At 47.7% G+C, this 70,726-nt stretch overlaps 3 protein-coding genes and 1 long non-coding RNA gene across 4 annotated transcripts; 1 reads left to right on the top strand and 3 right to left on the bottom strand.

Moving 5' to 3' along the window:
- Positions 1-22,306: 22,306 nt before the first annotated feature.
- On the bottom strand, positions 22,307-38,992 carry LOC116569344 (zinc finger protein 77-like). The gene is made up of 4 exons (XM_032305539.1): positions 38,968-38,992; positions 31,457-31,583; positions 25,124-25,304; positions 22,307-24,709 (listed from the first exon to the last, which is right to left on the bottom strand). The coding sequence occupies exons 1-4, from the start codon at positions 38,968-38,970 to the stop codon at positions 22,561-22,563; spliced, it is 2,460 nt and encodes an 819-aa protein (XP_032161430.1). The 5' UTR covers positions 38,971-38,992; the 3' UTR covers positions 22,307-22,560.
- Positions 38,993-39,268: 276 nt separating this feature from the next.
- LOC116569353 lies at positions 39,269-42,879 on the top strand. Its single transcript, XM_032305546.1, has 4 exons — positions 39,269-39,495; positions 39,803-39,933; positions 41,526-41,682; positions 42,511-42,879. The coding sequence occupies exons 1-4, from the start codon at positions 39,337-39,339 to the stop codon at positions 42,811-42,813; spliced, it is 750 nt and encodes a 249-aa protein (XP_032161437.1). The 5' UTR covers positions 39,269-39,336; the 3' UTR covers positions 42,814-42,879.
- A 786-nt stretch (positions 42,880-43,665) lies between these two features.
- On the bottom strand, positions 43,666-48,186 carry LOC116569361. Its single transcript, XR_004276998.1, has 3 exons — positions 47,706-48,186; positions 45,213-45,284; positions 43,666-43,718 (listed from the first exon to the last, which is right to left on the bottom strand). It is a non-coding gene; the product is annotated as an uncharacterized LOC116569361 (long non-coding RNA).
- A 28-nt stretch (positions 48,187-48,214) lies between these two features.
- On the bottom strand, positions 48,215-59,153 carry LOC116567855 (zinc finger protein 556-like). The gene is made up of 5 exons (XM_032303201.1): positions 59,051-59,153; positions 55,742-55,868; positions 54,720-54,903; positions 53,093-53,990; positions 48,215-48,298 (listed from the first exon to the last, which is right to left on the bottom strand). The coding sequence occupies exons 1-5, from the start codon at positions 59,051-59,053 to the stop codon at positions 48,215-48,217; spliced, it is 1,296 nt and encodes a 431-aa protein (XP_032159092.1). The 5' UTR covers positions 59,054-59,153.
- Positions 59,154-70,726: the final 11,573 nt, after the last annotated feature.

The raw sequence follows: 70,726 nt of genomic DNA, 5'->3' as shown, positions 1-70,726 counted from the left end.
AACTTCCCCCCCCCACCACCTGTTCCTCTTCTCCTAGCCACAAGTTAACTCTCCCTGAAGTAACAGGTCAAGGACTATGTTTAGGCATAATACCAACCTCCCATCAGACACTATGCAACATGACAACCACCATTACTCCTGGTAACTACTACTTAGAAGCCCCCAACGGAACCTACTGGGCATGTGATACCAGCCTGACTCCCTGTATCTCTGCCCAACTCCTAAATGCCACCGCAGATTACTGTGTATTAGTCCAACTATGGCCTAGAATCACCTACCACAGTTCGGAGACTATCCTCAACTACTATGAGAAACAAAATAGATATCGAAGAGAGCCCCTTACCTTAACATTAGCTATATTACTAGGAGTTGGGGGAATAGCGGCAGGTATCGGAACGGGAACTTCTGCCCTACTCCAAAGCAACCAGCTTATGCATTTGCAGGCCGCCATGACTGCTGATTTAGAAGCTATAGAAAAATCAATCACTGCCTTAGAAAGATCCATAACCTCCCTCTCTGAGGTGGTTCTGCAAAATAGGAGGGGACTAGACTTATTGTTCTTAAGAGAAGGAGGATTATGCGCAGCCCTCAAGGAGGAATGCTGTTTTTACGCTGAGCATACTGGGATTGTTAGAGAAACCATGGATAAACTCAGAGAGAGACTAGCCCAAAGAAAAAAGGATTTTGAATCCCACCAGGGCTGGTTTGAAGGTTGGTTCAATAGATCTCCTTGGTTCACCACATTACTGGCCACCATTTTAGGGCCCCTTATTATACTTTTACTAATTCTCTCAATCGGCCCTTGTATCTTAAATAAACTCGTACAGTTCATGAAAGATCGCTTGTCAGTAATCCAGACAATGGTGCTGACACAGCAATATCAACTAATTAAACAGACCGGCTCCCAAGCGGACTTACTTCATGAACAAAGCGAATGGATATAGGATTCTATCCATGATAAAGAAAAAGGGGGGAATGAAAGACCCCCTTCCTCCTTGGTAAGGTTTGTTTTAGCAACCTATTGTCCCCATAGCCTGATGGCAACACATTGTCTGTGGTCACCCGGTCTGTCAAAAGGAGAGACAAATGAGAAATGAAATGTACCGGGACTTTCCAGAGTGCTGCCCCAAGGAACCGCCAGAACGCCCTGACCCCAACGCCCAATCATGCCTGAATCAAATTGATCAATTAGACTCCTGTAACCATGCATATCTGTTTCTATAGGACCGCTTCCCGCCAGAACAAACCGTTACAGTGCCTGACAATGCTTGATTTAGGTTAACCAATCAGATCCCGGTAACCAAGCATCTGCTTCTGTAAACTCGCTTCCTGCCACCCCAACCTTGCCCTATATAATCTGCTCCCCAACTTAGCCCGGCACGCTCAGCCCACAAAGGCTGATGCGTCCGCAGGCGCCTGTGTAACCAATAAACCTCTTGCAGTTTGCATCCAGTGGAGGCGTGCTGTTTGATTCTTGGGTGCGGCTCCAGGGTCTTTCAGGGCCTGGGTGGCTCAGTGGTTAAGCATCTGCCTTTGGCTCAGGTCATGATCCCGGGGTCCTGGGATGGAGCCCTGCTCAGCAGGGAGACTGCTGCTCCCTCTCCCACTCCCCCTGCTGTATTCCCTCTCTTGCTGGCTCTCTCTCTGTCAAATAAAAAAATAAGTAAAGCTGTACGTTTCATCTACATTCCAGATTATAACAAAATTATAACAAAAATATAACTTACAGATACGAATAATCAAATTGCTGCTCTTACAGACCCTACAGTGTCTCTTACTAACTGGTTACATTGCTGGTCAGGAGGCGGACGCCGCCCACTCTAAAGGGTCTTCTTACCGCCTCTCCTGTTTTTATTACAAGGTTAATCCTATATATATGTTGTCTCTTTCCCTTTGTTCTCTCCAAGGGTCAGATACCTGCAGGCAGCCCCCAACTCCTTTGCCAGCCAGCAGACCTTCTACTGGAAAGGAGTTGGCATCCGTGTTTACTCTGCACTCTACAGCAGTGGCTTTCCCTAGTAGTAGGGACAGACAGTGACCAATTTTGACTCAGAGGTAGATGATGTCGTTTTTGAATGCAGGTGAGGTTCGGTGGGGTGAGGTCCAGAGCTGACAGCCAAGGAAAGAATTCTTGAGATGCCTTTGGTGCAAAATGGTGGTTGATGCAAGCTCGGGGACAGGACCCGTGGGCAGACGGAGCTGCTGCCTGGGGCTGCGAGGGGTGACTGATTCTACACTTGGGAGCTGGGGGCAAGGAAAAAGGGAGGTTTTCAAAAGAATCTCTGTAAGCTGGGGTGCCTGGGGGGCTCAGTGGGTTAAAGCCTCTGCCTTCGGCTCAGGTCATGATCCCAGGGTCCTGGGATTGAGCCCTGAGTCAGGCTTTCTGCTCAGCGGGGAGCCTGCTTCCTCCCTCTCTCTCTGCCTGCCTCTCTGCCTACTTGTGATCTTTCTCTGTGTCAAATAAATAAAAAAAATTTAAAAAAAAAGAATTTCTGTAAGCTAATGAGGACCTATGAGATATTGGGGGCCTTGCCATGATCAAGTTAAGATGGTTTTTCCCTCTAGTAAAGCATTAACAGTAAGATGGTTGGGAATGTCCTTCTAGAAGTTAGGTTATTGGTAAAAATGCTTTTTCCTTGTAAATCACTGAGACATTTGTAAACTGAGGGAGACACCTGTGGTGCAGGACGGTGATCTCTGTTAGTTAACCATTTGGTTTTCCTTCCGTTAGTTTCAGGGCAGCCGGCGTGCCTGAGGCAAGTCACAGAGATCTTCCCTGCAAAGGGAAGATGGTTTGTGGGGTGTTGGCTTGTGGGGTGTTGGCTTGTGCCTTGTTCTCAGCTCACCTTCTGTTCCCTCGTCTAAAGGACATCTCTATACCCCGTTGGCCTGAAGAAGTTATAAATGATGAGCCCTTAATCCTTCAACACCCTTAAAGATTTAAGGACTGAAAATTGGTCAGGGGGGAAATGATGAGGGATAGAAGCAAAAAAGGGTTTGCCTTCACCCAGGAGGCTGACCGAGAGCCTGCATCATTCTGATAAGGATCAAAGACGCAGTGGTTGCCCCATTCTCGTGTGATCTGGTAACTAACTGCCTGCACATCTCACCTACAGTTAATACTGAACTGACAATCTCGCAAAGTAGGTTTGAGTAGAAATTCAAAGAGGACATACACGATCTAACATTCCCTGAACACCCCACCCCCCGCATCCTTGAGCACTAAGCATGTAACTGATGTGATTTGGGGTCTGGGAGTGAAAGGGGAAGAAAGCGTTCTTGAGATGTTTCTGGTGCAGAAAGGTGTTTTTATTAAAGCACAGAGATAGGACCCGTGGGCAGGAAGAGCTGCCCTGAGATTTTCAGGAGTGACTGATTATGCACTTTATCTTTTTATTTTAAAAGATTTTATTTACTTATTTGAGAGAAAGAGCACGACAGAGAGAGGATGAGCAAGGGAAGCGACAGAGGGGGAAGCAGGATCCACCCTGAGCAGGAGCCCGATGTGGGACTCGATCCCAGGACCCTGAGATCAGGACCTGAGCCAAAGACAGACGCTTAACCCACTGAGCCCCGCAGGCGCCCTGATTATGTACTTTTTAGTTAGTGGGGTTTAGGGATAGCGTAGGTCTCTACGAAATTTGGAAGAAAGTCTTCCAGGATGTTGGGAGGCTAGCTGACATTAAGGTAAGGTTATTTACTATGATCTAGTAAAACACGAGTTACGAGGCCCTTCAGATGTTCATCAGTGGGCTGTATGTTTGGAGGATGACTGCTAACATATATGTTTTGAGGGGCCTAGGGGGATCATACAGATTACAGATAAAGTAAGTTTCTAAAGGGCTTTTCATATGTTAGGACTCACAGGATCCTGGAAGTCTGACTAATGTCAAGCTAAGATTGCTTTTTGCCTCTAGCAAAGCATCAACACTGGGGCGCCTGGGGGGCTCAGTGGGTTAAGCCTCTGCCTTCGGCTCAGGTCGTGATCTCGGGGTCCTGGGTTCAAGCCCCGCATCGGGCTCTCTGCTCAGCAGGGAGTCTGCTTCTCCCTCTGCCCCTCCACTCACGCTCTCACTTTCTCAAATAAATACTTTTTTTAAAAGCATTAATGTGAAGGCAGTTGTGAGTTCCTTGAGGAATGTCATACTCCACCCGCCTCGGGAATTTCTGGATGGCTGCAGGGTGCACGTGATGAAGTGCTAGAACACAGGTGAGATTCGGTGGGGTGAGGTCCGGAGCCAATGATCAAGAAAGAATTCTTGAGACATCATTGGTACAAAATGGTGGTTTATCAAAGCATGGGGACAGGATCCATGGGAAGGAAGAGCTGCAGCCCCGGGGATGCGAGGCGTGCTCTATTAGATACCTGTAAGTTGGGGAGGGGATTAGGGATGATTTAAGTCTCTAAGGAGTTTTGGAAGCAAGGTTTCTAGGACCTTGAAGGGCTAGCGGTTGTCTGGGGAAAAGGTTATTCATTACCAGTAATAAAACCTTTTCGTGAGACCCTTTAGATGTCTATCTGTGGGCCATATGCTTGGGAATGATTGTCAACACTATCTTGGAGGTTTAGAGATAAAGTTTCCTAAAGGAATTGTTAATGTAGACTTACTGGATCCTGGCTGGGGATAGGGGGTTGGTCAGGCTAGGATTGTCCTTTGCCCTTAGCAAAGCCTTAAGGTGGCGGTCACTCTGCCCGTTTTAAGGGCTTCTCAGTAGGTAAGGAAATTTAATAATTATTCTTCTGCCTCTGTGTCCCACATCATTCTCCCCTGAACAATTTTTTTTAAAGATTTTATTTATTTATTTGACAGAGAGAGATCACAAGTAGGCACAGAGGCAGACAGAGAGAGAGGAAGGAAAGCAGGCTACCTGACGCACAGAGGATGCGGAGCTGGATCCCAGGATTCTGGGATCATGATCTGAGCCAAAAGCAGAGGCCTTAACCCACTGAGCCACCCAAGCGCCTCTCCCCCTGAATAATTTTGACCCTTAAATCTTTAAGGTAGTTGAAGGTGGAAGGTCTCATCTTCTGTAACTTCTTCCTGCTGAATAGGGGCATAGAGTTGTCCCTACCTACTCGGGTCAACATCGATCAGTTGAGGAATGTGTACGGGAGTTACAAAAGATGTGTGGTAAGGATCATCTGTCGTCGTGAAGTCATTGCAGCAATGGAGTATCGGCAGGAAGCAGAGAAACACTGAACAAGGCAACACATTAAGATTAATAAGGCTATAAGAATGAGAAGTCCAAAGTGGGATTTTTAATTGTTGGCCATAGTCCTCCTTTAAACCAGGAACTTAACCAATCACTGAGACAGAGAGAATGATCCTGTAGAGCCTCAATCTGGGTATTCATATCTTTTATTAGTCTTCTGACATTTTTGTGATATTCTGGGATGTACACACAACATTCTACTTTGATAATTGCACATGTGCCACCCTGTGCTGCTGTCCGGACATCTAAGGCCATCTTATTTTGTAGGATTGCCTTGTCCATCTGTGTGACTTTGATATTAAGTAAGGAGATGCTATTTAGTGAATCAGAGTGCCTTTGCAGTATATTTATTAAAGGCTTCTTTCTACATGCCAAATGACATCCTCTAGTTCCACAGATAGAGCAAAAATGGATGTTAAGTGATCATACCATTTAAAAACAGATCGTGTCCATCTTTGCTTTAAATTGGGGAGATTAGCTGGAGTAGTGATGGTATTAGTAATGCGTCCATGAATCCAGACAAATCCTAAGGTACAGTGACCTATCCACTCTGGAGGTAGCCAGGGCCACAGGTTAGATCCACATATCCAGTGGGTTCCGTTTGGAGCTGGCCATCTAATGCCAGGTCACCTTACCCAATCAGTAGCAAACTAGTCAGTAGCCTGGAGTACTATTATTTGAGAACACATTTCTAATGATAGCCGTCCTAGATGTCGTGTGTTATTTGCCCAAGTATCATATGTATGATCTCTTTGTTCCCAGCATAAGACTGCCTTTTGACTGAGCTGTCCAACAGTGGGTGTGAGCCACAAATATGTATCCCAGATTTGATATATGCCATCCTCAGTATAGCGATAAGGAGGGTTTTGTAGCTTAGGCCCTAGTTGCTGGGTATTAATTTGTGGGCTTTTAAGGTCAATTAGGATTTTCATAGTTTGAGAGTATGAAAAAGTTTGGTTATGTCCTGGTGAACTCCATGTTCCACTGATCATGGGCCAGGAAGAAACATCTTGATTAGTGATAGATTTATCCTGGTACATAATGTCTCCATATATTATATCTGAAATACAATCCTGCAGAGAAAGCCAATCAGTGCCCTATAAAGGGGAAACCCACCAGGGTAACCTGGACGTACTTGACATAGGCAAAATTCCACATATCCAACAATCTGCTTGATTTTGTAGTTCAGCATAATGCTGTGCCCACTGTAGAAAGGAATTGTCAGTAAGATAGGTGAAAGGAAGATAAAGAAGATATATACAACCTTCATTTTTGTTTGAAGAGAAGTTTGAGATCTTCTGCGGGCTCAGAGGAGTTAAGAAGGCACGTTAATTTGCTCACTGGGTTCCTTTTCCTGCTTCCTTAGCTGTATGGTCTGCTAAACTGTTTCCTTTAGATTCTAAGGTCATTATCTTTTCAATGTCCTTTGATGTGAATCACCGCTACCTCCTTGGGCAGGTGTACAGGCTCAAGAAGGGTTATGATCTCAGGCCCATATTTGATTGGGGAGTTATGGTTTGACAGCAGTCCCCTTTCCTTCCAAATAGCTCCATGGGCATGTAGTACCAGGAAGGCATATTTGGAGTCAGTATTAATGTGTATTTTTAAGGCTTTGGCAATTGCTAGTGAGCACTATGGCACACATAGCTTTTCTCATTCTTTTTATGAAAACTATTTTCATCAGTAAACCAGTTGTCATTTGTACTTTTCATAGGAGCATCTTAAATCTGGCCAACTAGAGTAAACAAGACCAATAACCTCTTAACAGTTTTGCCCTATAGAGAAAGAAGCACCATGGTCAAGTTGAGGCATACGGGTAACTAGGTTTAAAGTTTGACAAGTTTTAAGTATTATTTCTCGCATATCTGTAAGTGTAGCCCAGTATTTAGTAAGTCTGCCTCCCTCATCCATTGGTGGCCTTTGGTTTCTAAGACAAATCTGGACCTGATGTGAAGTCATTACAGTCAGAGACTGTCCCATAGTGAGATTTGAGACTCAATGAAAAGGACTATTCTATGCTTAGCTAAAGTATTTGTGTGCAATTACACCTCAACAGAGGTGGCTTCTAGGATAAATATGACTAAGGGATGAAACTATTAAGAAGCCCTTCGAGTGGTCCGGCCTTAACAGTATCCTGAATACAGAGGATCACTGGCAAGTGGGAGAAAACTTGTCAAGAGATAAGGGGAGTCCCACATGCATCATCCAATCCAATCATGAAGAAAGTGGGGTCATCCATTATCTCCACAAGTCCATAGTTAATCCTATGGAGTGCAGTATGCTGGCTTTTAGGCAATTTCATTATTCCATCTACACACAAGGTGATAGTTAAGTTATACAATTGTTGGGGAAATCAATCCCATTTTTCCAGTTGTTTAATCATATGCCATGGGGTCTTGTTATTATCCCCACAGAATAAAAAGCAAGAAGTGTAAGGGCCTATTTAGCCAGAGCAATTTCATCTTGGTTAAACAGTGATTTTGTTGTTTATGCAGTATAACTTAAACTGACCCTGTCCCCCTCCCTCCAGGGGAACTTACTTAAAAGCAAGTCCGGGAAACCAGTAGAATGTGGTCAACCAGTCCCTGATAACAGAGCCCAAATACAAGGGCGGGTCAGGTCAGGTGGAGATAACAGCCCAAATGCAGGGATGACTCGGGTCAGGTGGAAACATCCAATCAATGGGGCACCCATACTCTCTCCCTAGCTACCAAGGAGTGTGGGTCCCGCCTTTTGGGCGCCTTTTGGGCGCCTTTTGGGCCAATTCTGACCAAGGTGATAGGCTAGTTCATATAGCTCCTATGGGGTGAATTGTAACTCAATTGGCCAACCATGTGTGACCTAGCATGACTGTGCAGCTTTCTCTGTGTGTTGCAATCTCTTTGGCCATCTGTGTGTGGCCAGGCTCAACCACATGACCTTTGCTCTATAAAAGTTAGTCTGTGAGGCTGGGAGGGGTCACCCTCTCTGTAAGAGGTGGCCCCGAACGGTCTATTTGATTCTCAATGCTTGGTGCAAAATAAAGCTTTGCTTGACCTTTGCTTTGTATCAGTCTTGCTTCTTTGATAACGGACCTATCATATGGGGGCTCCTCTGGGATCAAACAACGAGATCTGGGCCAGCATCAGAATTTCTGGGAAAAGGCTCCAGAGGTAAGATCTCAAGATTTTATACTGTGAGATCCGGTCTGTCTGTCTGGTTGAGGAGCTCCAGGGTATAGCCCACTGGGGAGAAGCTGGACACAGCATTGTTCCCCAGGGCTGGAGTGGATGCGGGGATGCCCCGTCCTTCTTCTGGTAGGTCGCCAGGGGGTTCAAGTCCCCCTAGGCAGCCAGGGGACTGAGAAAATTCCCACCAGCAAGTGTTGGTAGGGGACTGAGAAAATCCCCACCGGCCAGTGGGTCTGCGGTTGGCTTTGTCTTGTCTTTTTGTTGTCTGTTGTGTTGGTTGTTCTGTTTGAAGAAATGGGGCAAGGAGAGAGTAAGGGAATCTGACTTTCATCTCTCTGTTCCTACTAATAGATGTGGGACTTCTCCCTTACTCATTTCTTGTGTGAATGCCTATAACTGGAGCCAACTGTGGTTAGTCTAACTTGAGACAGAGTCTTTAAGGAATATTCCCAAGCAGCTGCCAAAACTCCCTTTGTTTCAGGGAAATTCCTTGCCTTCTTTGGCCCAACGTGGACTGCCAGCCCCTCCCTCTTGCTGGTGGGAAAGCATGGCATCTGCTCCTCTGTTGTAGCTGATGAGCTCTAAAACTGGGATCATTTTCTTTGCCTTCTGGTGGCACTTCGTTCTTCTGTCTCCCCGTTCTGTTTATGCACTGACTTGGGTGCAGCCTGCATAACTGGCCTCTAAACCATCCTTGGTGCTTCCTACACCATGGCTCCTTCTCTCTTCACTGTCAGGAAACAAGAGCACCCCCTGGACCTAACACCCTCCCACTCCGGACCTTCCCACCCATATCAAAGGTAAACATTCAAAGTGGAGTGGGCTCAGGTGGAATGTAAATCAGTATTTGAACTACATTATGTTTGTTGGTTTAATTAGGATGAACATGTCTTTTGAGTTAGCAGCAATAAATGTGAAACTTCAATCAAAGTTTACTGAGAGTCAAATAAGCTCGTATTCGTATTATTTGCTGAAATCTGTTAGCAAAGAGATGACTAAAACTGATGGTTAATTGTCTGTCTCAAAGTTTTAATGGGTGATAAAGTAGTTTTCAAAGTTTTTTGGTAACCTGAAACTTTAAAGTTTTGCTTGGATAACACATGGAATTAAATTTCTTGGACATCTAGGTCTTAACCAAATGGGATAAAATGCTAGAGCGCTGGTTCCAGAACTAGGTTTGTGCTTTTGAAATCTGTTGGTAAACATGTTTTGTGCTGAACTGATTCATAAATTTGCCTTCTAAGAATTCTGTTGTAACAGTTCACAATTGGTTAATATTTAGTCTTCATTAGAGATTGAGATGTTTCTAAGAAAATGTAAATGGGGGCCGCTTGGGTGACTCAGTGGGTTAAAGCCTCTGCTTCAGCTCAGGTCATGATCCCAGGGTTCTGGAATCGAACCCCTCATCGGGCTTTCTGCTCAGCAGGGAGCCTGCTTTTCCCACCTCTCTCTGCCTGCCTCTCTGCTTGCTTGTGATCTCTGTCAAATAAATAAAATCTTAAAAAAAAAAAAAAGAAAATGTAAATGGTTTTCTCTTTGCTTGCCCAGAATTGTAAATGAGATATCTTTGACTCATAAGGCTTTCCCTTGATATGCTAAGTTACCCAGGAAGTACTACTAAACCACTGATAACCCTTGGGTTACATTTGGGTAAATGCTGTAACTACTCTAGAGGTTCTATACATTTCTTAAAGTTTCAATGTTTTGATACGGTCATCACTTGATATTTAACCATATCTATTCTGAGTTCTTGTCATTTGTAGTTGTTTTAATTCTCTTGTAAAATAAATCCTGCTGAAAGGAAATTCATATGGGGGACTTTCAGGACAAATACAGGTCTTTGATATGTTGAAATCCTGGAACTGAAATGGGTAAGAATTTCCAGAAGTAAAGGATGCATTCGACTAAACCAGAATTAGCAACATAGGACTACATGAACTGAAAGATTGTAATGTCATGCCTCTTAATGTTTTGTCTTATTTTAAACATTATTGGTTCTGTAATGTTTGCTCTTCCAGACTAGGAAAACTTTTTCTTAAGGTATCTGTAACTTACAGAGATGTAGAAGTATTCATTTGTAAACAAATCAAGGCATTCAACTTTTCTATCTGAACCCTCTGAAACTCAGAAGGTCTCAGCAAATATTCTTTCTTCCACGGCAACCAGTCATTTGCATAAGTTCAATAAGAATCTGTTCTCCTTGTAACAGGACACCATTGGAAACACTGCTTATTTTACCAAGACTTTGACTGGAATGTCATATTTGAAAAAGACTCAGATATGACCGGACAGCTTAAAGGAACTAAGGTTGACTTTGTAAAACCTGGAGCCGTAAAGCCCTTTGGAACTGTTGGCCTGATACCTTGCTTGCAGAGTTCGCAGCAGCCTCAACAGGTGAGTAAAGAATGTCACTTCCTGGCAGGTGCAGGAACCTCAGGAAGAGGAATTCACCTAAATCAACAGGTATTGCAGGCATGTCTGATGGCAAGTATGCAGCTTGGCTTCTGGCCCAGAGAGCCTACTAAAAGTTCAATCTAGAGATTCCTTATAAGAAGTTCCAGCAAAGCAGATTCTAAAAGATCTGTATAATTACTCACTGTTCTTGCTGAGCTGATGCAGGTAATTAGGCCAAGTTTAAATGAATTAGTACTGATTTGGCTATCTCTACAAATGAGGGTTATTTTAGAGAGAAAAAATTATGTTTTAATAACACAGCTTTATGGATGTTAAATTCTAGATTTGGTTGTCCTTAAATGTTTGTTTACCTAAGCTAGTCACCTTGAGATAAACTTCAGAGAAGTTGCACAATAGCTCCTTTAGACGATCTTGCCTTTGCCAGTCAGTCAGCCCCAGATATAGGAGGAAACTTCAGAAAATTGAAGGATTTTAAGGAAAGAATCTGACTGAGTTAGTGGGAATAGCAGAAATAGCCACTGAGGACTATGAGTCATGCTTGCAGGGGACGAGAGCTCTCTTACAGACTCTGCAGGGAAAAGGGTATCGGGTGTCAGCAAAGAAAGCACAGCTCTGTCAGAGCCACGCCACTTATTTAGGCTTTGATCTCCACGAGAGATTTTCTTGAGACAGTGGGCCACTGTAGGCTGTGGATACCGCAGTTCGTGGAGATGGCCTGACCTCTCTATGAACTAAGGGAGGGCTCGCTAGAGCAGACAGCTGAGGCAGAAGGAGCATTTCGAGAATTACAAACAGCCTTACCGAGTGCCCCAGCATTCGTCATCCCAGATGTTACCAAGCCCTTCCTCTTATATGTGGATGAAAAGGTAGGAGTGGCCAAAGGAGTTTTGACTTAGACTCTGGGGCCTTGGCAAAGGCCAGTAGCCTATCTTAGCAAGGAACTAGATCCAGTAGCGGCTGGGATCCCCCCTTGCCTCCACATAATTGCTGCCACAGCCCTCCTGGTCAAGGATGCAAGTAAATTGATTTTGGGTCAAAATCTCATCTTGACCACCATCCACGCTATCGAGGGCCTTCTCCGGACTCCACCAGACCGGTGGATGACAAACACCCGAGTGACGGGGTATCAGGCCCTCCTCCTCAATGAACCAAAAGTGACTTTCTGGCCCCCGGTGGTGCTAAAGCCACGTTGCTGCCAGAGGAGCTGGCTGACCACCCACACGACTGCAGGAAGGTACCTAACCCAGGTCACAGGAATAAGGCTGGATCTCAGAGACACTCCCCTCCCAGATGTGGAGATGACTCTGTTCACAGAAGGGAGTAGCTACATAGTCAATGGAAAGACGTATGCGGGGGCTGGGGTGGTTTTTCCTGAGCAGGAACTCTGGACAGCGGCCCTGCCACATGGAACCTCGGAGCAAAAAATGGATCTGACTGCACTCACCAAGACACTGCAGATGGCCAAGGGTAAGACTGCCAACATCTATACAGACAGCAGGTGCGCCTTTGCTACTCTCCATATACATGGGGCTATTTATAAAGAAAGGGGCCTATTAACAGCAGAAGGAAGCCAATTAGCAGATCGAGCCACGAAGCAAGCAGCCCAAGAAACAGCACAAGAGCTGGTCACATTCCCTCTCCAGTCCTACCAGAAAAACCAGATTATTCAGAGGAAGACTTAAGATATTTACAGAAATGGACTAAATTAGACTATAAAGAGGACCGGGCTAACACTAGAACAGGAAAGTTAATTTTTCCTTGAAGTCTAGGAAAAAATTAGTAAGCCAAATACATCAGGGCACTCACTTGCAGACACGTAATCTTAAGGAGCTTATGGACAAGCAATTCCAGGTTTCTAAATTAGGGTGTATGGCTCAGGATGTGGTTGATAGATGTGTTCAATGTCAGGCGGTCAATGCAGGAGGAACTAGAATGGGAAGAGGGAAAAGAGAAAGAAGTAAGGAACCAGGAATTTATTGGGAAATAGATTTTACAGAGATGAAACTGGGAAAATATGGATGTGGATACCTGTTCAGGCTGGGGAGAGGCTTTTTCCGCCAAACATGAGACATCAGGAGAGGTAGCGAAAAAGCCAGTAGAAGAAATAATTCTTAGGTTTGGGCTGCCTCTCGCGATCGGGTCAGACAATGGCCCTGCATTTATGAGTTCAGTCTCGCAAGCATTGGCCAAGGCTGTGAACACTAGTTGGAGGCTACATTGTGCCTACTGGCCCCAGAGCTCTGGGCAAGTAGAGAGAATGAAATGGACTCTTAAAGAGACCTTAGCAGGGCTAATTCTGGAGACTGGCAATGGATGGGTGGATCTCCTTCCTTTTGCCCTCCTCGGGGCACGATGTACACCCTGCTTAAACAAGGTGACCCCATTTGAAATACTGTTCGGGAGACACACACCCCCGCCCCCACCCTGCCCTCAGCTACCAGAGGTTGCCTAGCAGAAATGACTGATCAGTCTGTACTCCAGTCACTGCAGGCATTGCAGTCTGTCTTGGAAGGAGCCTTCGAGGGATCTGAACTGCCTACACTGGGACGGAGACAGAGGTGGAGCCACATCCTTGCCAACCCGGGAACTTGGTTTGGATGAGCCACCACCAAATGGTAGGCTTGGAGCCTCGCAGGGAGGGACCATTTGCTGTCATCCTGACCACCCTGACAGCGGTGGAAGTTAACGGCCTTGGGGCCTGGATTCGCACAGCTTGCATCAAGCAAGCCGAGGACGAGGACACCCCCCCAGGGATGGATGCCGCTACCAGTGAACCCCCCCAATCGTGGACTAAAGCTAAGACTTGAAAACAATGAGTTCATTGAGTCATTGTTGCTCCTATTGGTAAAGTATAGGTGGGAAATAAAGACAATTGCAAAATAAAGGAGGGCTTGACATACTATCTCTAGAAAAGGGGGGCTTTGCGTAGCCCAAGAAGAGGAATGCTGTTTCTGGGTAAATCACACTGGAGTCATTAAAGACAGTTAGGCAGATTTGGCTGAAAAGTCAAGGATTTGACTAATCTCCAAAGAAAAAGGGGGAATGTAAGGGCCTATTTAGCCAGAGCGATTCCATCCAGTTAAACAGTGATCTTCTGTTTATGCAGTAAAACTTAAAGTGACCCTGCCCCCACCCCCCCACTCAGGGAACTTACATAAAAGCAAGTCCGGGAAACCAGTCCCAGGTAATAAAGCCCAAATACAAGGGTGGGTCAGGTCAGGTGGAGATAACAGCCCAAATGCAGGGATGACTCGGGTCAGGTGGAGACATCCAATCAGTGGGGCGCCCATACTCTCTCCATAGCTACCAAGGAGTGTGGGCCCCGCCTTTTGGGCGCCTTTTGGGCTAATTCTGACCAAGGTGATAGGCTAGTTCAAATAGCTCCTATGGGGTGAATTGTAACTCAATTGGCCAACCATGTGTGACCTAGCATGACTGTGCAGCTTTCTCTGTGTGTTGCAATCTCTTTGGCCATCTGTCTGTGGCCAGGCTCAACCACATGGCCTTTGCTCTATAAAAGTTAGTCTGTGAGGCTGGGAGGGGTCGCCCCCTCTGTAAGAGGTGGCCCCAAACGGTTGGTTTGATTCTTGATGCTTAACATGAAATAAAGCTTTGCTTGACCTTTGCTTTGTATCAGTCTTGCTTCTTTGATCATGACTTATCATTGGGGGACCTTTCAGGCAGAAAGGCAGGCAGATAGAGAGGGGGAAGCAGGGCTCAATCCCAGAACCCTGAGAACATAACCTGAGCCGAAGTCAGAGGCTTAACCCACTGAGCCAAGCGGGAGCCCCTTCTGCACCAAAGATGTCTCAAGAATTCTTCCTCGGCTGTGGGCTTCAAATCCTAATAATGTTCTTCCAACATCATTATGTAAAGTCCCACCACCTTGTTCTTTAGGAACTTCCTGGTATTCCTGGGTACTTGTTCTGCCATGGAAATTTTAGAGAGTTTTTGTAAAGTACCAAAAATCCCTACTGGCATTTTATTTAGCATTTTGCTGAAATTTAATGAAAACTATACATCTATTTGTTTAGAACTGATATCATGGTGATGAAGTTCAAGAATCTAGGTGAGGTCAGGCGGGGCGAGATCCGGAGCCGATGCCTAAGAAAGAATCCTTAAGTCTCTGGTGCAAAAAAAGTGGTTTATTAAAGCACGGGGACAGGACCTGTGGGCAGGAAGAGCTGCTGCCCCGGGGATGTGAGCAGTGGTCTATTATATACTTGTAAGTTGGGGAGGGGATTAGGGATGGCGTAAGTCTCTAAGGAGTTTTGGCAGCAAGGTTTCTAGGACCTTGAGGGGCTAGCAGTTGTCTGGGCAAAAGGTTATTCATTACCAGTAATAAAACCTTTTCATAAGACCCTTTAGATGTCTATCCATGGGCCATATGCTCAGGAATGATTGTCAACATTATCTTGGAGGTTTAGAGATAGTTTCCAAAGGAATTGTTAAAGTAGACTTACTGGATCCTGCTTGGGGGTAGGGGGTCGGTCAGGCTAGGACTGTCCTTTGCCCTTAGCAAAGCCATAACTCTGCCTATTTTAAGGGCTTCTCAGTAGGTAAGGAAATTTAATAATCTTTCTTCTGCCTCTGTTTCCCATATCGATGGCAGCACCGAGGTCTCTTTTCTAAGAGTGTTATTCATGTTTCTCTCTCTCTCTCTCTCTCTTTTTTCAGCTGGCTTTGATGTCAGGCATGATGATGTGGGACACAAAGGCAGAAGAGAAATTATTACGTTTCCTTACTACCTGCAGCCCCTGGACAAGTCCTTGAAACAGGCAGAGCAACATTCCTCTAGGAACTCAAGAGCCTGGATGTTGACACTTCGCTTAGGACAAAAGGCAATCTTAGCCCGATCTCCAGGATCCTGTAAGTCTACCTTAACATATAAAATTTCCTTTGGGAACTTCCTTTATTTCTGCCCCTTGGGAATGTTGGTCTGATACCTTGCTTACAGAACTCCCAGGAGTCTCCCCAAGGAAGTGAAGAATGTCCCCTCCTGGCAGGTGCAGGAACCTCGGGATACAGAGGGGACCTTAAGATGCGGAATTCACACAAATCTACAGGTATTTACAGGCATTTCTGATGGCAAGTACCTGGCCTGGTTTCTGGCGTAAAAGGATACTAAAACTTCAACCTAGAGTTCCCCTATAAAAGTTCCAGCAAAGTGGATTTTAAAGACCTATATGGCCAATCACCATTCTTACTGAGCGTAATAATCAGGCCAAACTTGTTAAAACTGGAGTTTTGCAAGGGAGTTAGTCTTGATTTAGCTAATCATCAGTCTGGAAATACGGCCGATTTTACAGAGTAAAGAAAAACTGTGTTTTAATAACACACCTTTACAGATGTTAAATTCTAGTTCTATCTCTGAATGCTTGTTATTTGCCTAAGCTAGACAACTTGACATGAATTTAAGGAAAAAACCCACAACAGCGCATGACCAGACTATCTTCTTGCTATTCTGTGAGGGTAATACCAGTACCCGAGCAACACATGATTGTTTGAACAGCTGGAAATTGGAATGGGCCCCCAACAATCGTGTAATTCAAGGAACACCATGACCTATTCCATGTGGTTGGGATGGCAAAATCACTCCTGAAGCCAGAGTGTGCCCTGATCCACATGGCTGACTGCAGACTGATGGACATAATGGGTGGCCTCACTATGCGTATGATGGGACTGGTGCCCTCTGTCTGGGACAAGTCTTCTCCCACTTCCCAGTGACACCTCATTATTAGGATACTGTTAAGGCAAGACCTCAACCAAAGAGGGCTTCTTAGTTGTTTAACCCTTAGCCATGATTTGCCCCAGGAACTGCCTCTAGTGATAGAAAATGGCAAGTAGAGCCTTTAGCCAAGCCGACAGCAGCCACGTTACACAAACCCGGGTACACACTAGATGGAATACATCGATCTGGGATTAATAGCTATGGCTTACCCCACAATGGGACTGTTAAGCCAAAAGGCAACTCTACTGGGGAAAAAAGGAAACAGTGATAACATGTGTACCAGCAGCACACAGCAGGTACAGAGGCTACCATCAGAAGTTTGCTCGCTCACAAGTCCGTGTTCCCTAGGCCACGGATGGGTTCGCTACTGACTGGACAAGGAGGCCCAGAATTACACGGCTGGCTCCTAACAGGGCCCAATGGCTGGGTGGCTATAACCTTAGCCATGGCTTCCCCCAGGCCAGATAGACCATTGCACTCTGGATTTGGCCTGGATGCACGAACCCAGTATTAACACCATTACCAAACCAGACAACCTTCCACGATGAAAACAACGGTGGACACGTGCTGTGTTTCACTGGTGACCACCTAGCGTCCACCTTTACCCCTCTTTAGTACGAAGGGTTTTGTTTGCACAAGGAAGCTCTTCATAGCAGTCAAAGCCCTAAATGACACTCAAAATAGCATTTCCCTATTAAAGACTGAAGTAACACAACTGTGCAGAGCACGTGTGCGACACAGAATGCAGGGGATGTTTTAGCTGCTGCACAAGGTGGATCTTGTGCTGTGACAGAAACAGAATGCTGTGTACACATGCCGGTGTGTCCCAGTAGTATTTCTGGGATCCCACCTGACCTGAATATTCAACTAGGCCCTTGAACAATCCCTCTCTTTCCTTCAGTGATGGCTGAACTCGGGAGTGTAACATTTTTGGTCACCGATGAAACCACTCCTATTTGGGCTTCTGCCTTTTCTTCATTTTGTTACAGTAAGTACGCTTTCCTCTTTTCTACCACGACTCTCCACCTGGTGCCAAGACCCCTTCAGCGCTGTTGGGTCAAGCCAGCAGATGATCCTCTCCACTAGGGCAGATCCGTACTTGTGGTCTCCCTCCAATGCAGCTGCCTCTGCCTTCTTAAAAGCTCTCTCTATATGTAACTCCCTGGCCAACTGAATGGGGTCCACAGGTGGGGACACCTCTACAACTCCACAGAGCGGGAAGAAGTTACGGAAGACCTTCCATCATCGGCAACTGTAAGATTTAAGGGTCACAATTGCTCAGGAGGAAGTGATGTGGAGAATTAATGCAAAAGAAAAATCCAATTTCCTGGCAACCTACAAACAAGTCCTTGAGACGGCCAGAGTGACATTCCTCTAAGAACTCACTGCCTCAATGTTCATACTTTGCTAAGGGCAAAAGGCAACCTTAGCTCAACGTTAGCCCTACTTCCATGATCCTGGTAACCTCCTTTAAGATATAAAAATTCCTCAGGAAACTCCCTTCAACTCTACCCCCGAAGACATGTATTAACAATCACCCTCCAACGTATGGCTCACTGATACATACTTAAAGGTCTGAAGACCAAGCTTTTACTACACAGCAATAAATGCCTTTTACTACTAAAAGCCAGTCCCTCAAGGTCCTTAAAACGTTGGTAACAAACTCCTTAGAGACTGATGCTATCTGTAAGTGTCCTTCAACTTGAAAATATATAACTGGCCACTCCTCCCAACCCCAGGGCAGCTTGCCCCATCCCTGGCTCCTGTCCCCATGCTTTGATAAAACTACCCTCTTTGCACCAAAGATGATTCCAAATTCATTCCTGACCATAAGCTTCCAGACCCCATCTCTCTGGACGTGAGCTGGCCTTCAGACCAACTCCTTTTGAAACTGACCCATTCCTGTTGAAATTCCTGTTAGGAATTTCTTTTTGTTCTAAAGAAAAGGCTTAGAAATGGGATCCCAGACATCAAAATGCTTTGAGGGTATCCCTCTATCCGATTTGTGGCATCCTCTGGTGTTACATTTACAAAAACTACCTCTCCTCACATGCGCTTCTAACTAAATGGACTAACGTCACAAGAACTTAGAACATCAATGGTATTTATGGGGAACTTTTGATCTCCCCAAATTGACCCTTATCAAAATTCAATTTAACAGCCATGACTACAGTGGTCAAAACCAGATCCAATGCCTGCTTCACTGGCTATTTTGGAGATTTCCAAACGCTATCAGGACCTAATGGTGCTTCTCTGCAAAACACCATTTCTAAATTCACAGAGGCGAGCCACTGAAAGGCATCAAAATGGCTTTTGATCCTCTTTGTCCCGTCCCCATCTCCTTGGTCTCCGGAGCTGCCACCACCTGGTGTTCAGACCAGGCCTCCAGTGGCCTCCTCCTCTTTTCCCCCTGCCCCATTCCCTTCTCCTGTGAAACCATCCCCCAACTTCTTTCTCTGAAGATCCCTTTTCCTCAGATTCTCTACCCAATCCTTCCTCTCCTGAACCTGTTAAAACAGGCCCATTTGGCATTCCAAGTAACCTCAATTCCCTACATTCGATACTGAACCATGAGCCACAGTTAGCATTTCCCAATGTGGCTGAGGATCCCCAGAGGTGTAGTGAACAGTTATTCAAATTTATTTCTAGGAATTACTTCACATGCTTGTTGGTGAGGGCCAGGCCAAACACTGGGTGACTCTGGCCTGACAGGAACATCTTAAGAAGTATTAAGGGAACAGCATGTTGTCTGCAGGGACACTAGAACACTTGCTGGAAATACTACTGAGCAATTCTACTATCTTCCCTCAAGCCTGCTGAGTAGAACAAAATTCAGACTTGCACACAAAAACCTGATGGGCCTTTCAGGATGACTAAAACTGACTCCAAATTGTCTCTAAAGAAAAGAATTTTTTTTAAATTTATTTGATAGAGAGAGATCAAGAGAAGGCAGAAAGAGAGGAGGAAGCAGGCTCCCTGCTGAGCAGAAAGCCCAATGCGGGACTCCATGCCAGGACCCCGAGATCATGACCTGAGCCAAAGGCCTGAGGCCCAACCCACTGAGCCACCCAGGCACCCTTTTCTTTTCCACTCAATTTTCAATTGCGACATGTGCAACAGTTATGAAACCAGTACTTTCTGCGATGACGACAAAGAGCCAGGATCCTGGAGAAAGCCTGTTACACACGTAAGGGCCGCAGACACCCGTATCCTTCCAGCTGGCCGTCCCGACATTCTCTGCATTCCCAAACCAGGGCTCTAAGGAACTATGGGGCTGTTCCCAGGGGTCCCTTTTAAACAACTGGTGGGACCATCTGCACATTGGGAATGAGTCTCTGCCCTTGACACCAGAACTACCCTCCTGGGGGCCAAGTCCCTCACACAAAACCCGGGCCTACAAGGACTGAAGCAGCTCCAACAGTGGGCCCTCTTCAAAACATCTCCACAGGTCGCTTCCTGCCTCTCAGCCTCTTCTTTTCTGGGCCCTTGGAGAGATACTCACCTTCCTCCCCTCTGTTGCTTCTCCTCTCTTCATGTGTGCACCTGACGTTCCTTAGAAAAATAAATGCCAGAGTCTGGTTCCCTCAAAATGGGCCCATAATTCCAGAACTGGGCAGTAGTGATCAAAACGATCAACCAGGAGAAGTGAACGACCTCCTGGCCTCTTCTGCACGTTCCGTCTCTGATGGCGCCATGGGGTCTGTTCCTACTGGATCTTGCTACCTTGTTCTTTACGGGAAACACGTTCAGCTGAGATTGGCAGAACCCACAGTATGCCTCATAAAGATAAAACTGTATTTTTCAGAATCTCTTGGGAGAATGAGACAATAGTCTATAAAGATGCACTTCAGGCATCAAGCCCATGATAGAAGATTAAAAGCGTTAGTGTCTCATGATCTCCCAGCACTACTCCATGTAACACTGTCTTCCTGGTGAGAAAACCCAATGGTTGGCAACGGACATCTATCCAGGACCTCTCAGCAATTAAGTAACGTTCCTGCCTCCACACTGTTGTTTCTAACCCCACGGACCACGGACATCCATTGCCACTAGAGGGAATTTTCCATCGTAACTCACCTATGCACTGGATTTGGGATTCCAGCTGGTAAGTGTAGCAAGTTTTTGCTTCTACTTGGATAATACCCACAGACAGTCATGCCACCGGGAACTGCAGAGTTTTCTGTACTTTCCATGGACCCCTAAGGAAGCTCTGGATGGCGGACAATCTTCTGCATCTCTACTTTGTCACACTATGGAGACAATTTCATTCTCTGCCTTTCAATGGAAGGCATCATCTACTTGTTGAAACTTTTAGTTTTAAAGGCACATAAAGTCTCAAAAAATTAAAGTTTGCTCAAACTCAAGATAAACACGTAGGGTATCTGATCTTGGAACCAGACCACACTGGGATCCAGACAAAACCCCTCATCCTTAATGCAGACACATCATGTTTTGAGTCCCGGTGACATTACATGTCATTCTTCTAAGGAAAAAAGACTGTTTTCATAGTTTACTGGTGGGTATTTTTAAAAACATGAACGTAGTAAACATTATCTTGGGTGTGCTTCTGGGAATCCTTTCTCTTTGTAAAATATTATTTGATGACTACTTATTTTACATGATCTCTACACAGAATCTGGGGCTCTAACCCACAATGGCAAGACTCAGAGTTCCACGATCCACCGACCTAGTCGTCCAAGCACCCTGCAAATTCTTTTGAAGGTCTGAGACAGTAATACTATCCCGTTTGATGTCCAACCCAACAGGGTGAATTACACTCTCCCCTTTTGCCAAGGGTAAAACCACGAACACTAGTCCAATTGGTATGCGACTGGGGTACTTCAGAACTGTGGAATATTATGGAGACCATGAAATGTTGTTACATCCAATGTCAATAAAACGAAGAGGCTCCCATGCCTAAAATGAACGTTATGCTGTATTTTGGCAGGAGTTCTGGCTGCTATTACTGGCACTGTGCATGCCAGACTTTGGCCTCTGAGGGTAAGAAGAAAGCACTTCATAGATATTCCCACCACCATCGCTAGTTGCAGGGAAAAAAAACAAGCAATCCTGAGCAATGGTCAAAAGGCACATTCTTCCAAGTCATATTGGAACAAAATCAACCAAAGACACCAACAATAACTCTCAGAAGAGATAAAAACAACATAAAAAATTTAACAACTGCTCAATAAAAGAAGAAAACTTATGTGAAAACATGTGTTTCAATAATGAAGACTGAAAATACAGAGTTGATTCAGAGTCAGGAAATTCCAGTATCAGCAACAGAAAAGAGCTTTCAACAATCAAAAAGTCTTATATGATGATTAGAGATTGGGAAATTTTTGGAATATGAACTTCAAGTTTTTTTTCTAAAATTATGTGAGGTTGTACGCACACACCCCTCCCACAGACACGTTCTTATCAACCTGCGTCTAAGACATTGTAATGGAAAAGAAATGTGTTTTACCTAACCAGGTGATTACTTCAAGTCTGAGACAACAAAGTGTATGTCCTACAGATGTAGAGGACAAAGGACACTTAGGACCATGAGTGTTCATATCAGCAACAGGAACTAGAAATTAAGACACTTCGCATCTCTATCATGGAGGAGGCACTTGCAAAAACAAAGCCATGTTTGTAACAATGAAATGATTTCTGTCCTGCCACAACTGTCATGAACAAAATACATGATGTTCTATATGGGAAGTGTTCCCCAAATTGTGTCCATTCGGGTTTGTCTCCAGTAAATTGGTTCTCATTTAACAAACGATTCTCCCACAGTGTCTGTGCTCCCAGATTGAGGAAATACTGGAAGGTTTTTCCATGGTTCTTAACTTCACAGGGTTTCACATCACTGTGCTCTCACAAGCATCCTTGAAGATTAGAGGGACACCTGAAGGCTTTCCCCCATGGTGGACATTCACACAATTCTCGTCTACTGTCATCACATATACTTGCAGTTCTACGCAATATTGGAAGGTCTTACCAGAGACAGTAGATTCACAAAAGGTCACCGTCCACTGTGATTCCTCACGTGTTCCTGAAGGGAGTCGTGACCACTGAAGTTCTCTCCCCAGTGTGTTTCTTCATATGGCCTCGAAGGGATGAGGGAAACTTGTATGCTTTCCCACACTCCTTGCATTCATAGGATTTAACTGTGTTGTGCGTTTTCAAATGATCTTGAAAACACTGAGGCCGACTGAACGCTTTCCCACACTCTGTACACTTAAAAGGTCTCTCCCCAGTGTGTGTCTGCATGTGTGCTTCCAGGTGCGATGGACTCCTGAAGGCTTTGCCACAGTGGTGACATTCATAGGGTCTCTTCCTAGTGTGTGTCTTCATATGTACCCGCAAGGATGCAGCACGGGTAAAGGCTTTCCCACACTGCTGGCATTTACAGGGTCTTTCCCCACTGTGTGTCCTCATATGAGCTCGTAGGTTTCCAGGAGTGGTGAAGGCTTTCCCACACTGCTCACATTTACAAGGTCGTTCTCCACTGTGTGTCCTCCTATGAGCTCGCAGGTTTCCAGGACTTAGGAAAGCCTTCCCACACTGCTCACATTTACAGGGTCTTTCCCCAGTGTGTGTCCTCATATGTACTTGCAGGTTTCCATGAGTCGAGAAGGTTTTCCCACACTGCTGACACTTGCAGGGCCTTTCACCAGTGTGTGTCCTTGTATGTCCTCGAAGGTTTGCGAGAGACTTAAAGGCTTTTCCACACAGCTCACATATGAAGGGTCTTTCCCCAGTGTGTGTCCTCGTATGTACCTGTAGGTCTCTGTGCCACCTGAAGGCTCTTCCACACTCCTTACATTCATAGGGTTTCAGGATACCATGTGTGGCCATGTGACGTTCGAAAGGTTGATGCTTTCTGAAAGTTTCACCACACTCCTTACATTCCAAGTGTCCACCCTCGGTGTGCCTTCTCACAGTATGTAGTACAAGAGTGTGGTGACGAATGAAGGCTTTTCCACACTGCTGACACTTATAGGGTCTCTCTCCAGTGTGCTTCCACCTGTGTTCTCGCAGGCATGAGTTATACCTGAAGGTCTTCCCACACTGCTGACATTCATACAGTCTCTCCCCTGTGTGTGTTGTCGTATGTTCCCGCAGATTTCCAAGATATCTGAAGGTCTTCCCACACTGCTGACATTCATAGGGTCTTTCCCCAGTGTGCGTCCTCATATGGATGCGCAGGTTTGTGTAATCCCGGCAGGATCTGCCACACAAGTTACATTCATAGGGTTTCACGGTACTGTGGGTGGCCATGTTATGATTAAAATGTTCACATTTCTGGAAAGTTTTTCCACAATCCTTACATTCATATGGTCTATCCCCAGTATGTGTCCTCATATGGACTCCAAGGGCTGTGTGATATCTAAAGAGTCTGCCACACTCCTTACACTCATAGGGTTTCATGACATTGTGTGTGCTCATGTGATGTTCAAAAGGCAGATGCTTCCTGAAACTTTGCCCGCACTCCTTACATTCCAAGGTTCTGTCCTTTTCATGTCTTCTCATGTGTGCTTCAAGGGAGTAGTCACCAGGGAAGGCTTTCCCACCTTGCTGACATTTACAGGGTTTTTCCCGAGTGTGTGTCCTCACGTGTCTTTGCAGACGTGAAGCAGACCCAAAGGCTTCTCCACACTTCACACATTCATAGGGTCTCTCCCCACTGTGAGTTCTCATGTGACGTGTAAGGTAGGACTGATACATGAAGACTTTCCCACACACATCACATGCATGGACTCTCTGTCCACAGTGGCCCCTCACGTGACCCCGAAAGGACAACCTGCAAGGGAAACTTTTTCCACATTTCTTGCACTCTAAAGATTGTTTACTACCGCGACTCTTCAAGTCTCTCTTCGAAGCTCCCCCAGTGTCCTGAGGTTCATAAGGTTTCTCTCCAAGGCCTGTATCCACGTGAGGGCTGGGGCTCGAGACACAGCTGCAGGCCGACCCACATTCCTCACGGGGACTAGGTTTGTGTCCAGGGTGGGATCTTTGTGGATTCTCAGGGAAAGAACCATCTGTGAAGGCTTCTCTACACTTGGCGCAGTGACAGGACTTGTCTCCAGTAGGACGATCCTCACGCACGGTAAGACTTGTCATCTGCCTTCTGGTTTCTCCACGTCGACTATCTTCACTGCTTTCACAGACCTGCTTCACCAAATGACCTCTGTTCAAAATGGGAAGGCACACTGTTACGGAATAGTGATTTTAACTGATCTCTTTATTAATGATCTACTGATCCATATTAATGATTACTTGATACATAATGGCCATCTTCAGTGAACGGCTGTGTTTGTGGCACTGTCTTCATGGTAACAAAGTGAAACAAGCTTAACGTACTGGCTGAAGACTGAAATACTGTCAGAACACTCTAGGTTTCTCAGATGTTGTTTTTCTCACCATTATTTCCAACTGAATTAGTTTTCAGATGTTCAGTATCTAGAATGCATTCATCAAAACTTCTTCATGTGAAAGTTTGGATCATACAATTATTGAGGTGTGCTCTCAGCGATCCTTTGATTTCAAGTTAGTCTCATCGTCTGCCTTGAGCCCCTCCTTCTCCTGTATGAGTGTTACTCACCTCAAACGCCTTTCCTCTGTTTGGGTCTGATCTCCACTGTTAGGAAATTTCCAGTTTTCTCCAAAAACAGAACACGAATCATTTCTTGCACATAGGACGGTCTTGCCTTCACTGGGGAGCTCATTCTGCAAAACATTCTGCTGAGTCCTTGATGCAGTCCTTTTATCCTGACTTGTACCAACTGCAAAAATTAGGATCATAATTTAATTTCTTGGGAATGATCTGTTGTTTGAAGGTAAAAAAATAGACCGTATGTCGATTTCTAGTCATACACTGATCCCGAAATGGAAATGAGGTTCATCAGGAAGAACAGACAAGTAACCAAAGAAAAATCCTCAGAACCTTAGTGATTTGGGACTTTGGCAATAAGAGGAAAAGTGTATGCAGGGCAGCCTGTTTACTCAGAAATACTTCAAAATCAATGGTGACTAATGTGGAGGTAAGTATTATCAGAAAAGTAGAAAGTAGAAAAGTAGAAAGGAACTGGACAAGATACACACATCCACACCCTACTTCTAAAAGAATAGAAAAAGGCCTGCCCCGTGGGCGAGGATGGATGAAATGTCCGACAGGGAGAGCAGGGGAATGACAAAATCACCCTTCTCAGCACAAGGACGGAGTCAGGTTTCTAACAAACATGTGCAAATGCTATTCCCTTCCCTAGAACCTGGTCCGACTGAGGGCTGCTGGACCGTTCTGAAGGCACCGAGGCCATCGGGGGAGCCTGCCTGCACTGCCCCAGCTGCCACTGGGAGGTCGGACGTGGGTGTGGCTGCCGAGAGCTCCCCGAGAAGAGCCCAGCAGGGGGGAGGATTTGAAGGGCCACAAGCAGTCTGGAAGATGGGCTCTGTATTCTTCGAGTTCATTGCTGATGGTTAAGTGTGGACTCTTTCTTCTTCTTCTTGCTGGAAGCATAGTGACCGTTCATTTTATTGTCAGGTGCCCACCACGGTGTTTCAACAATCATACATGTTACAAAATGCTCGCACAGTAAGTATAATTAAAATCTGTCACTATGGGAAACTAATACAATATTATGACTGTATTCCCTCTGCTGTACTTTCCATTCCCACATTTAGTTTAGTGTGTGTGTGTGTGTGTGTGTGTGTGTGTGTGTTCCAATATTCACTGTTTCTACCCCACACCCCGTGCCCCACGCAACAGTGCCCTCCTCCACTCATTCGCACCTCCGGTAAGTGCCGCTCTGGACCACTCAATCCCCTTCATCTATTTCTCCTCCCCCCCCCCGTACCCTCCAGTGGCACAAACACCAATTTCTTCTTGATAGTTTTAAGTCTGTTTCTACTTCCTGTTATTTGTTCATTCACTTTGTTATTTAGATTCCACACCTAAGTAAAATATGGTGTTTGTCTTTCTGACTCATTTACTTGGAAGAAAAGCCTCTAGTTCCGTCCACATATCATATGCACAAACGGGAAGACGCCATCCTTCTGCCATGGCGGGGCAAGCATCCCTTATGTGCATTTTCCACATGTTCATTATCCAATTCTCCCACGGACGGATGTGCGGTTCCTTCCGTATCTTGAGCATTGCAAGTAACGCTACGATGAGCGTCAGTGTTTTTGGTATGGGTAAGTGCCCAGAAGTAGAATTGGACGATATGGTCCTTCTGTGGTGTTCTGTAGAAACTCCGTACTGCTTTCCATGCGGGCTGCACCAATTTACCTTCCCACCAGCAAAGATGACTTTCCTTTTCTCTGCATTCTCACCAGCACTTGTTGTCCTGTTATCCTTGTCATTCTGATACAGCCAACGTGGCTGCCTTGAGGTGGTATCTCACTGCTGATTCAGTTTGGACTTCCCTTTTATTTATTTATTCGACAGAGAGAGAGATCACAAGTAGGCAGAAAGAAAGGGGGGGAAGCAGGTTCTCCACTGAACAGAGAGCCCAATGCAGGGCTCAATCCCAGGACTTTGAGACCATGACCTGAGCTGAAGGCAGAGGCTTAACCCACTGATCTCCCCAGGCGCCCAGTCCACATCTCTCACCCAGCTTGTGCTACTCGGGACAAAGATGTTCCATCATCCACTCATTATTCTTTGGCTCTGGTATTTTGTGATTCCTCCCTGACCTTCTCTGTTGACCCACTGGTGTTAGTAGCATGCTGTTTGGCCTGAGCATGTTTGAGCTTATTTTTATTTTTTTGGTAAAGTTTTTTTTTAAGTTATCTGTCAGAGAGAGTAGAGAGGGGGCACAAGCAGGGGAAGCCACAGGCAGAGGGAGAAGCAGGCTCCCCACCGAGCATGGGACCGTGACCCACATGGGAAGCAGACCTTTCACCAACTGAGCCAGCCAGGCATCCCAAGCTTCTTGCTTTTCTTATTATTTACTTGTAATTTCATGCTGCCATTCTTCAAAAACATGCCTCATAAGATCACAGTCTTCATAAATTTACTGAGACTTGTTTTGTGGTCTAACATACAAACTATCCTGGAGAATGTTCTGTGTGCCCTTGAAAAGAATGCATGTTCTGCCATTTGGAATGGAATGTTCACTATGTCCCTCTGGTGCGATGTCACTGGAATCCACTCTTTACTGATTTTCAGTCTGGGCGTTCTATGCAGGCACGTTAGTGGAATGTTAAATCTTCCTGCAATTATTTACTACTGTCATTTTATGCCTCTATTTCTCTTAAGATATGCTTTCTATATTTAGGTGTTCCAATTGGGTGCAAAGATATATTCTATGCACACATATATACACACAATTAAATATGTATCACAATTAAATCTGTGATATATATATCACAGATATATACTGCTCTTGTCCAATTTGCTTATCATCATGTCATGGCAGTCTGTGTCTCGTCACAGTCTCTGTTGTGACCTCCACTGTATCTCATGTAAGTATTCGAGCTCTACTCTTTACCCCCCTTCGATTTGCGTGGAGAATCTATTTTAGTCCACTTGCCTTTCAGTCCATATTGTGTCTCCCTTTTAGGCAGACTACAGATGGGTTTTTATAATCATTCAGTCAATACATGTCTTTTGATTGGAGCATTTAGTTAATCTACATTGAAAGTAATTAATGAGAAGCATGTACTTCTTTCTAGTTTGTTAAATGCCTTTTTTATAAGTTTAAGATTTATTTATTTGAGAGAGAGAGCATGAGAGAGGAGCTCGGTGAGGGACAGAGGGAAAAGGAGATGACTGCACTCTGAGCAGAGAGCCTGATGTGGGACTGGAGCCCTGGACCTTGAAATCATGACCAAAGCCAAAAGCAGATGCTAACCTGACTAAGTCACCCAGGTGTCCCCACAGCCTGCCTGTCTTTCTTTCTTTCTTTCTTTTTTAAAAGAAATATGTACGCCCAATGTGGGGCTCAGACTCATGACCCTGAGACCGGAAGACCAACGCTCACCACCTAAAAATAAGCCAGCCAGGCTCCCTATATTTCACATCTGGTCCTCTGTGTCTATGCATAAACTTCAAGATACAAATGATTTCACTACTTGTGTGTTTTAACCATCATAATAGCTTTCTAAGTGACTTGTCTACTAATCTTATGTTTCCAACTACCAGCAAATTCTTATATCCTTTCATAATTTTCATGCTTTTACTTATTGCCTTTTCTTTCCTACTTAAAAAAGTTTTCTTTCCCACTAAAAGCAGCACATCATGATTTCTTGTAGGGCCGATTTAATGGTGGGACGTCTGGGTGGATCCGTGATTTGAGCATGCAACTCTTGATTTTGGTTCAGGTCATGATCTCAGGGTCTTGAGATCACGCCGCACATCAGGCTCACACTTGGTGTGGAGCCCACTGAGATTCTCTCCCTTCTTCTCCCTCTGCCCGCCACCCTCCTTGTGCGTGTGCGCTCTCTCTCCTCATATAAATAAGTAAAAGTTTTTTTTTTTTTTAAAGATGGTTGCCTGGTGATGAAATTCTTTAATTGGTGTTTCTTGGGAAACTTTTTTATTTCTTTCAATTCTGAGTGATGGACTTCCTGAGTAGAATATCCTCGGTTGTGGGTTTTTTCCCTTCAGCACTCTGAATGTATGATACCACTTCCCACTGGGTGCCATTTCTCTCCTGAATAATCAGCTAACAGCCTTATGGAGTTTTCCTTGTAGTTTAGAGTTTCTCCAGCTGGTTTCAGATAATCTCTTCATATTTCCTTTTTTCTCCATTTTATTGGAAATGTGGGGGTGCACCTCCTTTTGTTCTTCCCATTTGGCCCTGCTGAACCTCCCAGACCTGAGTATCTGTTCCATGCCCAGATCTGAGAACTCCTCACCCACAGTTTCTTCAAAGAAGTTTCCGTTCTTTCTTCTGTTCTCCTCCGTAGACCCCCATGATGCAAATGTTCTCATCACTGCTGTGCTCAACAGGTGCCTGAACTTAATACGTCAGTTACTCATTTCTCACCATTACTGTAATTCTGCTGTTCGGCTTGGTTGCTTCCTACGTTCCCTCACCTTCCAGATCACGGGGAGCTGCTGGGCGTCCTCCAATGTGCTATGGATCCCCCTAGGGTATTGCTCACATCAGTTAGGGGGTTTCTTAGCTGTGATTGGTTCTTGTTTATATTTTCAATCTCCTTGTTGTAGTTCTCACCATGTCTAGCCACTCTTCTCTCAAGCCTGGGCGGTATCTACATGACCACTACCTTGAATTCTTCTATCTGGTAGATGACTTAGCTCTCTATGACTTAGGTCATTTTCAGTGCTTTTATCCTGTTATTTTCTTTGCAACAAATTCCTGTCTTCTCCCTGTGCTGGCACGTATTAAGTCAGTCAGCTCTATCTCCCAGTCCTCAGAGTAGTGGCCTTTCCAGAAGACATGCTACGGTGCCCTCCACCACAGCATACCCTGGCCACCAGGACCAGGTGCTCCAGGAGTGTTCTGCTGTGGGCCCTGTGTGGCTGCCTGTCACGGCTGAGACCCACTGCTACATGCACACTGTGTTGGGCTCGCACCCCTGCATGGCTGGCTGAGAAGTCCTGCTGTAGCCTTGCTGGGGCACTGATGAATGGGGGTCACCCTCAATATGTCTGTGTGCAACAATGTGTGGTGACTGCTGTGGGCGCAGAGGTGGGCAGCAGTGGGCAGCTGAGAGGCCAAGGGACCAAAGGCCTGAATATGGCCAATGCAGGCTCCCTGGTCGCTGTGGTTAGCTCCTTCAATCACGGGACAGGAATAATGCTGGAGAGGCGGCCATCATACCTGGGGTTGCCTGACAGGGGTGGCAGGACAGGAGTCCCAATGGGGAAGACATCATTCCAAGGGAGGCTGCCACCAAGGGTGGCTGGACAGGAGCTACTTTGGACGGGTACCTCCAAGACAGGTGGGTTAGACGGGGTGGGTGAGTGGGAACCAGTGCCGAGTGGGGGAACCAGTAAAAGCAATGCACATGTGACTGGTCGGAAGTGGCTCCCAGATGCAGCTGGCTATCCCGGGGATGGGCTGCAAGACAAATGACACCCGTCAACATGTCAGTCCCCAGACGGCTCTCTGGGCCTCCAGCGTGCGCCCTAAAATTAGGCAATGCATCTTCACACATAACGCAGGGACATTTCAACATGCAGCTGTGTGTTCCGTCTTGTGCCAATGGATAAGAGTGTGCTCTCTGTCCACTGTCTACAGCCTCCATCCTTCCTGGAGTTGCGCCCCACTGATGTTTTAGCTCCCAAACTTAAGACCCACTGATTTTCAAAGGCAGGTGTCCCAGGCCCTGGTCTTTGCACTGTGGTCCTCAGGGCCAGGGCGCCTCACTTCTCTGTACCTGGGAGGGCCCACCCACTCCTCCACGTAGCCGCACTGGGGCTGGGCTTCCAACCACATCTCTGCCCCAACCTACCCTCTCCCATGAGGACTTCTCACGGGCACTAGCTGCAAAAGATCTGTTCTGGCGGCCTTCAGATCATTTTCAGACTGAGTCAGAACACAAGCGATTCTTGCCTCAGTGTGTCCAGCAGAGCTGGTGATCTCAGGATTCACCTACTCTGTCATCTTTCCTACTCATTAAGTGAGGGTTTAACTGGAGTGACGTCACCGAGCCCGACAGGTAGCAACTGCGTGTAACTTTCATAGGAGTGAAAAGTACACAGCAGCGCTCCCTGCCCTAACGGTACCCTGGAGACCACATTCGTGTTTAGAAAAGCAGGGAGTCTCAGACTTAGCTCAAGACTAATGAAGAATCAATTTAACACATGAAACTGTTTTCACAGAAAAGGTATGTGACCCTCAATAGTTTCTATGAAGGCCTGGACCACGTCTGTCTCCTTTGCAGCGTATTCCCAGTCCTCAGACCAAGGAAGATCAGACACTCGTTCCCTAGAACTCTAGAGACGGGGTGGAGCCACGCTTACCCAGGAAGGCCAGGTTCCTGCAGGTCTCCAGCATCACGTCCCGGTAGAGCTGCCGCTGACCACGATCCAGCAAAGCCCACTCTTCCCGGGAGAAGTTCACAGCCACATCCGCAAAGACCACCGCGTCCTGGAACATCCACATGTTCTGTTGTAGCAACGCTCCCTCCTCACCCGTGTGTGTGGGAGGATGTGGGGGCGACACACGGGGAACCGCATCCCACCCTAGGACCCAAGTCACACCCATGCGGAAGTGACAACACGCAAACACACCCACGGCAGTGCCCTCAGTGACGGGAAGGGCTGGGACCCCGAAGCAGAGGGCGATGACGACAGCTCATACAGACGTACATACACCCCAATATAGGCTATTTGTACTGAAAATGAGCAGATCTGAGCACAATTGTATGGGAAAGAATGAAAAGTGAAATACTCGTTCAGACCACACTGAAACTGGACGGCACATCTTTGACTTGCTCAAGGACGATTACTGCCTTTTCAGCCCCAAGAACTGGAACCAGATGTCAGGATGCTGTGAACACACAGATTCCAGTGCTGCTCTCACTGGAAGGCAACAAGGTCAAGGAGCCTAGCACAGTCCCCTCTATCCCGGCAGAGGCAGACACCACCCTGTCCCTGGGTTAGGTGGACAGTGAGCAGGGGCACAGGGCCTGGGGGCCTGGCACACGCAATACATAAGAGAAGTTCCAGTTCCTGAAGAGTCATGGAAATCAGCAGGGCCTCAACCATATACCCCAGTGTCCAGAATGCAAGCAGAAGGGCGCCAGAAAGAGGAGCCCCTGAGAGACTGATGGTAACAGAGCCCAGGGTGACTTTAACAGAGGGCGGGAACATAATGTAGGGGCCGCTTTCCAGCAATAAGCTCGGGCAATGGAAAGATAAGCATCAAAGCAAATGGCCCACAGTGACCACAGCTGAATGCTAACCGGCTCATGAAGTCACTACCTGGAAATGGCTAGAGGTCCTAAGTAACCAGCAGACTTCTTCCAACCAGGCACAGTTACCAAAACAGGGAAGATTCCATAGGATCACATACTGCCTCACAGTCACCCCATTTCTCGCCCCTCGGCACCACATCAAAGCAGACACTGTCCCCCGCTGTCCTGTGTGCTGCTCCCCTGTGGTGTCTTCAATAAACTCTATCTCCTTGGTTTGTCTAGGGTGCTTTCCCCACCCATGCCACCAGCTCCACGGGATCAGGCCGCCCCATGTTTGGCGTCCTTCATGGGCACCACTTTGCTCTGACACTGCATCCCCAGAGTCTTTAAGAATTTTGTGGGAGTTTCCCTCGGTGACGATCTCCAGCTGGGACTGTTCCTTGAGAACATCCAGAGGCCCAAGGAGCGCCCTATGGACTGCGTTGGCCCAAAAGGGTGAGAGATTTCCCCCCTTACCCCTTTCCTCCCTCTTTCTCTTTTTAGTCCTTCGGCTGGTCTAACCCTAGTACTCCACAGACAACAGAACGTCTTGGGCTGTGCGTGCCCGTGTGGGCAAAGGACCCCTTTCCTAGTCTCTCCCACTACATCACCTGAGCCCTCCACTCCCAACACCTGCCGCAGCTGGCAACAGCAGCTCCTGCAAAGTGACCCCACATGGGGAATGTACTCTGCCAGACCCTCTCCTGAGGCCTGCTGACTCTCAGCAGCCTCGCTTCTTAGAGACCAACCCCTTAATATCTTTGTTCCCTTATATTCAGCCGCCATTTGATCTATAGCCAAACACGTTCCTATGCGTCCCAACGGTGAGTCCTCTCCTTGTATGACCCGGTTTGGCCACCTGGTGTGTGGCTCTGGCTACTGCCGGAAACGATGCAGCGGGGCTTACTACCGCCATCTGCTGCAACCCCTCCTTGGTGGGACAGGCCTGTGGGCATCAGCAGCAGGTCTTTCCCGTTATAGGAAATAAAACGGCTGGTTCAGGGAGCACAACTGCAGTCATAAGCCTTATGAACAGAATAAAAACCAAAACCCCACGATCACTTCGACGGACCCAGGAAGCCATCTGACGAACCACACGACCCTGTCTTAACAAGAGAACTCAACCAACCAGGAACAAAGGGGAACGGCCTCACCCTGGTAAGGGGCAGCAGGGAAAAGCCCACACCTAACAACTGAGCAGCCACGGCTCCGAGGAGGATCTGCCAGCGGCCGACAGGTTCAGGAGATGCTGGACGGTTGTCATCAGGGCCACGGACGTGGCCCTGCAAGCAGACACCCCTCAGACCCACTAGAATAGCTCCGAGGTCATGCAGGCGCCAGCCGGGGAGGAGGCGAGGCAGGGGCAGCTGTCACGCATCTCTGCTGCTGGGAATGCCAAACGGTGCGGCCACCTGGGAAGTCAAAGTGGTGAACGTCGAGTCACCGCGCACGACAGCGGCCAACACCAGCTCGCGCTCGCCCGCGCTCAGTGCCGACCCCACAGCCAGCAAGGAAACCCGCGCAGCAGCCCGTCCGCTCGCCGGAAACGAGTAAAGGAGACACGACTAAGATGGAGTCAGGAGTCCGCAGAGAAAGCACCCGAACCCTCCCTCAGGGCCAGGTGCGGAGTAACGCGCAGAGATGCGCGCCGCAAGGCCGTCCTGCACCGGAGGAAGGAAGATTGTTTCTCCGCGTGGCAACAGTCCAGCCAATGAGAGACACGCACAGCTCAGCCAATGAGACACTCACGGCTCAGCCAATGAGAGACACGCACAGCTCAGCCAATGAGACACTCACGGCTCAGCCAATGAGAGACACTCACGGCTCAGCCAATGAGAGACACTCACGGCTCAGCCAATGAGAGACACTCACAGCTCAGCCAATGAGAAGTCACAACACATGGACTCTCCAGCTTGCTCCAATGGATGCTCTGTGTGGCGGCCCCGCCCTGTGCCCCGGCTCCTCCAAGAAGGAACCGCTCCCTTTCCCAGCCTTGCCTGTGCTTTTGCTGGGGGCTTCCTTGTCCCCTATTACGATTCTCTGATATTCCCACATAAACCCATTTTTCTTTAAGACTTTTAATTTTTTTTAATTTTTTTCATTTATTACTAATTTATTATTTATTAATATTCATATTCATATTTACTTATACATTTATCATTATTTCTTAGATATGGATCTTTGAGCGCAGAGGGAATCTCAAGCAGACCGTGTACTAAGCACAGAACAAGGCTCAATTTCAAGACGTCAAGATCATGACCTGAGCCAAAATCAAGAGTCGGACACTTAAGCCACTGAACCACCTACTTACCCCCACCCCATAACTCAATCTTTCCTGTGAAAAGAAGTGACGGTTTTATTGTTAATGTCAGTGTGACTTGCTGATCACAAATGGACCCAAGAAGACACCGACCACTGAGAACATGCAAGTGTGGGTCCCACAGAGCCCACAGTGCTGCTTTCTCTCCGACCCCGGGCTGGATGCTGGGCAGATCAGAGGTCGGCGCCCTGTCTGCGCCAGGCAGGGTCTGCTGGGGACATGTGCCGGGGTCTTGTTCGTTCTCAGAAGACTCATTCGGCTTTGGTTCAGCTCCTTTTCAGAACTGGGCTCTTCCTCTTGGATCAGTGCCGGATGGAAACAGGCTGGTCTTCCGTCTGATTTCTTCTGTAACAAGCCTACTCCTACGTAGAAACCATGTTTAGAAATTCCATAGTCTAGAGAAAACCACCAGGAAATGGATTCCAGTCATCAAAGCGCCATGACAGGGCAACTAAGGGGGACCCTGGCCAGTTTGTTTTCAACACCACCATTCCCCCAGGGGCACTGGGGTGGCTCAGTGGTTTAAGCCTCTGCCTTCGACTCAGGTCATGATCTCAGGGTCCTGGGATCGAGCCCCACATCGGTCTCTCTGCTCAGCAGGGAGCCTGCTTCCCCCCTACCCTGCATGCCCCTCTGCCTGCTTGTGATCTCTGTCAAATAAACAAATAATATCTTTAAAACAAACAAACCAACAAGTAAAAACAACAACAAAAAAAGCCCCAGAGTCCCTCCACACATGCATTTCTAACAAAATGAACCAAGTAACCAAATGTAATTCAGAACTAAAATGGCCTTAGGGTGTTTGGGTGGCCCATCCGTTAAGGGTCCTACTCTTGGTTTCGGCTCAGGTCACGACCTCATGGGTCCTGAGACCCTGTGCTCTGCGCTCCGCAGGTGGCCGCTTGCAGATTCTCACCTCTGCCCCTCCTTGATCCATTGCTCTCTCAAATAATAAATAAAATTTTAAAAAGGAAGGAAGGGAGAAGGTAAGAGGGAGCTGCAAGGGCTTTTACGGGGAACTTCCGAACTCAATCTCCCAAACTGGTCTCAGTGATCATTAAATCTGCAGTTTCCTCCCAGATCTCTGTTTCCACGGCGGAGCCCTCCACCGCTCTGCCCTCCAAACGGCCTGTGGTTTCGCGACCTTACACGCTCCCAAGGGCAATTCCCGCAGCTGCAGAGTAAATCCAGTTTGGGGGTAAAGTAACCGACAGCTTTATTTTTAATGAGTGATCAGACGGTTGGCACTGACAGAGGATGGACACACCGCCTGTCGGAAAACCGCGCAACACAGGAACAGGCCCCAGATTAGGGGAAGGGGCGGCAGGTGGGGCGGGGCGCGGGCTGGGGCAGCCCCGTGGACACGGGGCATTGAAGACTGCTTCTGTGCGGGGGAACGAGGGATGGTTTCCCTTGACACGTGCATGGAGCAGAGCCCAGTCCTGAGGATCCCACGTCCGCACGGAAGCACCCGCAGGGGTACGAGGGACCGCAGCGACAGAAGGGGTTTCTCACTGCTCAGAAGGAGGTTGGTTTGAGCGGGGGGGACGGGGACGCGCAAGTGTACTGAACACGCGAGGAGCCCAACCACGCAGACACGGAGAGACACGCGAACCCCTGAGCTGGACAGAACACAAGCAACACACGGAAAGGAGACCGCACGGATGTCCACAGAGCATGAAGGAAGCAGACGCCCGGGTGACAGATGACAGCATGCGGGAAATGCTGCCCTAGAAGTGGAACCCCAGGATGACAGTGTCCACCCCAGCACGGATCAGAGCGACCTCCGTGTGATGCCCAGCAGATCCCTGGTCCTCCCCGAGCTGGACAGAGCCAAGCCGGAGCGCTCTCGGGGCCGGGTGACAAGTATCCGCCCGGATGGACGCCGCAGCCGCATTCACTGGTCAATTTTAACGTCCTGCCACCGACACCGCCAGCCACCACCACCACCACCCCTCCGTGTGTCAGTGTTTACTCCGGTTTACACTTAGTCAGACGACTGCAGCCGCGGTGCCCACACCAGCCAGGGATGAACGTGGGGACCGCCCACCCCCCAAGGCCCCGAGTCGCCCACAGTCGAGAACGTGAGCCCAGTGCGCACACGGCAAGGACAGAAGTTGTGTCGCCCACGCTGGCCCCACTGGTCAGCAAGAGCCTCCCCAGGACACACTCGGGAGGAGCAGCACGGGTGAGCTGCTCGGAGCAGGAGCTGCTGCCCCAACGCGGCACTGGAAACCCACCTCAGCCCGCCCTCTGCAGAGGAGGACAAGCTGTCCCCAGGGAAAGATCCATCGACCCTGCCTCCCGGAGCGGACGCTTTGGAAGCCCTTCCATGAGACCTTGCCTCGACCAATCAATCCACAGTTCCCTCAAGGGAGAGGGGGGGCATCTCAACCTGGTGTCCTTTCTGATTCACCAAGGAGTGACACCAGGTTGGATGGTGTTAAGGGCCTACTTAATCAGAGAAAGCCCTTTTCTTGTTTATGTAGTAAACTTAGATTGACCCCGCCCCTCCCAGAGGAACTTACTTGCAAAGCCCAGATACAAGGGCGGGTCAGCCAGGTAGAGATGGGCAATCACTGGGGCGGGCACATATCTACTAGGGTGAATTGTAATTCAATTGGCTGCCCGTGTGTGAGGTAAGGTGACGGTGCAGTTTTCTCCGTGTTTTGCAATCTCATTGGCCACCTGTGCAAGGCCCGGCTAAAGTACCTCTATAGAAGTCAGTCTGTGAAGCAGGAAGGGGGCGCCTCTTTGCAGGAGTCATCCCCGACCGGACAGCTTGATTCTCGATGCTTGGCATGAAATAAAGCTTTGCTTAACCCTTGCTTTATATCAGTCTCGCTCCTTTGATCACGGACCCTAACAGGTTACAGGTCCGCCGCGGGTCCCCCTGTGAGCGCAGAGGGTCGGGGGCGGCCAGAAAGAGGTCCTTCTTAGGCGCCCGCTGACATTCTCCCCTCCAAGCAGGGCCGCCTCCAACCACCCTCCCGCCACCTCCCAGTCTGCTGGAATCACAAAGAAATGGAAAACAAACAAACATACCAGAACAGCAACAATAAAAAAAAAAAAAAAAAAAACCCTCCTTCCTTTAAAGTTTGACGAGCACAGAGGGCACACAGAGACCAACAGTGTCCCCCAGGCCTGGAAAGAGCCAAAGGCTATCAGAGACAATGAATCTCTCCTTGCGGCTCAGAAAGTACTCAAAGGCCCGCGTTCCGTCCCCAGGTCCCAGCCCCAGGCCCCCTGCAGGGCGCACCGGCTCTCAGAGGAGGCCCTTCGCCCCCTCCCCGCTCCCAACAGCGACCTCGGCGGCGCGATCCTGTCCGCGGCTCCGCCCCCGGCCCCCAGGGAAGCCCTGGCTCCGTCACCCGGGACGCAGGAACACGGACGAACTGCTCTGGGCCCCTCCCGCCGCCTCCGCGGGGAGTGGGTGTCCGGAGCCGACAGGCGGTCCGAGCCGGGTCCCCAGCCGGAAGCCAGGGGCCGGGACGGCGAAGCCAAAACCACACTCGCACCGCCTGTGCTGCCGGCGGGACACAGGGGCACCGGGTGTCACCGCCTCTGCAGAGCGGATTTCAGCAAAACGTCCCCAAATCACGCAATGAACTGCAGCGCGTCTGTCACTGTCTCGGCAAAGAGGCGGCTGAGACACACGCCCACGGGTGTCAGCCCCGAACACGGACCGAACCGTGGCCGGATGCGCGGCCGCGGCCCGACGGGCACCGCTCGGCGCGCCCCGGGCCTGTTCCGACCGACCCGCAGGAGCCCCGGGCCCCTACATGCAGCCAAAGTCCCTAAACCCCCTAACCGTACCCCCGCGCAGCAGCCCGCTCCGGTCCCGCGGCCTCTCGGCGGCTGCACACCCTCCGTCGGGCCCCGTCGTCCCCGAAGTGACCGGACCGAGAAGCGCAGGCTCCGCAGCAAGCGAAACCCACCGCGGCCGTCCGGGGCGGCCCAGCCCCGCGCGCGCTCGTCCCGGCCCGAGGGAGAGACCCCCACCCCCACCCCGCGGGAGCGCACGAGGTCCCGCCCGGAGGGGTCCTCTGCGCGCCCGCTGCCCGGTCGGCGCCCACCGTCACCCCGCGGGGCCGCACACCGTCCGCAGCCCCAGGCCTGCCCGCCCCGCGCCGGCCTCGCTCCGGCTCCCCCCGCCCAGCACGCAGATGCGGCCCGACCGGGAGGGGAGCGCCCCGGCGCGGCCGCTCCTGCTTCGCTCTGGCCGGCGGGACCCACGCTGATGGCCCCGCGCTCACCATCTCGGCGTCCGGCTCCGGAGCCTCCCGGGGTCCCGTAGTGCCGCGCGACCGACAAGTGCGCTTGCCGGAGCCAAACCTACCAGGACCGGGGACCTCCCTCAGGCCTGATTGGGCGGGATACAGGCCCCGCGCTCCGATTGGGCGATACTTCAGGTCCTGGGACCTGATTGCACGAGGATTCGGAGTTACCTCCCCCGACCCTGATTGGACATTCCTCCGGGACCCGAAGCGCTCCCAGGCCCCGCCTCCCGCATCCTGACTGACAGGCCGGCGCTCCACACGTGTCTCACCTGCCTGCGGGGAGTCGGCTGCCAACCCGGCTGACACCCGCCGCCGACCCGCCCGCGCCCTCCTCCCGCCCCCGGAATGCGACGCAGTCTCCCAGCCGAGCCTCCCCCGTGCGGCGCCCGATCTGGACGCGGCGGAACGGAGCTGTCCGTGGTCCCCGCCTGGGCGAGGGGACGGAGCCCCTGTCCCGCGTGCTGGAGCGCAGCCCGGGAGCCGGTGCCATCACGGGGCGCGGGGGTGGGGGTCAGGCCTCCGGGGTCTCCGCCCGGCGCCGGTTCCCCGCGTCTGGATTCCAGCCACCCCGGCGGGGAAGGGGCATCTCGACGTGGTTTGGGCTCGCGTCGCGGTCCTTCGTGACGCCGAGCATCATCGCTGCGTTAGCGGAAGCTGTAACGTCGGTGGGGTCGGCGCGCCTTCAGCCAGGCCGTGTCGGGTCCTGCTCTCCGATCCAAGGGCTGTTTGTGGATTCCGGTGGACACAATCTCACCGTCTCTGTGATTTACAACATGTTCCCCCCCTTCTCTGGGTGTCTTATCCCTCCCAGGTAATGTCCTTGGATGGACAACGGATTCATTCTACTGTCACTCGTGACAGGCAGACGTCAGGCCACCTCCTATCCGGTGGTCGGGCGACCTCCTTACCAACTCCTGTCCTGGCTGCGCGCTCCGAGACTGGGTAGGTGGCCTTGCTGCCAGTGGGGAGAAGGACCCGGGTTCAGTTATGATGCCAGAGGGGCAAGGCCCTGGGAGGGCGGGCCTCAGGTCTCTCACCAAGAGGGTTCTTGTCTTTGTGCAAGAAATTGGAGGGCAAAGGTGTCTGGGTGGCTCAGTTGTTAAGCCTCTGCCTTCAGCTCAGGTCATGATCCCGGGGTCCTGGGATTGAGCCCCGCATCAGGCCCCTTGCTCCACGGGGAGCCTGCTTATCCCTCTCCAAGTCCCCATGTTTGTGTTCCCTCTCTAACTATCAAATAAATAAATAAAATCTTTTAAAAAAAAATTCAAGGGCGGGGCGCCTGGGTGGCTCAGTGGGTTAAAGCCTCGGCCTTCAGCTCAGGTCATGATCTCAGGGTTCTGAGATCGAGCCCCACATCAGGCTCTCTCCTCAGCAGGGAGCCTGCTTCCCCCTCTCTCTCTGCCTGCCTCTCTGCCTACTTGTGATCTCTCTCTGTCAAATAAGTAAATAAAATCTTTAAAAAAAAAATTCAAGGGCAAGCCATTTAGAGAAAGGGACAAGGATTTACCAAGTATACAAGTAAGAAAGGAGATGGTCTCTCCTCACAGGGGGGAAAGGGAACTTCTAACCAAAGGCTTTATAAGTGGTTTTTTTTTTTTAAGATTTATTTATTTATTGGGGGAGGGGCAGAGGGAGAGGGAGAGAGACTCTCAAGCAGACTCCCCGCTGATTTTAGAGGCCCACATGGGGCTCTAGCCGAAGACCCCGAGATCATGACCTGAGCCACCCAGGTGCCCCTGTTGTTCTTTGTTTCGTTTTGTTTCAATGGGCTAACCCTACAGGGAGGAGCTTCCCCTTTCACTTTGGGTTCATCATTTACATTGAGGTGAGTTTTTCCTTTGTCTTAGAGTTGGAGACATACCTACAGGGAACGACTTTGAGCATGTGCAGGCTTTCTGGCTTTCACTGCTGTAGGAAGTGGGGTCCAGTTGTTCTTGAGTCTGATCGCATGACCTGATGACTTTTATATTGAGGGTTAGCCTAAAACCAAAATGGCTTTACGTTGGTCAACTTGTCTTCCGGGTGTCCCTCCCTCACCTCTTGCTCAGGTACAGCGGGTCCTACCAAGACCGCCCCCCTCATACCCTGGCTGCAGAACTGATGGCCCTGTGGTCCCTTGGATGCCATCTGGCCAAGGATTAGGGTGGCCAGGACCCCTCTGGCCAGGGATTCCTGGGGAAAGTGGGGACCTGTCTGGATTCCGGGACCCCAACCGTGGCCACTTATAAAAGTGGGGACCTGATTGGATACTGGGACCCCAACCCCACAGCTGAGGGTGGGAGCTGGGTTGGGGGCCCCTAAGGGTATTGGGAGAACCAGTATACAACCCGTTCAGGTGGGAACCAGCCCCCACCCAGGCAACCCCCACCCCCACCATGCACTCACTATCTCACTGCCTTTCCCCGGGAGGGCCCCAAGGGCAGGAGCACATGAAGGCTAGGCCCACCCAAAGCCACAGAGAGGAGCCTGGGAGCGCTCCCTCTTGGATGGTGCCTGAGCCCCTGCACCCTGAGGGATCTGCTCTCCCCTGCTAGAACCTGTGACCTGGCAGAGCTTCTGACCGCAACCTCACATCTCCTGATGGGGCGGCCATCGAGCACGGGAGCTGGGTCCCTACTCCCAGACTGGGATATCCTGACTCAGTTTCCCCACGGAGCTCCCCCTTGTCCAGAGCTGGGACAGAGGGGACAGGTCTGAACGGGACAGGAGGGCCTGGGGACTTCAGGTGTTGGGAATCAGTGTGGGAATCAGGTCCTCATGGCTCTGTGTCCTTCCTCTAAGAACAGAGACCCTGCACCTCTGGAGCTTGACCAAGTGTTCCCTGCAACCCATTTCTTACCACACAGTTCTCAGGCTCTCCACACAGGAGTCCTGAAATTTGGGTCCCCTCCAACACCGAGGAAACACTGGGACTGGGACCCAGCTCCGGGTCTGTGATGTAGGAAAGATGTTGGGTTTCGAAGCCGACAGCCAAGAAAGAATTCTTGAGATGTCTTTGGTGCAAAAAGGTGGTTTTATTCAAGTACAGGGAACAGGACCCTTGGGCAGAAGGAGCTGCACTGGGGCCATGAGGAGCGGCCCATTACATCCATGCAAGGTGGTCGGGTGTTAGGGAGAGCGTATGTCTGGAAGGAATTCTGGAAGCAAGGTTTCCAGAATCTAGAGGGTGTAGCTGTTGTTGGGAAAAGTCCCTCATTACTGTTTTGTAAACCCTGAGTCATGAAACCCTTCAAATGTGTATCAGTGGGTTGGTCGATTGTATGCTTGTGGGATGAATGCCAACATGTATCTTGGGGAATAGAAAGAAAGGAAGTTTCCAAAGGAATTTTTATACCTTAAAGTAGACTTACAGGACCCTGGGGGGTCAGGCTAGGATTGCCTTCTGCCCTTAGCATAGTATCAACATCAAAGCCGTGGAGTCCCTAGAGGAATGTCACCCTGCTTGTTTCAGGGACCTGTCACCGGGCTGTAAGTAGTAAGGAAATGTAATGGTTTCTCTTCTGCCTTTGTTTCCCACAGCAGTCCGTTTCTCCCGAGAGTGAGAACACCTTGACCACCGGAGGCCCTGTCCAGTCCAGCCACGCTGGCCCTGTACTCCTCTGGGTGCCCCATCAGTCCGACTTCCCCTTCTACATGGAAGAGAAAAGCCCCTTCCTGTCTGATTTGAGATGCTTGTACCTCTTGGATCAGTTTATTGTCACCGGAGTCAAGTTTCTCCTTATACCAAATCCAGATCTGTTCGCTATTAGACAGACATGCATTTACCTTTGGAACCCACTGCCTCTGGAGAGCTTGGTGCTCCTGGGAGTTGGAACTATTTAAGAAGCAAAATTCGAGGCGCCTGGGTGGCTCAGTTGGTTAAGTGTCTGCCTTCAGCTCAGGTCATGATCCCAGGGTCCTGGGATCGAGCCCCACAACAGGCTCCTTGCTCGGCGGGGAGCCTGTTTCTCCTTCTGCCTGCCGCTCCCCCTGCTTGTGCTCTATCACTCTCTCTGACAAATAAATAAAATCTTTTAAAAAGCCGGGAGTTGGGCGGGGAGGCGAATGGGTTGTGGCAGGTCACCTTCCTTTCTGGGATGGCAGGGATCTAGCAGCTGGATAAGAGCAGCTCATTCCTGATGGATGGGTTTAAGATTCCATTTCTGGGAGAGGCCAAAATGGCAATGAAGTCGTGGTTTGGGGACAGGGAGCTGAGTGAGTGACTCCATTTTGGTCTTGTCTTATTTTTAGCAGCACCCAGGCCTGGGAGCAGGAACTTTTTGGACTACCGCCATCATGAGATGTACTTAAGGCTTTCAAGTGGTCGTTTTATACTGGAAAGACATGTATTTTAGATCGCTTTTTGAACGTGTACCTAAAAGACTTTTAAGTATAAAAGTATGCTATCCCTCTTAGGTGGGCCGTCACCATGGGTGGCAATTGTCTAGAGAGGAGAGAACACGGAAGAGTTGATTCATTCTGCAAGGGAGGAGAGGGGCCAGACATCTTGAGAAATGTCGGCCCGAGTTCCTGTCCACCTGGGCCAGGCCCTTTCTGGGTGTGATAGGACTGCAGCTGTGTCCATGGGAGGGGAGGGGCAGGTGTGGATGGGGGTCATGGGTAGAGCAGGAGGCGACGGGTTTCCCCGGGGCTCTGTCCAGGGCTCCTCTGGGAAGCAGGTGTGCTTCCCAGAGGAGAGTATGTTTTGTAGTTGGGGTCTACTCCCTGAGAATGGCAGACACCGTGACCTAGGAAAAGAAAGTTAGGAACTGTAAGGGCCTATTTAGCCAGAACGATTCCATCTGGTTAAACAGTGATTTTGTTGTTTATGCAGTAAAACTTAAACTGACCCTGCCCCCTCACCCATGGGAACTTTCTTAAAAGCAAATTGTCACTGTTCTTGCTGAGCTTATGTAAATAATTAGGCCAAATTTGTTAAAACTAGACTCATTTTTCAAATAAATTAGTCCTGACTTGGGTATCTCTGGAAATGAGGGTTATTTTAGAGGGAAAAGTTATGTTTTAATAGCACACCCTTATGGATGTTAAATTCTAGATTTGGTTGTCTTTAAATGTTTGTTTACCTAGCTAGACAACTTGAGGTCAACTTCACAGAAGTTGCACAATAGCTCCTTTAGACGATCTTGCCTTTGCCAGTCAGCCCCAGATATAAGAAGGAAACTTCAGAAAGTTGAAGGATTTGAAGGGAAGAATCTGACTGAGTTAGTGGGAATAGCAGAAATAGCCACTGAGGACTATGAGTCATGCTGGCAGGGGACCAGAGTTCTCTTACAGACTCTGCAGGGAAAAGGGTATCGGGTGTCAGCAAAGAAAGCACAGCTCTGTCAGAGCCACGCCACTTATTTAGGCTCTGATCTCCATGAGAGAGTGTGTTCGCTGTCTGAGTCCAGGAAACAGGTGATCACCCCATACCCCCGGCTCCACCACGCCCCGAGGGAGTTTCTTGGGACAGTGGGCTACTGCAGGCCGTGGATGCCACGGTTCACGGAGAGTGCCTGACCTCTCTACGAACTAAGGGAGGACTCACTATGGTAGAGTGGACAGCTGAGGCAGAAGGAGCATTTTGAAAATTACATACAGCCTTACTGTGTGCCCAACATTGGTTATCCCAGATGTTACCAAGCCCTTCCTCTTGTATGTGGATGAAAAGGTAGGGGTGGCCAAAGGAGTTTTGACTTAGACTCTGGGGCCTTGGCAAAGGCCAGCAGCCTATCTTAGCAAGAAACTAGATCCAGTAGTGGCTTGGTTCCTCCCTTGCCTCCACATAATTGCTGCCACGGCCCTCCTGGTCAAGGATGCAAGTAATTGATTTTGGGTCAAAATCTCATCTTGACCACCATCCACGCTATCGAGGGCCTTCTCCAACTCCACCAGACCGGTGGATGACAAACACCCGAGTGATGGGGTATCAGGCCCTTCTCCTCAATGAACTGAAAGTGACTTTCTGGCCCCCGGTGGTGCTAAATCCAGCCACGTTGCTGCCAGAGGAGCTGGCTGACCACCCACACGACTGCGGGAACCCAGGTCGCAGGAATAAGGCCGGATCTCGGAGACACTCCTCTCCCAGATGTGAAGATGACTCTGTTCACAGACAGGAGTAGCTACATGGTCGATGGAAAGAGGTATGTGGGGGCTGCAGTGGTTTCTCCTGAGCAGGAACTCTGGACGGCGGCCCTGCCACACGGAAACTCGGCGTAAAAAACAGAGCTGATTGCACTCACCAAGGCACTGCAGATGGCCAAGGGTAAGACCGCCAACATCTATATGGATGATAGGCTGGGTAGAGGCTTTTTCTGCAAAACATGAGATGGCAGGAATGGTAGCCAAAAAGCTACTAGAGGTTTGGGTTACCTCTCGTGATTGGGTCAGACAATGGCCCTGCATTTGTGAGTTCAGTCTCGCAGGCACTGGCCAAGGCCATGGGCACGAATTGGAAACTACATTGTGCCTACTGGCCCCAGAGCTCTGGGCAAGTAGAGAGAATGAACCAGACTCTCAAAGAGACCTTGGCAGAGCTAATTCTGGAGATTGGCGATGGATGGGTGGCTCTCCTTCCTTTCACCCTCCTCAGGGCGCAATGTACACCCTGCTTAAACAAGGTGACCCCATTTGAAATAATGTTTGGGAGGCCCCACTCCCCCACTCTGCCCTCGGCTACAAGAGGCTGCTCTAGCAGATATGACTGATCAGTCTGTAGTCCAGTCACTGCAGGCATTACAGTCTGTTTTAAAAAGAACCCATGCGTGGGGCACCTGGGTGGCTCAGTGGGTTAAAGCCTCTGCCTTCAGCTCAGGTCATGATCCCAGGGTCCTGGGACCAAGCCCTACATCGGGCTCTCTGCTCAGCAGGGAGCCTTCTTCCCCCCACCCCCCGCCTGCCTCTCTGCCTACTTGTGATCTCTGTCTGTCAAATAAATAAATAAAATAAAAAAAAAAAAAGAACCCACACAGGGATCCGAACTGCCCACACTGAGACAGAGACAGAGGTGGAACCACATCCTTACCAACCCAGGGACTTGGGAAACTTGGAGCCTCGCTGGGAGGGACCATTTACTGTCATCCTGACTACCGCCACAGCGGTGGAAGTTGAGGGCATCAGGGCCTGGATTCGCACAAATCACGTCAAATGAGTCAAGGACAAGGATGCCCCCCAGAGATGGATACCACTGCTGATGGACCCCGCCAATAGTGGACTAAAGCTAAGACTCAGAACAATGAGTTCACTGAGTTTATTGTTGCGCCTATTATTAAAGTATAGGTGGGAAATACAGACAATTAGGGCTTCACATACTATTTCTAGAAAAAGGGGGGCTCTGCATAGCCCTAGGAGAGGAATGCTGTTTCTGGGTAAATCACACTGGAGTCATTAAAAAGAGTCTGACAGCCATTAAAAAGAGGACATAGAATTGGCTGAAAAGTCAAAAATTTGACTAATCTCCAAAGAAAGGGGGGGAATGTAAGGGCCTATTTAGCCAGAGCGATTCCATCCAGTTAAACAGTGATTTTGTAGTTTATGCAGTAAAACTTAAACTGACCCTGCTCCCCCCCCAGGGAACTTACTTAAAAACAAGTCCCAGAAACCAGTCCCAGTTAACCAAGCCCAAATACAAGGGTGGGTCAGGCCAGGTGGAGGTATCCAATCAGTGGGGGCACATACCCTAGCTACCAAGGACTATGGGCCCCACCCTTTGGGGGCCTTTTGGGCGCCAATTCTGACCAAGGTGATAGGCTAGTTCAAACATCTACTATAGGGCAAATTGTAATTCAATTGGTCACTTATGCGTGACCTAGCAGGACTGTGCAGCTTTCTCTGTGTGACAATCTCATTGGCCACCTGTGTGTGGCCAGGCCCAACCACATGGCCTTTGCCCTTAAAAGCTAGTCTGTAGGGGCGCCTGGGTGGCTCAGTGGGTTAAGCCTCTGCCTTCAGCTCGGGTCATGATCTCAGGGTCCTGGGATCGAGCCCCACATCGGGCTCTCTGCTCAGCGGGGAGCCTGCTCCCTCCTCTCTCTCTCTGCGTGCCTCTCTGCCTACTTGTAATCTGTCTGTCAAATAAATAAATGAAAGCTTTAAAAAAAAAAGCTAGTCTGTAAGGCAGAGAGGAGTCGTCTCTTTGAAGAGATGGCCCCAAACAGTCAGTTTGATTCTCGATGCTTGGCTCAAAATAAAGCTTTGCTTGACCTTCATTGTATCAGTCTCGCTCTTTTAATCACGGACCCAGTATTGGTGGACCTTTCAATCCCAGCACTCAGGGCTCACAGGCATCTGACCCGCCCTGGGAAGGGTCAAGTGCCCACAGCAAGCAGCCCAAGGTGCCCCCGCTGCCCCCGTAAGGAATTCCGAAGGAGCATCCGGCAGACTTGCTGGAAAGAGGCGATCACACTGCAGAACCCTGATGGCGCACGGGCCCGCCTGCACCCACCTGAGCTCGTGTCCATGACCCTCTGGTACCCAAGAGCCTGCGACCCGACAGCCAAGCGGGCAGTGTCCACGGTCACGCTGTGCAGTAGGCTTCTGCCGGGAGAGGGCTCCTCACCCCCTCACACTTGGGGGGGTTCCTGCATGGTTCCCCCAATTTCCACCAGGTGCCTGGAGGCAAAAGGCTGCCCCTGCACTCCCACCCAGTCGTAGGGTTCTCTGCCAGGCTCCTAGGTGGGCTCCCGCCACCGAGCCTGCGTCCTCTCGCGCCCGCGTTCGCAGCCCACCGCACTCACCGCACCCCGCTGCTGAGAGCCAAGGTCCCTCCATCTCCGGCATTCCGGCTTCCGGGCTATGCGCGAGGACTTCTGGGACCCGGGAGCCAACCGGAAGCTGGTAGCCTGGCGGCGGGACTCACCGGCGGGCTCCTCCGGCACCTGCGCCCACCCAGACATCGACTGCGCATTCTCTGCTTCCCCGAAGCCGGAAGTCGGGTCTCAGCTCCGCCGCAGCCGAGGTTCTCCGCGAGGGGGGGTGGAGCCTGCGCCTGCGTACTCCAGCCAACCCGGAACTCCCAGGTGTCTCCGCGGCCCCAATGCGAGGGCTTCCGCGCTGCATGTCGGGAACTCTGAGGAGGCTCTTACTCTGCACTACATTTCCCCGGAGGACGTGGGATCCGCCGTGGCTCGCGGTCAGGAAGTGAATACCGTCTGCAGCGGGAAGGGTTTTGCAGATTCCGCGGGGAGCTCGGGTTTGGAGCCCAAGAAACCGGTGGCGTTCACGGCGCATGCGCGACGTGGCTGGGCTAGTACGTGAGAACAGGCGGGAGACAGTGGGACTGCGGGCGTGAGGGCGTGCGCATGCGCATGGCTGTGGGCGTGGCGTCCTCCTGGGTATGGTGCGCACGTGCTAGGCGTTGAGGCTGTGACCAGTTCGAAGGCGAGGATGCCAGGCTGGCGGTAGGGTGCTGAGTTCCCTGGAGAGCCGTTGCTCCGGAGAAAGAATATGAGTCGCCGCGTCTGGCTCTTTCCTCGGACTCTCGTTGCAGCCATGTGGAGTTTCTGCGGGGATGAACGGGGGAGCACCTCCAGTGTACATCAGGAGCGAAAATTTGCAGCAGCGCGGATCAGGGTCGGGATTGACCCCTGGATGTCAGGTGCTCTGAACTGAGTTGCAGATGGCTTCAGGACAGGACCGAATGTGTATGCCCACCGCCAGGCCAAATGCCTCCACCCCTGCACCCCCTGAGGATCCGTGAGAATGCTCTGGAATTACTTTTTAATCTTAAACCACAGCATTCCCTGAGTTTTGGCCCCCCAGAGCATGGTGTGAATCCAGAGACATATTGCTGGTTCCCTCTCACTTCCCTCAGGTAGTGTGACTCAGGTGCGGACAGTGTGACCCTGCAGTGTGTTCTAACTTCAGGCGAGTCCCAGAAAGGCCTGATGGGTCACAAGTCTCTAGGAGGTGGAGAGCACTGTTATTACTCACCGAAAAATAAAGATGTGGGTGGGTTTAAATTTTCCTTTAGTTAATAAGATATTTTTGCTTCTTTGTTTTCTAATAATTTATTTAAAAAGAATAAAACTGGCCATTTTAAGTATAGTTCTGTGGTTTTTCATAAATTCATACTTTTACTACCATAGTCAAAATACAGAACACTCCATTCTCCCAAGAAAACAACTATAGTGCCCATTTGTAGACAAACTTCCCCCCCATTCTTACTCCTCTGATCTATTTTAGTTCCTTATACCTTTACTTTTTCCAGAATGTCATAAAAATGTAGTCTTTTGAATACTGTATTCGTTTAGAAAAGTTTTTATATATTTATTTTGAGAGAGAGAGAGAGAGAAGGAGCAGCGGGAGGGGCAGAAGGAGTCTCCTCACTGAGCAGGGAGCCCAAGCTGGGGATCGATCCAGGACCCTGGGATTATGACCTGAGCTGAAGGCAGACACTTAACCAACTGAGCCATCCACGTGCCCCTTCAATCCTCTGTTTAAAATTTAATGTTACATTTTGAAAATTGTGTACTCGTCCTCCAGAATTGGGAGATTTCAAATTTCCAACAGTGCCCAGTACAGGTGGTAGCACACATTAGGCCTAAAAAATAGAGAGGCTCCATTATCATTGTGCACCATTATTGGGTGCATAAGCTTACACAGGACCCTGCTTACATGCCTGACTTCTGTCACTTGTACTACTGGAAGGACATTGGGAGAAGTGACCAAATGAGGTAATAAGGATCATGCAATAACACTAATCTCTGCTGTGCTGTGAAAACAAGAGTTAACATGAGAAACGGATGAAGACTGGACTTCATTTGCCTCTTAACTAAATGCAGTGCTGTTATGTTTTTCTTTCCTAATATGTATTGGAAGTCTAAGCATGTGGAAAGAATACCTGTAACAAGCAAAATGGACATTTTGGGCTTTGTGGATTATTAAAACAACAAGTTCTCCTGCTATAGATGGTTATTAAAACTTTCCCTAGGGGTGCCTGGGTGGCTCAGTTGGTTGAGTCTGCCTTCAGCTCAGATCTTGATCCCAGCATCCTAGAATCGAGCTCTGAGTTAGGCTCCCTGCTCAGCAGGGCATCTGCTTCCTCCTGTCTCTGCTTTTGCATGCACACTAGTGCTTTTGCTCTCTCTCTCTTTCTCAAATAAAATAAAATCCTTTTAAAAGTTCCCTATGTGAGGTTGTCTAATAAATTGGGATGTCACTCAAAAGGATATCCCTAGTCTGCAGCTTACTTCACTTATTCTTTGGGTAGTTTTCCCTTTTACCACGCATACCTCTTCTCCTTGCTTCTGTTAGGAAATCACAGTGGACCTGCATAGATATCACTCTGCTCATTGAGGGGTTAGAACTGTATGGATAATTATAAGTTTCCCTAAACTATGAGGAACTCTGATTTTCTGCAGAACTAATGTCAGTCCATGTGTAGGAGCCCCAAAATATATTACCAAATATATGAGGCCATTTCAAAATATTTCACAAGGATGTTAAATACAAACATCTATACACTGTGCTTCCAATTCATAGGAACTGTCTGATCCCAAATATCCATGTCCAGTCTCTTAAACATATATGACATGCCTAAAATGTTAAACCATTGCAAAGTTGTGGCTAAATTGTATCTTCACTTTTATGGGAAATAATTACTATTAATTCCACGAGTGGGGAATTATTTCTATATCATGACCCACTATTTATGAACACTTTTGAATAGTTCCAGAAAGGATCTAAGGCATATTAGGTGGGGTAAGTATACATGAATCAATGATATTCCCATTCACTGAGGCCTCTATCCTTCATTCTTATCCCCTTTTATCTACCTTGTCATGGTTTATATTTTACTTCACTCCACTTTTATATTATCTGATGGACTTTTTAAAATACTGTCTCATCAGAATATTTTTTATCATTTGCTAGACTTATTTACTACTTAATTGCTTAAACTATTGAGTTTTTACTATTATGAATAAGAAATTATATTGACAAAACTGCAGCAGTATACAAAATAAAATTTTCTAGCATGAAAAATGTCTAGATTTGAATGCACCTGGTAATATTGACTCAGAATGTGTAATTCCTAAATTCACAGCTACAAAGTTGATTTGATAGGTGATAGTTACAATATTTTAATAACTTTCCATAATTTTTAAAGGATTTTATTTATTTATTTGACAAACAGAGATCTCAAGTAGGGAGAGAGGCAGGCAGAGAGAGGGGGGGAAGCGGGCTCCCCGCTGAGCAGAGAGCCTGATGCAGGGCTCGATCCCAGGACCTGAGATCATGACCTGAGCCAAAGGCAATGGCTTAACCTACTGAGCCACCCAGGCACCCCAAGTTTCTGTAAATTAAAGAGTAAAGTAAATTAGTATACATTTGAAAACACAGTTAATAGGATATTTTTCAGAAACATTTTATACATTTATAAAGTACATAACTCATATGAAAACAGTTAATAGACTATTTCTCAGAAACACAGCATTTGTTTAACCAAAAAGTACACATTGTGTCCAACCACACGTACTCAATCTTAATAACAACATATCCTGAGGGGTTGTATTCAGTGCTGAGTAACAGAAAACCCACACTGTCTGCCCAATATGTCAGTAATGCTTATTTATTTCACAGAAATACTGGGTAGGTGTAGCTGCTCAATGACGCTACAGGGAAACACCGCCCCGTATGTTGTTATGGATGCTCCATTGCATCTGTTCTAGTTGGAATCAGAAACACAGAAGCATAAGAAATAATAAGCGAATGAGGTGTTCACCATATGAATCAGATGTTATTCGAATATGTTAAGATCTAGAGAAAAGAGCTCAGAGCATTAGATAATATCAACAGCCGTGACATCCTGACCAGTGGCCTGGTGGACAGTATAGGGCTTTTGGGAAAATATAAGCTGTGGACATCTAACCACGGAGGTACCTCCGTGATGGGAAAGCTGGTAGGGTGTCTGTGAAAGGCCACCCCTCTGACAAAATGGAATTCATGCAGTTGCTATGTATTTTGAGGATACTTTTGATTGGCAAGACTAGCAATCAGGAAAATATGCTGCAGATGGTGCCCACCAAGTCCCCATGCCTCTCTCTATCTCCTTATGTGGTGGTGGCTCAATAAACTGAAAATTGCTTCTTCCAAATCTCATGCAAGCTGGGCTCTTATGGAATTCTATCATGGAACCATATAGAGAAGGCCTCTTCGGAAATGTAGTTTCTAGCCTTACCTATGTTGACAGAACACAATCCAGCAGAACCATCTACACCTCTAAATTTCCTTCTCTTCTTAACTGAAACATATTGTCAACTTCCTAACCAGAAACCAGGACAAAGAGCATATAGCAACAGATGGAAATAATAGTTCATATGACATATATATATATATATATATATATATATATATATTCTTTCAAGACCGCTGCATACCTACAAATTTCTGCCAATTTACATAATTACAAAATTGGAACCAAGCAAAATGGAATAATGAAACTCTGGCAAAAAAAAAAAAAAAGGGTGTTGAGAATACATACCTTATATAAACAAAGAAGTGCCAACCTTAAAAGTCATAGTTTCTCTCAGGATGAGAATATGATGGAATATATGTAATGGGAAAGTGATACCTAATTTGGAACACACTGGGCCAGTAAGAAAATCTAAACAAATATCAATGTTACATTAGTCTAAAGGCCCCACACTTACAGAACAATTTAAAAATATAGTGTAAAATTAGAGGATGAGATACTGAGTAATACCATCTTTGTAACTTTTGCACGATTTTTCTTCTGGTGTGGATTTTCCACTGTGTTAGGCGAGTTAATTTGCATCAGGTTTTCTCACGTTACTTACAAGTTTTCTTTTGTTGACTATGAGTTCTCACATGACTATGAAAGGATTGGGGGCAACTGATGGCTTTTCCACATTGCTTACAATGTTTTCCCACATTTTTCACAGGTATGAGGTCTCTCTCCAGTCTGCATCCTTACTGTTTTAGAAGGATGAGGGCCATTTGAAGGCTTTTCCACATTGCTTACAATTACAGGCTTCTCTCCACTGTGTTTTTTGACATGTTTGTGTAAAGATGAGGACCAACCAAATGCTTTCCCACATTTTTCACACTTAAAGGGTTTTTCTTTAGTCCGCATTCTTATATTTTTGGAAGAATGAGGGCCAACTGAAAGTTTTCCCACATGGCTTGCATTTATGGGTTTCTCTCCAATGTGCTTTCTGTTATGTTTGTGCAAGGACGAAGACCAACCAAATGTTTTCCCACACTTTTCACACTTATAGGGTTTCTCTCCAGTCTGCATTCTTACATTTTTGGGAGGATGGGGGCCAGCTGAAGAACTTCCCAGAGTGTTTGCATTTACAGGTTTCTCCTCGGTGTGCATTCTGACATGTTTATGTAAGGATGAGGGCCAACCAAATGCTTTCCCACACTTTTCACATTTATAGGGTTTCTCTCCATTGTGAATTCTCACATGTCTCTGAAAGGATGTGAGCCAACAGTAGCCTTTCCCACACTGCTTACATTCATAAGGTTTCTCTCCAGTGTGCATTATCATATGTACTCGAAAGGATTTGGGACAGCTAAAGCCTTTTCCACACTGTTTACATTCATAGGGTTTCCCACCATTATGCATCATCACATGTACTCGAAAGGATTTAGGGCAACTGAAGGCTTTTCCACATTGCTTACACACATAGGGTTTCTCTCCAGTGTGACTCCTTATATGTCCAGTGAGGGAATGGGAACGAATAAATGTTTTCCCACAAAGCTGACATGCATAAGGTTTCTCTCCACTGTGAGTTTTCACATGATTTCTTAGGTATGAAGAACAACTGAACGCTTTCCCACATTCCTCACATTGATAAAGTTTGCATCCGGTGTGACTCCTTTTGTGCCTCTTAAGGGATGAACGATGCCTGAAGACTTTTGCACACTGACTGCATTCGTACAGTTTTACTCCACTGCAAGTTTTCTTGTACAGCTCAATATTTGGAGTACGGCTGACAATTTCTCCACATGTATCACCTTTGCTACTTTCACAGAGCCTCTCCACTATATGACTTCTGCTAAAAAAAAAAAAAAAAAATGGGGGGGGGACATTGTTAATGGTTTGTATATTCATTATTATTAATATTTGTTAATGAGTGCTAGGATTATATTTCTACCATTATATATATATATATATATATATATATATATATATATATATGTATATGCTTTCTTTTATATATGCTTTTTCTTTTATATATGCTTTTTTTTAAATATGCTTTCATATATATATATATGCTTTCGTTTTTTAAGAGTTTATTGGCTTATTTGAGAGAGAGAGAGAGGGAGTACCATAGCAGGGAGGGGCCGAGAGAAAAGGAGAAGGAGACTCCCCATTGAGCAGGGAGCCTGATGCAAGGCTCAATCCCAGGACCCTGGGATTATGATCTGAGTTGAAGGCAGATGCTTAACCCACTGAGCCACCCAGGTAACCCATAAATACAGGTCTTCTGTCATGTTTGAATTACTTCAAAGTGGAAAAAACTAGCTGCTTTGGGAATGGGATTAAGCACAGCCTAGTACTACAAGTGTTTCTCACATATGGTTCCCTGATCCTTGTTTCCCACTGAATTATCTTTCCAATGCTCAATGTCTGAGTCACATGAAGAAAAAGAAGGAAGGAATGATTTGTGAATAAACAAATCTGGAGCAAGGTTTATCAGTTTTTTGTTTTTTGTTTTAAATTTCATGAAATAGTAAGATTCTCTACTGGACTATTGTGTTTTCTCCAAAGTGCAACTCACCTCAAATATCTTCCCTCATTGTTGTGTTTATCTTCAATGCACTGATCTTCCCAATTTTCTCCAAAAAGGGAGGTCCAGAAATCATTTTTTGTGAATCTTGCTATTTTCTGTTCATTGGATAATTTTTCTCCAAAACTATCCTGCTGAGAAATGGACCCAGTGGTTTTAAATTGAGTCTCATCATCTAAAACAAAACAGTGAACAAATCTTATCAGGAAGGCACCTGTGAGCAAAGAAATACATTTAGTTTAGCTGTTTCAAAATTTATTATTAAGAGGCATCAGAGGGGGGCACCTGGCTGGCTCAGCAGGTTAAGTCTCTGCCTTCGGCTCAGGTCATGATCCCAGGGTCCTGGGATTGAGCCCCACATCAGGCTCTCTGCTCAGCAAGGAGCCTGCTTCCCTCTCTCTCTCTGCCTGCCTCTCTGCCTACTTACAATCTCTCTCTCTGTCAAATAAATAAAGTCTTTTTTTTTTTTAAATGAGGCACTAGAGGTCAAAATGGAGGCAATTTATATCTTAATTTTTTAAGAGATTTTATTTATTTATTTGATAGAGAAAGCACACATGCACAAGCAGGGGGAGCAGCAGGTAGAGGAAAAGAGAGAAGCAGGGCCCTGCAGATCAGAGAGCCTGAGGCGGGGCTTGATCCCAGGGCCATAACATGACCTGAGTCGAAAGCAGACATGTAACCAAGTGAGCCACCTGGGTGCCCCTGGAGGCAATTTAATATGCACAGAAAAACCACAAGATTTCAAACAACAAACTTCTCCACACCCACAAAGTGACTCATGAATATATACCCAGACTGACGACACTGAAAGACCCTAAGTATTTCAAAGAAGATAGAAAAATACAGGTTAATATGTAGATTTTTACTGTCACAGAGAAACAGTTATATTATAGATCCATGATAGCTGTGATCATGCCTGTTTTATTTATCAATAAATAAATCTTGAAATGGGCTTAATGAATACATACTTAGTCTCTAAATAATTAAGTGAAGGATGAATACCTCCTTACCTACTGAGACCAGGCTCCTGAAGGTCTCCAGCATCACATCTCTGTAGATCTTCCTCTGAGAAGGATTCAGCAGAGCCCACTCCTCTTGGGTGAAGTCCACAACCACATCCTCGAAAACCACTGAGTCCTACAACAAACCACATAATCGTAGGAAAGCGGGTGACATGGACAACACAGGGAAAGTGGACTCAAATTCACCGGAAGTTCAAACAAGATTCACTGGTCTCCCCACATCTAATCTATGTCCACACTCATTTTCTGTATCATAATCTTTTCTTTTTAAATATTTTATTTATTTACTTATTTGAGAGAGAGAGTGCATGCAAGAGAGCATGAGCGGGGCAGCGGGGGCGGGGGGGAGCAGCAGAGGGAAAGGGAGAAGCAGACTCCCAGCTAGCAGGGAGCCCAACATGGTACTTGATCCTAGGACCCCGAGATCATGACCTGAGCCAATGGCAGACACTTAACTGACCTGAGCCACCCAGGTACCCTCTGTATCATACTCCTTTAAAAAAAAAAAAAAAGATTTTATTTATTTATTTGACAGAGAAAGACACAGCAAGAGAAGGAACACAATCAGGAGGAATGGGAGAGGGAGAAGCAGGCTTCCCGCTGATTGAGCCTGATGTGGGGCTCGATCCCAGGACTCTGGAATCATGACCTGAGCCAAAGACAGACACTTAACGACTGAGCCCCCTAGGCGCCCTCTTTTGTATCTTTGTCTTAGCACACCATCAATACATTGAACTTATCTCTCTCCATTTTTACTGTGGCCTTCCTGTGTGATCCCTGCCTTTTCACAGAGTACTACTTAGCCAGAGCGAGCCATTTTGTTGTTTATGCAGTAAACTTGGATGGAACCTGCCCCTTCCCCCCAAGAGGAAAGCGCTTAGAAACAGAACTGGTGAAATATGACTGACCAGCCCCTGATCACGGAGCCCACCTACAAGGACGAGTCCGGCCAGGTGGAAACGTCCAATCAGTGAAAGCGCACGTATTACCTCCCTACCCGCCACGGATGAGCCAGGCCAGCTGAAACGTCCAATCAAGGGAAAGCGCAGTATGACCCGCCAAGGAGTGTGAGCCCCGCCTTTTGGGCACCAGGCAAAGGTGCCAATTCCAGCCAAGGTCATAGGCTGAATTAAATGACTATTATGGGGTGAATTGTAATTCAGTTGGCCACCTGTGTGTGGCCAGGCTCAACCACATGGCCTTTACTCTACAAAAGTTAGTCTGTGAGAGTGGGAGGGGTCGCCTCTTTGCAAGAGACGGCCCTGGCCAGTCAGTTTGAGTCTCGATGCTTGGCGTGAAATAAAGCTTTGCTTGACCTTTGCTTTGTATCAGTCTCGCTCCTTTTGTCAGGACCCTTTCAGCTGAGCCACCCAGATGCCCCTCAAATAATAGATCTTTAAAAAAATAAAATTAAGAAAATGAAGAGGCAAACCACAATTTGAGATAAAGATATTTACAACATTTACAAATATAAAAAGGTGTGCAGAGTAAAAATGAAGGGTCAAACAAATGAATAACAAATAGGAAAATGACAAAACAGGTACCACAAAAGATGGAAGACCATATATGAAAAAAGAGTCAGGGCTCCTGGGTGGCTCAGTGGGTTAAAGCCTCTGCCTTCAGCTCAGGTCCTGATCCCAGGGTCCTAGGATCGAGCCCCGCATCGGGCTCTCTGCTCAGCAGGGAGCCTGCTTCCCTCTCTCTCTCTGCCTGCCTCTCTGCCTGCTTGTGATCTCCATCTTTCAAATAAAAAAATAAAATCTTAAAAAAAAAAAAGAGTCAACCTCATTGGTAATGAGCAAAATAAAATCTCAAACAGATCCCATTTCAAGCCAAGAAGGGCAGAAATCACGAAACTGGATAATCTCAGGTGTTAAAGGTCGCATGGAAGAAGTAAGCAGTTACGCCTGCATGTTTGCAGAGCCAACTGATACACTGAATTGTCCCTCTCATCGGGACTTAGCATGAGTCTCTGAAGTCTAATAATACCAGACAAAATAGAATTATTCTATTCTGCTGGAGAATAGCTGCCATTTTGGGTGAGTCTTTGTAATTCACCAATTAATACGCCACACGTTTTGTGTGTGGAAATGCATTCGTTTGTGCACTTTCATCACGGGAGAGAGGGTTTCTCTGTTTCTCCTAGATTCGTTCCCCCAGCAGCATCCTCAAGGCTAAGCTCCGGAATTCCATTTGTCGTCATCAGAAAGAAAACAACAGATGTGAGAAACTTAACCACACACGCTCCAGGAGGAAAAAAAAAAAAAAAAGACACCAAAAGAATTTTTGACAAACGCAATGTTAAGACTGGATCTTTTCATTTTTTTTTTCCTGAAATTGACCCCTCCCTTGTTACTTTGCAAATATTTTATCGAACCTTTCAAAGTCTGTTAGTAAAATGTATTTCGCATTTACTGAAAAACCCGGGGCCTGAATAACCAAATAAATCTTTTCAAGGTGACAAACCCAGGGAGGGGCAGCGCAGAGCGGGAACACAGCCACCGATGACTCAAGGGTCAGGCGCGGCCACCCTCCCACGTGGGCCTTGCACGCGTCGCCACCTGTTCTCCGAGATGCTCCCGGAGCGCCCTCCCAGCACCCCGGAGCGCCCTCCCAGCGCCCCGGAGCGCCCTCCCAGCACCCCGGAGCGCCCTCCCAGCGCCCCGGAGCGCCCTCCCAGCGCCCCGGAGCGCCCTCCCAGAGCCCCGGAGCGCCCTCCCCAGCACCCCGGAGCGCCCTGGCGCCTGCCCCACGGCAGGTCTCCGGCGCATTCTGCTTTGCAGGTTGCCGCCCGGGCAGACCGGGTGGGTCTTCTCTGTCCTTGGCTTTTGCCTCCTTCACCCTGAGAACCCGGAGGGCAGGAAACCTTCCTCCGCCCCTCGGCAGCCGCATCTGCGCGCCTGACGACTAAAGTCCCTCCAGGAAATGAGAACTGGACGGTCACTTAGGGATCAAGGACCTGCCAGGGCATCGCCCCGAGCCCAGGGCCCTAAGCGGGTCTCCCCAGACTCCTCGCCCGCGCCCCACGGCTGTCCTCTGGGGGGAAACAACCGGGGGCTGAGACTCCCCCACGCCCGGGCGGGAGCAGCTGCGCTCGTCTGGTCACCCCCAGCACCCTGAGAACCCAGACCCATGCGTGGATGGGACGGACGCCGGGACCTCACCCTGCGGCCAAGGGCGGAAACTCGGGTCGGCACCTGGATGCGGTGGGCGAGGGGGAGAACCCGGGCCACCCCCCGCCGGCACCGGCCTGTTCGAACCAACCTCTCCCGGTGTCTGCCGACCCCACGCACTCACCATCTCTCAGCCCGGCTCCTGGCTCTGCCGGCGTCCTCCGTGTGACTGCCCGGCCCGCGCAGGTGAGAGCGACGCAGACTGAAGACACCTGCCGCCGCCCGGGGCAGGTGCACACCAGGGCCTTGCGCCGCTGCGGGCCCAGACCCCGAGGCGGGGAGCGCGCCCGCCCCCTGCTCTGACTGGACGGTGCTCCCCGCCCTCGGACCCTGATTGGGCAGTGCTCGAACCCCGCCCCGGCCCTCCTAATAGGGTAGCCCAACACCCCAGGGCCCCTGATGGGACGATCCCGCACGAGTGGAACACAGGGGCAGGTCTCTTCCGGCTGTCACAAGAGGGACATTTGTGTCCAAGTAGAAGTAGCTCTAATTCCTTGAGGACTTGGGGGTCTTCCCGCAGCTCCATGGCACCCCCTGTTTCCAGACTCCGTTTCCTCATGGAGCAACACATCTTTGTCCAGAGAGGGGTGGGGGGTACCCGAGCCTGGCTGGGCTGGGACAAGACGGGACGGCCCAGGAGGGCCTGGTGTCCTCCGGGAGTCGGAGGTTGGCTTGGGACGGGAGGGTGACCCAAGGGTCTGTCTCTCTAAGAACACAGACTTTGACAGTGACTTCACCACGTGTAGTGCAGGGTCTGGATTCGTTTTGATGTTTGGCGGCTGACACAGCTGAGGCCGCGTCTACGCTGCCCCACCCCACTCACCCGCTGCTTCAGATCAGGGAGGTCCAGCCAATGAGTGCTGGGAGCTCACGGGAAATCGGAACCCTGCAGCCTAAATCTGGGCTCAGAACAACCACAAGTTACCAGATGTGTGTATTAGAATGCTCAGGTTCACATTTTACACTAAAAGGAAATTAATCGCAGATCCGTGTTTCAGTGTATCGCTAGAGACTTCGCAATGTGAACGGCTATGATATCCCTCAGGCCACTTAAGTCTTAGAAGAAAAGAGCAAAAGCTTAAAATAAACTTGGAATGGACCCAGAAATTTAATATGCATAACAGGTTGAGTCAAAATTCCTAGTGCATTTAATATATGCTTCCCTGTGAAGAAAATACTTGCCAGTTTAAGAGCTGGTGGAAGGAAACACTATTGCATATTATCTTTACGAAGTTGAAAACATTTGTTTTGTGGTTTTTAAAAAGGATTGTTCACTTTCATAAAAATTAGTGCTCAGAGACATAGCATGTAGAAAAGAGGGTTCTCATTAAAAATATATTGCTCAGGGCGCCTGGGTGGCTCAGTCCATTAAGCGTCTGCCTTTGGCTCAGGTCACGATCTCCGGTTCCTGGGATCCAGTCCCACACGGGGCTCCCGGCTCAGCAGGAGCCTGCTTCTCCCTCTCCCTCTGGCTGCTGCTGCTCTCTGTCAGATAAAGAAAAATCTCCAAAAATACATTACTCATTTGAATTATAAGGTATAAAAATAAAACATGGTTAATATGTTTATTATTTATAAATGAACAAGTTTTTTAAAGACTTATTTGAGAAAGAGATAGCACTCATTGGGAGGGGCAGAGGGAGAGGGAGAGAGGATCTCAAGCAGAGGTGGAGTGTGGGGAGGGGTGTGAGATCGTGACCTGAGCTGAAACCAAGAATCCGACACTTAACTGACTGCACCAGCCAGGGGCCCCTGAATGAACACAAAGTTTCACAGAATGAGCCTGAGATTTAGAAATCTGCCTTAAAACTCTCTCCTAGCACACCCTCTAGCATCATGTCCCTTTGCCCCCTCCAAATTTCAATTTTATCAGTTTTCATACATACAGAGTTTATGTAAAGAGAAGCAATTTCAAGTACATTGTTTCTTCCCTTAGGCATACAAAGGTAACGTGGCTTACACACTAATATGTGCTCGATTCTCTTCAGTTGGAAATAAATTTCATATAACCCGTTCGTTTTAGAGACTGGGCCCATCATCAATCTTCTGGACTCAAATGAATACAGAGGCAAGTTAAATGGACCTAGTTAAAAGGCTTGTGAATAGTTCCAAAATGACTGAAATGAAAACTAGATAGCTGGTCTCTTCTCTAATAGGATAAAATAATATTTTTAAATTGTACTTTTTTTCACATGTAAAACTCTTTAAATTTTTATAGTGTGCTATCTCTTTTAAAACATTGCATAAATGTCCCACCTTAAGCTTAAGAATTAAATATTAAGTATGTCCTATCTTAAGTATTAATACTGCATGAACTCTGGAGATTGGACATGACCCTCAATAGACTTTGGGCAGGTATTCGACTCCCAATGCGTCCTCCTTTCTTCCTTTCCCTCCCACCCCCGGCGTGACCACTATTGTGAATTTTGAGGTTATTCTTCACAGATTCTTCATAGATTTAAGGTTATTCTTCATCTTCAGTGCTAAGTAAGGCTTCAACTCTGCCTTTTTTTTTTTTTTTTTTTTTTTTTTTTTAGATTTCCATGAAAGGGCATTATAGAATTACCGGGAAAACGGTCATCACTCATTGGTTTGCCTCCTGTTTTCACACACACAGGCTTCTGAGGCTGGGGGGTCCCCCAATTTACTTATCCATTCTGGTGTTTATACTTCTGGGGCTGTTTCATGTTTGTTTTCCCGTTGTGAACAACACTGCTCCTATTTCAATTTCCAAATGACCATGCATAACAAACTCTCTCTATTGGAGAAAAATTACTTAGTTGGAGACTACGGCTAATTTCAAATTTATACGAAATGCCAATGAAATGGATGAATTGACTCTCCCACAGTTTTTTTTTTTCTTTAAAGATTCCATTTATTTATTTGAGAGACCGTGAGAGAGAGCAGGAGAGGGAAGAAGGTCAGAGGGAGAAGCAGACTCCCTGTGGAGCTGGGAGCCTGATGTGGGTGGGACTCTATCCCAAGACTCCAGGATCATGACCTGAGCTGAAGGCAGTTGCCTAACCAACTGAGCCACCCAGGCACCCCACAGTTCTTTTTTTTCTTTTTTTTTTTTTTTTGTGGGTTTGAGTTTAATTTCTCATTCTCTTCCTTTGTAGCGTATTCTTTTCTCTTATGTAAGAAAACTCTCCATATTCTGAAGTCACAAAAACTTGCTGTAACTTCTAAGAGTGCTCTAGCTTCCTCCTTCACAGGTAAGTCTTCAAGAAGTAGATTATCATCCATGGGGTTGACAGAAGATTCGTTATTCCCTTGTAGATCACCACTGGTTCTGTCCATGCGTTAATGTAGCCGTAACTTCTACCGCTGTGCAGCGATGCCTGCCGCATCTCCTTGGTAAAATCTATTTGTATTTTATAACATGGGGACATTTTTATCCCTGAAATGAGCTCTAGTCCTTGACAAGTATCTAAGAAATTAGAATTATACTGTCCAATATTCCATTCGCGACTTATTCCTCACTCCAAACTGAGTTTTCTAGGTCATTATTATGCTCACAGTCATGGCTTCATGGACACATATATGTGTCAAAACTTACTCATGTCTGAATTTTATTGTATTTCAGTTATTCTCAACAAACCTAAAAGGCTGGCTTGGTCCCAACCTTTCTGTTTCCTGCAGCATCAAACTCGACAAAGGTAATTGCGCCTTCGCCTTCTAGTTTTCCCACACGTAAGGGTTTCTGATACAGTCATTTCGCCCCCCGCCCCCCGAGGTCAGCAGAACCCGCCTGGAAATGAGGACCGGCCCGGCCGTTCCGCCCTCACGCACGGGCTGGGCCGACCCGGGAGCACGTGCGCGGACACGAGCGCGCCCGCCCCCGGGGCCCCGGACGCTGCGTCCCGGGCGCTCACCGCAGAACCCACCCCGCCGCGCCGCACGGGACCGCCACGAGCATCGCCGCGCGTCCGGCTCCGCGACGCGACGGCGGGGTTCGCGCTCACCCGTCGTCGGGGGCCGCCGCCGCCGGGACCGGGGCGGACCCGCCGTTCTCGCGCCCGACCCCTGGCGCCGGGCGGCGGACAGCTCCGCGGGGAGCCGCCTCGTCCCGCACGCGGCCCCCTCCGAAGCCACCCCCGCCGGCAGTGCCCCCGCCCCCCGCCGCGGGGCCTCCTTTCCGCGTCGGCCGACCCTGCCCGAGCGCAGGGGCACAGGATGGCGGAGGCCTCCGCGCTGGGGCCACCAGGAGAAGCGCCGCCGATCGGGACGTCGCGGCCCTCGGCGCGTCAGAGCCGGAGCGGGGGCAGTGCGCGGCGAGACCGCACCACCTCCGTCCGCGCGCCCGCCCCGAACCCGCGAACCCTCCGGCGGTCTCCGCGCAGAGTGCGTCCGCCCGCGCGCCGGCGCCGACGAGCTCCCAGGGGCCTCCAGCGCGCAGGCGTGGACGCAGGCCCGTGCTGCATGCTGGGAAAAGTCTGAGTGCCCGGCTCCGCGCCTCTGAGGCGGCCTCTTTTCGGAACTACATTTCCCACAGGCCAGCGGGCTGGGTTCCGCGCCGTGGGGGCGCCACGCAGGACGAAGGGCGCATGCGCCCCAGCTGGCTTCTCAGAACACTCGTGCTGGAGCCCACGGGGTAAGGCGGACGCGGCGGTGGCGGTCGTCGTCTGGGAGACTCGAGTGTCAGACCTGAGGTGGGAGACAAGTCGCGTTGGTGACTGGGACAAAGGGTGTGAGTGCCTGTAGGCGTCTTTGTCACCTGACAGGCGGTTTTGAGACCCTGAGGCGTGTGACTGTGCTTGTGGGTCGTGAGCAGATGTGTGTGTGGCCGCGTGTCCTGCTGCCGCCTCACGGCCGCGTGGGGCTGCCACGGCCTTGCCAGGGATGTCGGGGTCCGTAGTGGCGCTTCCCAGCAAGAAGGCACGGGACTGACTGGACGGCCCGTGTGGAGCGGGAAAGTCAGGGTGCCAGTGCCCGAGGATTAGGACTCCCCAAGGCGGGTCCCCGCGGGGGAACCACTGAGAGGTCCGCCTTTGGGCTCCAGAACCAGAGCGTTGCTGATGGTCTGACCCCAAGAACCCGGTGTAAAATCAGAGATTCCGGAGGAGGTCTTCACTGCCCTCCGGGTATGTGTGTGAGGGGAGGGCCCGAGGCTTGTTCCCTAACTACTGACCACTCCCCGGAAGGGCCTGGTAAGGCGCATGTCCTTCCCAAGTTCTGTCAGTTCTTCCCAACGTGACGGAAACAAGTCTTGCTGTAAACCCATATTTCAAGGTGGGGGAGAGTTCTGAATCCCCTCTTAGCCTATGAAAGCGCGTTTGTTCGTTTGGTGGTGGTTTGTTCGTAATCCCCTTTCAATATATGTACATCAACATGCATTATTTTAAGTGTAGCTCTATCCGTTTTCCAAAATGCACACTTGTAATTCAGTCAACAGTCAAGATACAGAACTCTTAATCACCACCCCAAAATTCATGGTGCCCGTTTGTAGTCAGCACCCCCCACCACCCTAAATCCCTAATCTGTTCTAAATGGAACACTGTGTTGCCTTTTCAGTCCTGTGTGTAAGTTCTAATGTCATATGTGTAAAATTGTACATACTTTACAGAATATGCTGAATTTTAAGTTTTTGAATACTACCAGAATGGTGGTGGCCTATATTAGCACTCAAAGTGACAGATTTCATTACGATCCGGAGCCATGTGAGATCAGGAAAGACTGCTGCCTTGCTTAACTTTCTCCATTTGCATGATGACAGAGATGATGTGGGTTGCTGAGGGGTCAAATGAGATACTAATGACTATCAGATCACACTAATTTCTGCAGCATTATGAAACCATAAATTGACATGGAGAAATGGACAGGTTTGACTTCATTTATTCTTTATTCAAGCAAAATGCTGTTGCATTTTTTCCTCCTCCCTAACGTGCTAGAAATATATCCATATGGAAATAACACCTGTAAAAAGTAGAAGGGACACATCTCCAAGGGCAAGAGAAACAAATGCAAAAGTGAACTACGGGGTATTCATCAAGATAAAAAGCTTTTGCACAGCAAAGGAAACAGTCAACAAAACTACAAGGCAACCTATGAAATGGGAGAAGATATTTGCAAATGCCTGATCAGATAAAGGGCTGGAATCCAAAATCCTTTATATAAACTGAACAGCAAAAAAATAAATAATCCAGTCAAGAAATGGGCGGAAGACATGAACAGGTGTTTCCCCAAAGAAGACATACAAATGGCCAACAGATACATGAAAAAATGCTTAATATCAGTTGGCATCAGGGAAACACAAATCAAAACCACAATGAGGGGCGCCTGGGTGGCTCAGTGGGTTAAAGCCTCCGCTTTCGGCTCAGGTCATGATCCCAGGGTCCTGGGATCGAGCCCCACATCGGGCTCTCTGCTCTGCAGGGAACCTACTTCCTCCTCTCTCTCTCTGCCTGCCTCTCTGCCTACTTGTGATCTCTATCTGTCAAATAAATAAATAAAATCTTTAAAAAAAAAAAAAAACCACAATGAGATTCCACCTCACACCAGTCAAAATGGCTAAAATGAACAACTCAGGAAAACAGATGTTGGAGAGGTTGTGAAGAAAAGCAAACCCTTTGACACTGTTGATGGGAGTGCAAACTGGTACAGCCACTCTGGAAAGCAGTATGGAGGTTCCTCAAAAAGATAAAAATAGACATACCCTGTGACCCAGCAATTTTACTACTAGGTATTTATCCAAAGAATAAAAACACAGTGATTCCAAGGAGGACATGTACCCCAAATGTATATAGTGACAATGTCCACATAGACAAAATATGGAAAGAGCCCAGAGGTCCACTGATAGGTGAATAGATAAAGATGTGTATTATATGCAATGGAATATTACTCAGCCATCAAAAAGAATGACATCTTGCCATTTGCAATGACATGTACATGAATGGAACTAGAGGGTATTATGCTAAGTGAAGTAAATCATTCAGAGAATGACAACTACCTTGTGATTTCACTCATATGTGGAATTTTTTTTAAAAGACTTTATTTATTTATTTGACAGAGATCACAAGTAGGCAGAGAGGCAGGTAGAGAGAGAGAGGGAGGAAGCAGGCCTCCCGCTCAGCAGAGAGCCCGATGCGGGGCTCGATCCCGGGACTCTGGGATCATGACCTGAGCCGAAGGCAGAGGCTTTAACCCACTGAGCCACCCAGGTGCTCCCATATGTGGAATTTAAGAACCAAAACATATGAACATAGCTTTGGAAGGGAAAGAAGAATAAAATAAGATGAAAATTGAGAGGGAGGAAACCCCTAAGAGATGCTGAACTCTAAGAAACAAACTGAGGTTTGCTGGAAGGAAGGTGGATGGGAAGAAGAGACAACTGGGTGATTGGCATTAAGGGGGACACTTGATGTAATGAGCACTGGGTGTTACATGCAACTGATAAATCACTAAATTCCATCAATGAAACTAATACCAAAAAAAAAAAAAAAAGTAGAATGGGGCTTTTAGATTTTATGGATCATTAAAGCAAAAATCTTCCACCTTCTCCTCCTATAAAAAGGATTAAAAATTTCCCTGCTTGAGGGGCACCTGGGTGGCTCAGTGGGTTAAAGCCTCTGCCTTTGGCTCAGGTCATGATCCCAGGGTCCTGGGATTGAGCCCCGCATCTGGCTCTCTGCTCAGCAGGGAGCCTGCTTCCTCCATCCCTCTCTGCCTGCCTCTCTGCCTACTTGTGATCTCTGTCTGTCAAATAAATAAAATCTTTTTTAAAAATTTCCCTGCTTGAGAATATAAAACATACCTTTTTTACTAAATTGGAGTACTACTCAAAATGGTACCCTCTGTAGCTCATCTTAATTTTTCACGGATAACTGCTCATAACTTACCTTGTTTCTGCCAGAAGATTACAATTGGCTTGCATTAATTAACTATACTCATAAGAAGGTAGAAATGTGCAGACAACCATAATGTTTAATCAAATTAAGTGCAAACCTATGGCTTTTTGGGGTACAAACTGTATGAATCTGTCTATAGTAGAAGCAAAAATATTTTAAGTATATAATACAATATACCTTTTTTTCCACATAAGAACATTAAACACCCACACCCTATACTCCAAATCACTGGGAAGAATCTGGCCCCAAATACCCATGTCTGAATTCATGGAAACATATCACATGCCCTAAAAAGTTAACCACTACAGACATTAAGCTGAACCATGCCTCTACCTTTATTTTTATGGAGAATCATTAGAGTTAACTACGTGAATGCAGGACTTCCCACTATTTACAAACAACCTTAAGTAGTTCCTGAAACAGTGCTGATTAAGGACAGACTAGATGATGGAAATATGCATATGCATGATGACAGCTTCACTCAGTGAGTTTCTTCTTTTTAAGATTTTATTTATTTTAGAGATAAAGAGAGCATGAGCAGGGGGAGAGGCAGAGGGAAAGGGAGAAGCAGGCTCCCTGCTGAGCAGAGAGCCCATTGTGGGGCTCAGTCCCAGGACCCTGAGATCATGACCGGAGCTGAAGGCAGAAGCATAACAACTGAGCCACCCAGGTGCCCCTAACTGAATTGAATTTCTTACCTATACACTAAAAACTACCCACTGGACTCCCTGTGTTCTCTATTATCTCTTATCATTGTTTCTTCACCTCACAAACCTCTTATAAGCCTGTGTTTTACCATTTAACCATTACTTTTCCCCACAGAAACATAAGTACCAGGACTGCAGCAACCAGTATGTGTTTCATGCCTCTTCCTTCAACATAAGACAACACAGACTACATTGCTTACTTTGACCACAGTTGCTTAAATGCTGAGTGTAGAGGGCCTGGCGTAAATGGATGCTCAACATTAGCATCAAGTAAAAAATATGGTCTCCAAGCAATAAGAGCCTGAAACCTGATTACGCCTTTGTCTCTTGTGATTTCTGATAATTTATGTAAACTTCTATTTCTCAGTTAACTCATGAAAGGACATAATAAATACCTTAACTTACAGAGTTTGCTGAGGATTAACTGAATTTCTATATCTCAAATGAGTTACTCTAATGACAAATACTACAACCCGTGTCTGGTTCACATTTCAGTATATACATAAGCAGCCCAGACAACCCAGAGTTGGCCTGGCACTCTGCTAGGCCTACTTTTCTGTCATTGAAAACTAAGTGTTTCACACAACACTGTCATTAGACAATGCCTTTTGGTGACCAGGATGGATCAAGGAAGGAAAAAAAAAAACACTCTAAACAAGTTTGTAAAAAGTAAAACACACACACAACAACAACAACAACAAAACAAACAAAAAACACAGGGCACCTGAGTGGCTCAGTCAGTTAAGCGTTTGCTTTTGGCTTGGGTCATCCTGGAATCAACCCTCACATGGGGCTTCTTGCTCAGCGGGAGCCTGCTTCTCCCTCTCCCTCTGCTGCTGCTTCCCCTGCTTGCATTCTCTCTCTCTCTCTCTCTGTCTCTCTCTCTCTCTGTCTCTCTCCTCGTTCTGTCAAATAAAAAAGAGAAAGTCCAAGAACTCCCCTCTTCCTAATACGACTGACTGCTGCTTCTTTAACAATTAGTGTTATCACCATTCCATTCTTCTTGCTTTCTAGATAACAGTTAAGATTTCCAATGATAAAATTACATTCAGCTCCTGATGGCATCCACTAGAGAGCAAATCTCGACTTCCTTGAACATAAACCAAATCAAGTGATACAAGAAGAAGTCATATAATAAGTCTTTTTGAGCACTGGTTTAACCCACAGTCATTAATGGTGTGTTCCTAGAACTCATTACATCCAACATCTTTTACTACAGATGTGATCCTGGTCTTTCTCTAGCGGGCACTGACAAAACCATTAATTTTTCACTGTTCTTAATAAGTTATCTTAATGACAAAAAGTTGAAGTACATAAAAATAAAATTTATCTGAAATAAGAATGCTTAAACATTTATGCATCTGGTAATACTGACTGAAAAATTATAATGCTTAATTTGACAAAACTACAAAAATCTTTGACAAAAATGTTAGCAAATTAAACCCAGCACCATCTTTAAAAGATCATATACCATTACCAAGTGGGATTTATCCCAAGAATGCATGATTGGCTTAACATTGAAAATGAATATAATATACCATATCTACATCATAAATGTTAAAAACCACATAATCTCAATGGACATGGAAAAGCACTTTTGATGAAATCTAATACTCCTTTATGATAAAAGCACTCAGTAAACTAAGTAAACTCAGTCATCTAAGACTAGAAGGGATCTTCCTCAATCTGATTTAAAAAAAAAAAAATACCAAACTAACATGATATCTAATACTGAAAGACAAAATGATTTTCCTCCAGCGTCAGAATCAAGAAAAACGTCTGTTCTTGCCACTTGTATTCACCATTGTAATGAATGTTCTAGCCAGAGAAGACAGGCAAGAAAATAAAGGTCATCCAGATTAGAAAGGAAGAATTAGGGCGCCTGGGTGGCTCAGTGGGTTAAGGCCTTTGCCTTTGGTTCTGGTCATGATCTCAGGGTCCTGGGATCGAGCCCCGTATCAGGCTGTCTGCTCAGCAGGGATCCTGCTTCCCCCTCTCTCTCTTCCTGCCTCTCCGCCTCCTTGTGATCTCTGTCAAATAGATAAAATCTTTTTTAAAAAGGAAGAATTAAAACTATGTCTATTTGCAGATAGCATGATCGTGTGCATAGAAAATCTTGTACACTAAAATCATTAGAACTGATAAACAACTTCAGCAAGGTTTCCAGATACAAGACCAAAAGGCAAAAGTTAATTGTACTTTTGTACCTTGGTAAATCAAATGAAAAAGAATACAGGGTCTAGAAATAAACATTCATATTTAAAGGCAACTAATTTTTTACAAAAGTGTCAAACTAGTTCAATAAAGCAAGTGTAGTCTTTTCAACAAATGGTGTGGGATTAGATATCCATATATAAAAACAAAACAAAAACTCTTATTACCTTGCCTCACACTGTTCACAAAATATTAACTCAAAATTTATAATAGATCTAAATGCAAGACAGATACCATGAAACTTCTGGATGAAACAAAAGAAAGAATTTCTTTTTGACCTTGTTTAAGCAAAGATTTTCTAACAGATGATACCAAAAGCAAGATTGAATAAAATTAAAAAGTTGGAACTTACTCAAATTAAAACTACTTTCCCAAAGACACCATTAAAAATAGCAAAAAACAAACAAACAAAAAAAAACCAAGCCACAGACACCGATAAAATATTTTCAAATCATATAGCTGAGAAAACACTTGTGTCCAGAATACATGAAGAATTTTGGCAAAGCAATGAGAAATACCCCAGTAAAAAGTGTGAACTTATTTAGAAATAGGGTCCTTACAGATGTAATCAAGTTAAGAAGTAGAGTGGGTCCTAATTCAATGTGAATTGTGTCCTTATACAGTGAGGATAATATATGAAGAGAAAGACACCCAGGGAAACTGCCTTGTGATGATGGAGGCAGAGGTTGGAATGATGGAGCTCAAGGCAGGAAATGCCTAGGATTGAGGGTTTCCACCAGAGGCTAGGAAGGGACAAGGAACAATTCTACACAGTGTCAGAAGAAGCATGGCCCTGCTAACACATGATTTCAGGCATGTAGCTTCCAAAGCTATGAAAATATATTTAAGCCACCTAGTTCGATGGTCTGCCCTATATTCTGGAAATACATGCTTTCTTTTTCAGGTAACCCTTCACAAGAGTTTCGAATGCTCCGGTAATGGTCATCAAGGCTGGCTTACATCACAAAATAAATCACTTCCTTTTTGAGATTTTGAGGCTGATCCAGGAATAGGGCATGAGCACAGAAAGTG

The sequence above is a fragment of the Mustela erminea genome, chromosome 1 (genome assembly GCF_009829155.1).
Source record: "Mustela erminea isolate mMusErm1 chromosome 1, mMusErm1.Pri, whole genome shotgun sequence".
Lineage (NCBI taxonomy): Eukaryota > Metazoa > Chordata > Mammalia > Carnivora > Mustelidae > Mustela > Mustela erminea.
This window is presented reverse-complemented; position numbering and strand designations above follow the sequence as displayed.

What these genes read in the sequence shown, in the direction of transcription:
- LOC116567855 (XM_032303201.1), bottom strand. An exon ending in CAGGAGCCTGGTCTCAGTAG is followed by an intron (nt 54,904 to 55,741) that starts GTAAGGAGGTAT and finishes GTTTTGTTTTAG; the next exon opens with ATGATGAGACTCAATTTAAA. An exon ending in AATGAGGGAAGATATTTGAG is followed by an intron (nt 53,991 to 54,719) that starts GTGAGTTGCACT and finishes TTTTTTTAGCAG; the next exon opens with AAGTCATATAGTGGAGAGGC.
- LOC116569353 (XM_032305546.1), top strand. Translation starts at nt 39,337, where the DNA reads ATGCGACGCAGTCTCCCAGCCGAGCCTCCCCCGTGCGGCGCCCGATCT. An exon ending in TGCCATCACGGGGCGCGGGG is followed by an intron (nt 39,496 to 39,802) that starts GTGGGGGTCAGG and finishes TATCCCTCCCAG; the next exon opens with GTAATGTCCTTGGATGGACA. An exon ending in GCTGCGCGCTCCGAGACTGG is followed by an intron (nt 39,934 to 41,525) that starts GTAGGTGGCCTT and finishes CTCCCCTGCTAG; the next exon opens with AACCTGTGACCTGGCAGAGC.
- LOC116569344 (XM_032305539.1), bottom strand. An exon ending in CAGGAACCTGGCCTTCCTGG is followed by an intron (nt 25,305 to 31,456) that starts GTAAGCGTGGCT and finishes TAATTTTTGCAG; the next exon opens with TTGGTACAAGTCAGGATAAA. An exon ending in ACAGAGGAAAGGCGTTTGAG is followed by an intron (nt 24,710 to 25,123) that starts GTGAGTAACACT and finishes CATTTTGAACAG; the next exon opens with AGGTCATTTGGTGAAGCAGG.